Source organism: Hyla sarda, chromosome 4 (assembly GCF_029499605.1).
Source record: "Hyla sarda isolate aHylSar1 chromosome 4, aHylSar1.hap1, whole genome shotgun sequence".
NCBI lineage: Eukaryota > Metazoa > Chordata > Amphibia > Anura > Hylidae > Hyla > Hyla sarda.
The window spans coordinates 63,481,645-63,553,733 of record NC_079192.1 but is presented as its reverse complement, the minus strand read 5'-3'; the positions used below and the strand labels follow the sequence as shown (position 1 = coordinate 63,553,733).

The following is a 72,089-nucleotide window of genomic DNA, read 5'->3' as shown; positions in this document are numbered from 1 at the left end:
CTCTGCTGGCGCACTACAATGCTCAGAGCAGAAGGAGCACCATTGGGCTTTTGAAGAGAAAATGTATCCGAAATTGAAGGCCACGTGTGTTTACAATGCCCCCCATAGTGCCAGAACAATGGACTCCTCCCTCCACATGTGACCCCATTTTGGAAACTACACCCCTCACGTAATGTAATAAGGGGTGCAGTGAGCATTTACCCTCCACGGGTGTCTGACAGATTTTTGAAATAGTGGTCCGTGAAAATGAAAAATTAAATTTTTCATTTGCACAGCCCACTGTTCCAAAGATCTGTCAAACACCAGTGGGTGTAAATACTCACTGCACCCCACGGGGGGGCTTTGTAAACGCACATGGCCCTTGATTACCATTCCAAACGAATTCTCTTTCCAAAAGCTAAATCGCGCTCCTCCTCTTCTGAGCATTGTAGTGTGCCAGCAGAGCACTTGACGTCCACACATGGGGTATTTCCATACTCAGAAGAAATAGAGTTACAAATTTTGGGGGTCATTTTCTCCTATTACCCCTTGTAAAAATTTAAAATTTTGGGAAAAACTGCATTTTAGTAAAAAAAATTCTTTTGTCAAAAACACCTGTGGGTAGTTAAGGCTCACTGTAGCCATGTGGGTATTTTTTGCTCTTCTGGCACCACAGGGGCGCTTCCTAAATGCAAAATTCACTCTCCAAAATCCCATTGTTGCTCCTTCCCTTCTGAGCCCTCTACTGCTCCCGACGAACACTTGACATCCACATATGAGGTATTTCCTTACTCGAGAGAAATTGGGTTGCAAAATTTGGGGGGTTTGTTCTCCTATTACCACTTGCAAAAATTCAAAAACCAGGTCTACAAGAACATGCGAGTGTAAAAAATGAGGATTTTGAATTTTCTCCTTCACTTTGCTGCTATTCCTGTGAAACACCTAAAGGGTTAACACACTTACTAAATGTCATTTTGGATACTTTGAGGGATGCAGTTTTTATAATGGCGTCATTTGTGGGGTATTTCTAATATGAAGGCCCTTCAAATCCACTTAAAACTGAACTAGTCCCTGAAAAATTCCGATTTAGAAAATTTTGTGAAAAATTGGAAAATTGCTGCTGAACTTTGAAGGCCTCTGATGTCTTCCAAAAGTAAAAACATGTAAACTTTATGATGCAAACATAAAGTAGACATGTTGTAAATGTGAATCAATATATAATTTATTTGGTATATCCATTTTCCTTATAAGCAGAGAGCTTCAAAGTAAAAAAAAAAAATGCTAAATTTTCAATTTTGTCATCAAATTTTGGAATTTTTCACCAAGAAATTATGCAAGTGTCGACAAACTTTTACCACTAACATAAAGTAGACTATGTCGCGAAAAAACGGTCTCGGAATCAGAATGAAAAGTAAAAGCATCCCAGTGGTCAGATGTGCAAAAACTGGCTGGGTCCTTAAGGGGTTAAAGGGGTACTCTACTGGAAAACATTTTATTTTATTGTTTTTTAAATCAACTGGTAACAGAAAGTTAAACAGATTTGTAAATTTATTTTATTAAAAAATTTGAATCCTTCCAGTACTTATCAGTTGCAGTATGTTCCACAGGAAGCTCTTTTCTTTTTGAATTTCCTTTCTGTCTGACCACAGTGCTCTCTGCTGACACCTCTGTCCATGTCAGGAATTGTCCAGAGTAGGAGCAAATCCCCATAGCAAACCTCTCCTGCTCTGGACAGTTCCTGACCCGGACAAAGGTGTCAGCAGAGAGCACTGTGGTCAGACAGAAAGGAAAAAAAAACTTACTGTGGAGCCTTCAGCTGTGTGTGTGTGCGTGAGTGCGATGCCAAGCGCACATGCGTGGCGATGTCCCTACTGCTTTGTCCTTCATCTGCCCAGCTAATAAATATTCATACAGCTCCATCTGCCCGCTGGCTCCTATTCTCAGCTACTGTGTATGCTCCATCCTAAGATAACCGCAGCTGTGAAGCAGTGGTGCATGTGCAGTAGCCTGTCCTCAGTGACTGAGAGCCCCATTTTCGGCCATTGTTATAAGTTTGATTCCTCTGCCATGGCGCAACATTTCGGCGTGAATCACACAAACGTAGGCTAAATTTTTGAGACTGACACAGATTTTCACAAATAAGATTCTCTGGTCTGAGGAAGCCAAGATTGAACTTTTTGCCCTTTATTCTAAGCGTCATGTGTGAAGGTAACCAGGCACTGCTCATCACCCTCCTAATACCATCCCTACAGTGAAGCATGATGTGTGGGTGTGTTTCAGAGGCTAGGACAGGTAGACTGCTCAGGGTTGAGGGAAAGCTAAATGGAGGAAAGTACAGAGATATTCTTAGGGTAGGGTCACACGCAGCGCATTCAGTGTATTTGACACTGTGGATGCGCTGTCAGCAGTTACAAAGTGATGAGAGTGAGCGCCCTGTAGCTCTGTGTGTCCACTCATAGCAGCAGATTTCCCCCTGACAGTCACAAGCTGACACACAGAGCTATCCGGCCGAAGCAGGGAGCTCGCTCTGCAGTCGCTCTGTGATTGCCATCAGCTTCTCTGCAGCGTCAGATACACTAAATGCGCTGTGTGTGACCCTACCCTTAAAGGGGTACTCAGCCCCTAAACATCTTGTCCCATATCCAAAGGATAGGGGATAAGATGTCTGATCGGAGGGTTCCCGCCCCTGGGAACCCCCGCGATCCCTCCTGCAGCACCCCCGTTCACCAGCTGCACGGAATGAAGGACACTGGTGAGGACAGGCGATACGGGGGCCGGAGTATTGTGACATCACGGCACTGCCCCCTTGTGACTTTACGCTCAGCCCCCTCAATGCATGCCAATGGGAGGGGGTGTGACGGCCATCACGAACCCTTCCATAGGCTTGCATTGAGGGGGCGGGGCGTGTTGTCATGAGGGGGTGGGGCCATGAAAGGCGATACAGGGGCCGAAGTATTGTGATGTCATCAGCCACGGAGCGTTCTTCGCTCCGTGCACCTGGTGAACAGGGGTGCTGCAGGGGAGATCGTGGGGGACCCCGCCAATCAGACATCTTATCTCCTATCCTTTGGATCGGGGATAAAATGTATAGGGGCTGAGTACCCCTTTAAAGGGGTAGTCCAGTGGTGAAAAACCTATCCCCTATCCTAAGGATAGGGGATAAGTTTGAGATCGCAGGGAGTCCGACCGCTGGGGCCCCCCACGATCTCTCTGTACGGGGGCCAGGCTCTCCGGCCAGATAGCGGGTGTCGACCCCCGCACGAAGCGGCGGCCGACACGCCCCCTCAATACATCTCTATGGCAGAGCCGGAGATTGCCGAAGGCAGCGCTTTGGCTCTGCCATAGAGTTGTATTGAGGGGGCGTGTCGTCCGCCGCTTCGTGCAGGAGATCGTGTCGGGGCTCCGTACAGGAGATCGCAGGGGGCCCCAGCGGTCGGGCCCCCCACGATCTGCAACTTATCCCCTATCCTTAGGATAGGGGATAAGTTGTTCACCACGGAGTCACCACTGGACTACTCCTTTAAGGAGGTTATCAGCATTAGAAAAATCATAGCTGTTTTCTTCCAGAACCGGCGCTCCCTTGTCCTCAGGTTTTGTGCGATTATTGCAGATTAGTTCCATTGAAGTAAATAGAGTCAAGTTGTAATACCACACACAACCTGAGGACAGCTGAGGAATCACATGTTTTCTTATCTCGGGTGACCACTGTAATGAAACCCTGATCCAGACTGGGCTGATTATTCACCTTTCAACAACACAATGCCCCTAAGCACACAGCCAGACAACACAGGAGCAGCTTAGGGACAACTCTGTGAATGTCCTTAAAGGGGTACTTGGGTGGAAAACATTATTATTATTATTTTTTTTTTTTAATGAATTGGTGCCAGAAAGTTAAACAGATTTGTAAATCACTTCTATTAAAAAAAAAAAAATCTTAATCCTTCCAGTACTTTTAAGCAGCTGTATGCTACAGAGGAAATTATTTTCTTTTTTTTATTTCTTTTTTTTGTCTTGTCCACAGTGCTCTCTGCTGACACCTCTGTCTGTATCAGGAACTGTCCAGAGCAGCATAGGTTTGCTATGAGGATTTTCCCCTGCTCTGGACAGTTCCTGATACGGGCATCAGGTGTCAGCAGAGAGCACTGTAGACAAGACAAAAGAAATTCAAAAAGAAAAGAATTTCCTCTGTAGCATACAGCTGCTAAAAAGTACTGGAAGGGTAAAGATTTTTTTAATAGAAGTCATTTACAAACCTGTTTAACTTTCTGGCACCAGTTGATAAAAAATTAAAATAAATGTTTGCCACTGGCGTACCCCTTTAAGATAGAGTCCTGACTAGAACCCAAATGAACATCTCTGAAGGGACCTGAAAATCTCTTCCACTGATGGTCCCCATCCATCCTGACAGAGCTTGAGATGATCTCCAGAGAAGAATGGCAGAAAATCCCCAAGTCCTTGTGGCCTCATCCCTAAGAAGACTGGAGGCTGGAATTGCTGCCAATGGGGCTTCAACTAAGTCCTGAGTAAAGGGTCTGAATACTTATGTCACTGTAAGATTAGCAAAGATCTCTAATCCTTCTGTATTTACATTCACATTATGGGGGAAAAACTGGATGTTTTTTTTTAATTTTTTTTGCCAAAGGCGCAAAATAACCAAATGTGATAAAAGCGAAAGGGTCTGAATCCACTGTACACAGCAGTTATTAATATACATTGTGATCAGCTTTGGGACTTCCACACGGCTGAACTCTCGCCCTTTGTTCTGAATCATATTTCTTGTGAAGCCGGTAAAGATGAGTGGCAGTAGGGAAGGGGAATTATTTCTTGTTTTCCTTGCTTGGTGACTTTCTCTTGTGATTTTAGAAAAAATGTGTAGTTAAGCCTCGAAACACACCTGCATGTCAAAGTTTAAAAAATGTATTTGAAAAAAATTATATAAATTGTTGGTATATGACCCAAAAGCAGCCATGTAGCACGTTTGCATGAAACATTAAAGGGGATATTTAGGATTAGAAAAACAGAGCTGCTTTCTTCCAGAAACAGCACCACCCCTGGCCGCAGGTTGTGCGTGGTAATGCAGCTCAGTTCTGCCACCTTCATGCAACTTTGCCTCAGGAACAAAAAATGTTTTCAATTTAAAGGAGTACTCCGGGATATGAAAACTTATCGCCTATCCTAAGCATAGGGGATACATTTTAGATCGTGGAGGGTCCGACTACTGCCGAGGCTTCCATACGGGGCCCGTCTGCAGGAAGTGTGTGTGTGCGGCCACTGCACAAAGGCTTAAAGGGGTACTCTCCCCTGGATAACATTTCATTTTTTTTTTTTTATCTATTAAAAAAAAATCTTAATCCTTCCAGTTCTTATCAGCTTACCTCTGTCCATTTTAGGAACTCTCTGGAGCAGGATAGGTTTGCTATGGGGATTTTCTCCTGCTCTGGACAGTTCCTAAAATAGAAAGAGGTGTCAGCAGAGAGCACTGTGGTCAGACAGAAAAGAAATTCAAAAAGAAAAGAACTTCCTCTGGAATATGCAGCAGCTGATAAGTACTGGAAGGATTAAGATTTTTAAATAGAAGTAATTTTCAAATCTGTATAAGTTTCCGGCACCAGTTGATTAAAAAAAAAAAAAATGTTTTCCAGTGGAGTACCCCTTTAAAAAAGGGCTTGTCCAGCTCCTCTGGTGCCAAAAAGTTAAACACATTTGTAAATTACTTCTATTTAAAAAATCTTAATCCTTCCAGTACTTATTAGCTACTTTATACTACAGAGACATTTGTACATTTGTATTTCAGTCCGACCACAGTGCTCTCTGCTGACACCTCTGTCTGTGTTATGAACTGTCCAGAGCAGGAGAGGTTTGCTATGGGGATTTGCTCCTGTTCTGGACAGTTCCTGACATGGACAGAGGTGTCAGCAGAGAGGACTGTGGTCAAACTGCAAAGAACAACACAATTTTCTCTGTAATATACAGCAGCTGATAAGTACTGGAAGGATTAAGATTTTGAAATAGAAGTAATTTACAAATCTATATAACTTTCTGGCACCAGTTCATTTGAAAACATTTGTTTTCCACTTGTTTCCACTGGAGTACCCCTTTAACTGTGTAAAGGTGTCCGTACACATATGATTAATGTCAATGGATATACAGTATGTGATGGACACATAGGTGCTCAGTTATCAGGGCTGTACACCAGTACGCGCATCACATGACCGGGACAAAGTCATATTTACCAGAAAATTGTTTCACTTTTCATTATTAAAAGAATACCCTTTTAGGGTAAGGTCACACGTGCCGTATTTTGCTGCTGTGTATTTTTCTACTCATTGAAGTCAATGGATTGCAAAGTACTCTGCTGATTTTGCTTCCCGTTGATTTCAATGGCTAGGAAAATACGCGTCAGCAAATTATGGCATGTGTGACCCTACCCTTAATTTTCCCCTTAATTTTTTGCACTATTGAATAGTGTGGTAAGCCATGCTATACAGTACTGTTGAGAAACAGTATCCAAATTGTAAGCTGTGAAACATATATATGTGGTGTGAACGGAGCCTAACCCGCTCTACAGCCAGCCGGTGTGACTCATCTCGGTAATGACTTTGGCTCGGTGACCGCTCCTGCCGTTACCTCGTTCTGACTTTTTTGATAAATATGTTGACACTTTTCCCCTTATCTTTGCTGAGCTTTTGTATCAAGAACTGAGTGAAAAGGTAAGTAAAAGTGTCAGCATTATAAACTGGTTTCTGGCCATTATAATAAATAGTCTACAAATAGTCTATTCTGGGAAGTGGGGAAATTTTCAGTAACTAAAGTACAACGACCTTGGATCCTTACCTGGATGGAATGACCTACCAGAAGAATATTATAAAGGCCTTTCAGTGTTGATAGAGACTACCAGTTTGGACAACCACCACCCATGACCCCCATACACAAAAGCCAGTAGAATCTGATTTTGGTGGGAGCAGATGACTAAGTAATGTGTATGGGGACTTTACGATTCTCTCCTGAGAAATGATGTTGGGGAAGAGAAGGATCGGGCATGTTGGATTTCAAATGCCCGTTCATTTACATCTTGGGGATATAAGCTGCCCCAGGCTCCATTTACATAAATCCTTGTCCAAGACAAGGGTAATATGTATGGCCAGCTTGGCTTGGACCTGAAATCTATCATTATTTATAGATAAGTATTGTCATGCAGTGTGCTTCGCATTTTAGAATTGCATGTTATGTCGTATTGCGTATAAGGGTTTCTTCCAGGGTAGTACACAGAGAGCCTATGGGTTGGGTCTATGTTAGGGCACTATGTGCGCCACCATACAAAGTCCATGCATGCAGTAAAGGAATGGTATTACCTATACGTTATAGTCTGGTTACTGATGCCGGTACAGTACTGATGACACGTAGATGACACAATCATGGATATTACAGCATTTCCTTTTTCTCCCTCACTACCTACATGTTAGTCTGGTCATAGGTCACTAGACAGACACTGCAATTTCTTTGAAACTACCTAGATAACTTTTACTACATCGTACAATAGTAAAACACAACTTAAAGCTTGTATAACAGAAGTACTCTGAAACTTACTATATGGCCATAAGTATGTTTACACCGGGCCATAACACTTATATGAGCTTGTTGGACATCCACTTCTAAATCCATGGGTGGTGATGGGGTGGTCCTCCTTTTGTGACTATAACTGAGAAAGTCTGGCTCATAAATGGCTTAGAATGTCTTTCTCCCAAAATGAATTCACGTCATGTCTTTATAGACTTTGCATTGGGCACTTGAGCATAGTCATGCTGGAACCCAAAAAGTGGTGATACGCGTTCAATAACTGCCGACCAAACGTTCATTCAGCTGAACGTTATCTCTCCTGACCTATAGATACACATGAACCTTCAGGACAGCCGAATGTTCATATTTTACTAAGGGGTAAGCCACAGCCAGACTACTCTGGTGCAGGATTATCCCTCGTAGAATATTAGGGTCAGTCGGTGACAATCCAGAACGCCCAACCGTTCTCTCCACCACCCTCATCTGTTTGGGGGTGAGCTGGGAGACCACTATTTATTTTAGTCTTTTGGTCGAAACCACCGGAGGAAGTGGATTTGGCTGACTTTAGTCTAAGTATTGGCACATAAACTGTTCCACAAGGTTGGAAGCTTATGACTGTCCATACTGGCTTAGTACACTGTAATATTAAAATTTCCTTTCAATAGAAATAAAGGGCAAAAAGGCAAAGGCCATTGAGCATTATGCATTCTGCTAGGTAGCATTTTCTAGGCATCCACTAAACTCAGATTCATCCATCAGACTGCCAAATCATGAATGGGTCTGTATTGCCGTTCTCTGCGCAGCTCGTACAAAACTCTTTCTACTTATTCCTGAAGATCCAGGAAGGCCTAGTAGTCAGACTCCCATAGATAAGAAAGTACAATATGCCATCAATAACTATAGTAAAAAAAAACCTTTAAAGGGGTACTCCGCCCCTAGACATCTTATCCCCTATCCAAAGGATAGGGGATAAGATGTCAGACCACCGGGGTCGCGGCTGCAGCACCGCGCTATCATTACTGCACAGAGCATAATGACGGGCGATACAGGGGATGGAGCAGCGTGACGTCATGGCCCCGCCCCTCCTGACATCACGCCCTGCCCCCTTAATGCAAGTCTATGGCAGGGGGCGTGATGACCACTCCCATAGACTTGTATTGAGGGGGCGGGCTGTGATGTCACGAGGGGCGGAGCCATGACGTAACGATGCTCAGGCCCCTGTATTGCCCATCATTACGCGCAGAGTGATCTCGCTCTGTGCAGTAATGATAGCGGGGTGTCGCAGCGGCAATCCCGGGGGTCCCCAGCAGCGGGACCCCGGCGATCTGACATCTTATCCCCTATCCTTTGGATAGGGGATAAGATGTCTAGGGGCGGAGTACCCCTTTAAAGTTCTAGGCCCAGATTTATCAAAGCATATAAGAGAAAAACTGGAGTGATTTTCCCACAGCAACCAATCACAGCTCAACTTTCACTTTACCAGAGCTCGTTAGCTGAGCTGTGATTAGTTGCTGTGGGGAAATCTCTCTATTTTTTCTCACACAGTTTGATAAATCTGGGCCCTAGTTTTTATCTATTTTTTTTATTCATTATTATTATTATTATTATTATTTTTACAACAAATAAAATGTTTAATGGTATCTATGTTGTCTTAAGGGGTCCATATATGTAACCAGTAGTCTGTGCCTGGACTATCTGCTCAATTATGTAAGAGCAGCCCCACTGAGGAAGGTGTCTTATTATAGTTAAAAAAATATTGTGGACAAATAAATGCAACAAAATTAAAAGTCTGAACAAACACTCTTCATGCAATGTCATATACCAGCTGGTAATGTAACATAAGGGTCATTGCCGAAGAGAGAAACTGAGCATAATGTCGTTGATGCAAGGCGTTCAAGCTTGTTTTACTAGAGAAATCCAAGATCTACTGTCAAATAGAAGTGTGTCATGATGACCCTATGTAACCCATTTTGTGCCAGCTTCTCTGGTGGCCTGTGATCTATCAGTAACTGTGATCCATACATGGTCTATTCTGGTGCATATAGTATATATATATATGTATACACACACAGTACAGACCAAAAGTTTGGAAACACCTTCTCATTCAGAGTTTTCTTTATTTTCTTGACTATGAAAATTGTAGATTCACACCGAAGGCATCAAAACTATGAATTAACACATATGGAATTATATACATAACAAAAAAGTGTGAAACAACTGAAAATATGTCATATTCTAGGTTCTAGCCACCTTTTGCTTTGATTACTGCTTTGCACACTCTTGGCATTCTCTTGATGAGCTTCAAGAGGTAGTCACCTGAAATGGTCTTCCAACAGTCTTGAAGGAGTTCCCAGAGATGATTAGCACTTGTTGGACATTTTTGCCTTCACTCTGCGGTCCAGCTCACCCCAAACCATCTCGATTAGGTTCAGGTCCAGTGACTGTGGAGGCCAGGTCATCTGGCGCAGCACCCCATCACTCTCCTTCTTGGTCAAATAGCCCTTACACAGCCTGGAGGTGTTTGGGGTCATTGTTCTGTTGAAAAATAAATGATGGTCCAACTAAACGCAAACCGGATGGAATAGCATGCCGCTGCAAGATGCTGTGGTAGCCATGCTGGTTCAGTATGCCTTCAACTTTGAATAAATTACCAACAATGTCACCAGCAAAGCACCCTCACACCATCACACCTCCTCCTCCATGCTTCACGGTGGGAACCAGGCATGTAGAGTCCATCCGTTCACCTTTTCTGCGTCACACAAAGACACAGTGGTTGGAACCAAAGATCTCAAATTTGGACTCATCAGACCAAAGCACAGATTTCCACTGGTCTAATGTCCATTCCTTGTGTTCTTTAGCCCAAACAAGTCTCTTCTGCATGTTGCCTGTCCTTAGCAGTGGTTTCCTAGCAGAGATTCTACCATGAAGGCCTGATTCACACAGTCTCCTCTTAACAGTTGTTCTAGAGATGTGTCTGCTGCTAGAACTCTGTGTGGCATTGACCTGGTCTCTAATCTGAGCTGCTGTTAACCTGCGATTTCTGAGACTGGTGACCCCGATGAACTTATCCTCCGCAGCAGAGGTGACTCTCGGTGTTCCTTTCCTGGGGTGGTCCGCATGTGAGCCAGTTTCTTTGTAGCTCTTGATGGTTTTTGTGACTGCACTTGGGGACACTTTCCACCTAGAATATGACATATTTTGAGTTGTTTCACAATTTGTTGGATCTAACTTTGAAGATTTTTTTTGCCATTTGACAGACATTTTCTATAGCTGCATGATTAGGACCCTGAGAAGTAATTCTTTGGTAGGCCCATACCAGCCCAGTTTGACAGTGACACTACTTTTCCTATTATGAGCCGATAAGGCTCTCAGGAGATGTGCCAAGAATTGCCGTGACCTAAAAACAATGGTCTAAATCTTTTCCCTCAGTAACACCCAGGGCAAAAAAAAACAAAAAACGTTTGGTATAACCAGTGGGTGCTTAGTCAGGTCCCTTGATTGGATTGGATACGCCTCCTCTGCCAGGCCACCTAGCTCTATCATCATAGGCTTCGATGGTAGAGTGAGTGAAATTGGCTCTGGCACGAGAGTTCATAGGACATTTACATTCAGAACCTGTACACACACTGCCTGCCCCTGCAACCAACATTGAAGGACGAGGAGACAAAAGGGGCAACTCATACCCAGTGTAAAGTTACACCCCTGGGCCGATGCTTTCTCTTTCCCAGAACCCCCTATACATGCACGTTAAGCCCGATTAAAGGGTTACTCTGCTCCCCAGCATCCGGAACATTGAGTTCCGAATGCTGTGTGCTTGCTTTCGTGTTAACACCCGCTCCCTCGTGACGTCACGGCCTGCCCCCTATATAAAGTCTATGGGAAGGGGGTGTCACGCCCCAGCCCATGGACATGCATTGAGGGGGCGGGGCGGGACGTGACGTCACATGACGAGGCGTGACATCACGAGGGGGTGGGCGTGAACACCGAAGCCTGCACACAGCATTCGGAACTCAATGTTCCGGACGCTGGGGAGCGGAATAACGCTTTAAGGCTTCTTTCACACTGCTGTTGTGACATGGCAGCGCGACAGACATCATGGAACACGGGGAGAATAGTGGGAGAAAAAATACTTCATGTAACGTCTTTTTCTCCCGCTACTCCCGTCAAAAAACAACCATAGCCGACGGACCCCATAAATAGTAAATGGGATCTGTCAGGACCCATTGTGCCCCGTCCAGGTAACGGACGTTCAAGGCACAAAAAAAAGTGCCTAATGGACCTTTTCCGACGGGGCACAACGGCAGTGTGAAAGGGGCCTAATATGTTTTTAATAGGGAGAGGGGGTAAGCCAATAACAGGGATCTTTGGTCGCAGCTTATTACCCCTGAGAATAGAAGAATGGGACATGATGAATACTAAATCTCCTATCCTTCTCTTTATCTCATTATCTGAGGGGGGTAGTCAGAGGGCCACCACACACATTAAATAGTTGTCCAGTCCCTTGGGACCACCCAAAGTTTATGTAATACCAGGTTGACCCCCCTCCCCCTAATGATGAGTATTCAAGGCCTGTTCGGTCTTATGGCCTTTATAATTCAACAGGGCTACCTAGAGTTGTGACATTTCTGGAAATTTTTAAGATTTTCCCCTAAGCACTTTCTAGACAACTTGTGACCACGTTACATCCCATGACTGTGTTCCACCACACCCTGTCCTGGTTAGTCACTGGTCAGGTGTTAAGTATATTTACTAGAAATCCCCCTTTCATGTATTAGGTGAAGAGGGAGCGGCCTTCCCAGGTTTATTACTTGTCTCTTATCAATTATTATAGGTGCAATGTTTTGTGTTGTGAAATCTACATGTCTATCAATTCCTGACCTTACAGCTTGTTTGCAGCACAGACTTCCTATTTGTCCTACTAGATCAGTGGTCTCAAACTGTGGCCCTCCAGATGTTGCAAGACTTCAACTCCCAGCATGCCCGGACAGCCAACGGCTGTCCGGGCATGCTGGGAGTTGAAGTTTTGCAACATCTGGAGGGCCACAGTTTGAGACCACTGTTCTAGATAGAACCAGGAGATCCTATTGTTTTATTGTAAATTCTCTGTCATAAATTGAAGTTATTGTTTATTGTATTGATATTTCAATCTGTGGTAGAAGGTGTAATGCAGGGCAGATGGAATTATCCTAGGGGCAGATGGCATTAGCCCCATTTATTCGTGATGCCAGAGCGTGGTTTATCCTCAATACCACCTGAAGGTATACTGCTTGATCCTGGGCTAGGCTCAGGGGCAATAATGACTCCGACGCAAAGACAGAGATGATGGAACAGACCGTCTAGGAAAGACATTTCCACCGCACCATGTAACTGTTTACGATGAGGAATCCACTGGCTCAACGTCATATCATCAGACTCTTCTTTCTCCTCTTAAGAAGAACTCAAACAAGTCAACCAGCCCACAAGGGCTATTGGATTTGTGAAGGCTTTCTGGGATCAGTAGTTCCTGCTCTCTTTAAGCTTTCTCTCCCCAAGATGGCGGCCACAATGTAGTTCAAAAGGGCTTTAATAGCCTCTTAAACCCACCCCTATACTGTCTTCCTGATTGGCTTGGGAGCTGTATGTCACATAAATACGAGCAATGATTGGATAACCTGGGGTCATGTGATCTTACTGCTAGCTACAAGGTATGCTGGGCTACCCTTACGTCATCTCAGTGTTAGTAGGACTTCCTCCTTTATTCCATTACTTCCTCTATTCTTTTAGATGCCAAAACGCCACATGTTCCTCATTCCTTCTGCTATTATTACCGCCGTTGTGCCAGGCTCTTGGGAGCCGAGCCTGGTAAGGTTCAAAAGTTCTGCAAGACAAATTTACACCAAGGTTCTGAGCCAGACTTGGTTCCCCGTGCTCGGCTAGCTCACCACTATTGGTACTATCAAAATAAATTAATATTGTCCTAATAGATCTGTTTTTGCCGCGATTTGTTCAATTGCTGTAAAATACTGCCATTTTCCTATGAAGTTGGTGACATGACATCAAAAACACATTTGTGAACTCAGCCTCTGAGAGATGTATAACTATTTATATATCCTGATCATATAGAGATAGCAGCAATCTACAGAGCTGGGTGGTGAGGGGGTCTGTGAGCAGCCAGAAGGGATTTGATGGGTGATGATGTCATCCTGTAGTGAAGTGAGCTGACCCAGGACAGACCACTTGCTCTGACATGAGGTCAGTCTGGTGATCACATGATCCAGTTACAGTTACAAAATGCATGGATGGAGCTGTGCTGGAATGAAACAGATGGTACTGTAGGACGAGTGAGGATGAGTGTGCATGATATGGGTAATAAAAATAATCAAAAATAAAAACCCTTAGGTCCCTGTTACATCCCATAGACCAGTGTTTCTCAACAAGGGATCCTCCTGCTGTTGCAAAACTACAACTCCTAGCATGCCAGGACAGCCGAAGGCTGTCCTGGCATGCTTGGAGTTGTAGTTTTGCATGGCATAATGCCATAGTCTTTAGAACATTGTATCATACTCTTGGAGGTTTTATTATAGCATCAAATCAATCACACATAATGGGTTTGACACCAGTTTCCATAATTCCCATAAACGTCACTGTAAAATAAACTGAATTATGTGTACAACAGGCAGTTCCAAGGAAATGAGAAGTTAGGCTGCATTCACACCACGTTTTGTACATACGGGTGCCGGATACGGCGGGGGGAGGAGCAAACCGGGCGCTCCCGTACCCCGGCCCCGGCCCGTGACTCCATTTACTTTAATGACCCAACCGGAGTCAAACGGGGACTCCGGTTGGCTCAGTTTTGACCCGTATGCGGTTTCCTGACCGGACCTAAAACCGTAGTTTACTACGGTTTTAGGTCCGGTCCAAAACCGCATACGGGTCAAAACTGAGCCAACCGGAGTCCCCGTTTGACTCCGGTCGGGTCATTAAAGTAAATGGAGTCACGGGCTGATCCGGCCGGGGTACGGGAGCGCCCCGTTTGCCCCTCCCCCCGCCGTATCCGGCACCCGTATGTACAAAACGTGGTGTGAATGCAGCCTTACTGTCGTGATGTCACAATAGTCTTTCAATAAACTGTTTTCTGTTGTGATTATTTCGTAGTTGTTTTTACCTTCTTGAATATGTTGTATTTTATTTCGATGGTATTGTAGTAGTGTTGGTCCTTATTATCATAATGATGTATTGTTACATACGTGGACAAAATTGTTGGTACTTTTCCCTTTAAGAATCTATTCACACTGCAGAATTTCTGTTTGCGGAATTCCGCCTAAAACAAAAGCCCAATAGTCTTCTATGGGATTCCGCAGTTCTGAATTTCTGCATGCGGAATTTCCACACGGATTCCGCACCAATTCCGCAAAAAATCGACACAAGCCAGAAATCACCCAAAGAAGTGGAAGCGGAGGTAGTGCAAAAATTCTGCCGTGTGAGTAGATCCTAAGATAGAACAACCAACAATGCTCCCTGAAATAACTTGAAACTGACAAAAGTAATAAAATAAGACTTAAAAATTAGCTGATGAATATCAGACATTGCTTGTGAATAGTAGTTCAACATTGAAAAACTAAATAAAATGACTGACCTGGACAAACATTACCAGAAAATATTTTGTTGCACAACCTTTTGAGGCAGTCACGATTTCTGTCACACTCAATAAGACTTGTCTCCAGGTATCTTGGCCAACTCCAGCTGTCTTAGGGGTGAAGGTGTCTTCTCCAGACAACAGGAAGAACAGCTGGTGAGAGGATAACCTGGCAGGGTTATTCTCTTGACTAGGGACACAATTCTGATTTCTAGGCTTAAAGGTACCCTTAACCCCTTAAGGACTCAGGGTTTTTCAGTTTTTGCACTTTCGTTTTTTCCTCCTTACCTTTTAAAAATCATAACCCTTTAAATTTTCCACCTAAAAATCCATATTATGGCTTATTTTTTTGCGTCGCCAATTCTACTTTGCAGTGGCATTAGTCATTTTACCCAAAAATGCACGGCGAAATGGAAAAAAAAATCATTGTGCGACAAAATCGAAGAAAAAACGCCATTTTGTAAATTTTGGGGTCTTCCGTTTCTACGCAGTGCATATTTCGGTAAAAATGACACCTTATCATTATTCTGTAGGTCCATACAGTTAAAATGATACCCTACTATAGGTTTGATTTTGTCGCACTTCTGGAAAAAATCATAACTACATGCAGGAAAATTTATACGTTTAAAAATGTCATCTTCTGACCCCTATAACTTTTTTATTTTTCCACGTACAGGGCGGTATGAGGACTCATTTTTTGCGCCGTGATCTGAAGTTTTTATCGGTATCATTTTTGTTTTGATCGGACTTTTCGATCACTTTTTATTAATTTTTTAATGGTATAAAAAGTGACCAAAAATGCGCTTTTTTTGACTTTGGATTTTTTTTGCGCGTACGCCATTGAACGTGCGGTTTAATTAATGATATATTTTTATAGTTCGGACATTTACACACGCGGCCATACCACATATGTTTATGTTTATTTTTTTTTATACTGTTTTATTTTTTTTATGGGAAAAGGGGGGTGATTCAAACTTTTATTAGGGAAGGGGTTAAATGACCTTCATTAACACTTTTTTTTTACATTTTTTTTGCAGTGTTATAGGTCCCATAGGGACCTATAACACTGCACACACTGATCTCCTATGCTGATCACAGGCGTGTATTAACACGCCTGTGATCAGTGTTATCGGCGCTTGACTGCTCCTGCCTGGATCTCAGGCACGGAGCAGTCATTCGCCGATCGGACACCGAGGAGGCAGGTAAGGGCCCTCCCGGTGTCCTGTAAGCTGTTCGGGACGCCGTAATTTCACCGCGGCGGTCCCGAACAGCCCGACTGAGCAGCCAGGTCACTTTCACTTTCGCTTTAGAAGCGGCGGTCAGCTTTGACCGCCGCTTCTAAAGGGTTAATACCGCACATCGCCGCGATCGGCGATGTGTGGTATTAGCCGCAGGTCCCAGCCGTTGATGAGCGCCGGGACCGACACGATATGATGCGGGATCGCGGCGCGATCCCGCTTCATATCGCGGGAGCCGGCGCAGGACGTAAATATACGTCCTGCGTCGTTAAGGGGTTAAAGGGGTACTCCTGTGTAAAACTTTTATTTTTTAAATCAACTGGTGCCAGAAAGTTAAACAGATTTGTAAATCACTTCTATTAAAAAATCTTAATCCTTCCAGTACTTTTTAGGGGCTGTATACTAAAGATAAATCCAAAAAAGAAATTCATTTCCTCTGATGTCATGACCACAGTGCTCTCTGCTGACCTCTGCTGTCCATTTTAGGAACTGTCCAGAGTAGGAGAAAACAGTTCCTAAAATGGACATCAGAGGTCAGCAGAGAGCACTGTGGTCATTTCTTTTTTGGATTTCTCTTTAGTATACAGCCTCTAAAAGTACTGGAAGGGTTAAGATTTTTTTAATAGAAGTGATTTACAAATCTGTTTAACTTTCTGGCACCAGTTGATTAAAAAAAAAAAGTTTTCCACAGGAGTACTCCTTTAAGGCCGCCCTTTAGCCTAGAAATCAGAATTTTGTCCCTGGTCAATAGGATAACCCTGCCAGGTTATCCTCTCACCAGCTGTTCTTCCTGCATCTACACTACTGGCTCAGTGGGACCGACGGCCGGATGCCTCCCGTCACGGAATTAATTCCATAAGCACTATCCAGTGTTGTTCCTGCACACACAACACATTAAGGTGATACTACTAATCCATCCCAAAATATCTGGGAATAACTGCACGATTAGTGGCGCTTCTGCTTTTTTATCTTCTCTACATTCTCCAGACTGCAGGTATCTTGGCCCACTCCTCATAAGATCCTGCTCCAGATGTCTCAGATGTGATGGTATCTTCTCCAGACTGCAGGTATCTTGGCCCACTCCTCATAAGATCCTGCTCCAGCTGTCTCAGGTGTGAAGGTGTCTTCTCCAGACTGCAGGTATCTTGGCCCCACTCCTCATAAGATCCTGCTCCAGCTGTCTCAGGTGTGAAGGTGTCTTCTCCAGACTGCAAGTATCTTGGCCCACTCCTCATAAGATACTGCTCCATATGTCTCAGGTGTGATGGTGTCTTCTCCAGACTGCAGGTATCTTGGCCCCACTCCCCATAAGATACTGCTCCATATGTCTCAGGTGTGATGGTGTCTTCTCCAGACTGCAAGTATCTTGGCCCACTCCTCATAAGATACTGCTCCAGCTGTCTCAGGTGTGAAGGTGTCTTCTCCAGACTGCAGGTATCTTGGCCCCACTCCCCATAAGATCCTGCTCCAGTTGTCTCAGGTGTGAAGGTGTCTTCTCCAGACTGCAGGTATCTTGGCCCCACTCCCCATAAGATACTGCTCCATATGTCTCAGGTGTGAAGGTGTCTTCTCCAGACTGCAGGTATCATGGCCCACTCCTCATAAGATCCTGCTCCAGCTGTCTCAGGTGTGAAGGTGTCTTCTCCAGACTGCAGGTATCTTGGCCCCACTCCCCATAAGATACTGCTCCATATGTCTCAGGTGTGAAGGTGTCTTCTCCAGACTGCAGGTATCATGGCCCACTCCTCATAAGATCCTGCTCCATATGTCTCAGGTGTGAAGGTGTCTTCTCCAGACTGCAGGTATCATGGCCCACTCCTCATAAGATCCTGCTCCAGCTGTCTCAGGTGTGAAGGTGTCTTCTCCAGACTGCAGGTATCTTGGCCCGTTCCTCATAAGATTCTGCTCCAGCTGTCTCAGGTGTGAAGGTGTCTTCTCCAGACTGCAGGTATCTTGGCCCCACTCCCCATAAGATCCTGCTCCAGCTGTCTCAGGTGTGAAGGTGTCTTCTCCAGACTGCAGGTATCTTGGCCCCACTCCCCATAAGATCCTGCTCCAGCTGTCTCAGGTGTGAAGGTGTCTTCTCCAGACTGCAGGTATCTTGGCCCGTTCCTCATAAGATTCTGCTCCATATGTCTCAGGTGTGAAGGTGTCTTCTCCAGACTGCAGGTATCTTGGTCCACTTCTCATAAGATCCTGCTCCATATGTTTCAGGTGTGATGGGGTCTTCTCTAGACTGCAGGTATCTTGGCCCACTCCTCATAAGATCCTGCTCCAGCTGTCTCAGGTGTGAATGTGTCTTCTCCAGACTGCAGGTATCATGGCCCACTCCTCATAAGATTCTGCTCCAGCTGTCTCAGGTGTGAAGGTGTCTTCTCCAGACTGCAGGTATCTTGGCCCGTTCCTCATAAGATTCTGCTCCAGCTGTCTCAGGTGTGAAGGTGTCTTCTCCAGACTGCAGGTATCTTGGCCCCACTCCCCATAAGATCCTGCTCCAGCTGTCTCAGGTGTGAAGGTGTCTTCTCCAGACTGCAGGTATCTTGGCCCCACTCCCCATAAGATCCTGCTCCAGCTGTCTCAGGTGTGAAGGTGTCTTCTCCAGACTGCAGGTATCTTGGCCCACTCCCCATAAGATCCTGCTCCAGCTGTCTCAGATGTGATGGTATCTTCTCTAGACTGCAGGTATCTTGGCCCACTTCTCATAAGATCCTGCTCCATATGTCTCAGGTGTGATGGTGTCTTCTCTAGACTGCAGGTATCTTAGCCCACTTCTCATAAGATCCTGCTCCAGCTGTCTCAGGTGTGATGGTGTCTTCTCCAGACTGCAGGTATCTTGGCCCACTCCCCATAAGATCCTGCTACAGCTGTCTCAGGTGTGAAGGTGTTTTCTCTACAGGTTTCAGCTCCTTCCACAGTTATTTTATAGGATTCAGATCCGGGCTCATAGAGGCCACTTCGTAATAGTCCAATGTTTTGCTCTTCACCATACGTTGCCGTTTTTATCCTGTTGGAGGAACCATGACCTGCAACAGACCAAGCTTTCTGACACTGTGCAGCACATTTCACTACCAGATGCCTTGATCGTTGTAATATTTCCTTGTACCTGTACAGATTCCAGACACCCTGTGCCAGATCCAGCAAATCAGCCTCAAAATATAACCAAGCCAAGCCTCCTCCATGCTTCACAGTAGGTACAGGGTTCTTTTCTTTGTATGCTTCATTTTTGTCTGAACATGAAGCCAATGTGACTTGGCAGAAGCTCCAGTTTCGTCTCATCTGTCCAAAGGTCATTCTTTCATAAGGTTTGTGGCTTGTCAATATGCATTTTGGCAATTTTTTTTTTTTTTTTTTTTTTAATGATTTCCATTTCAACAGTGGTGTCCTCAATTGTCTTTCAATAAAGTGTACATGTCGTTAAATAGCTTTTTATATCATGTGTATATTTTTGTCCCTACAGTTATTGTCTGTGTGTCTCTGTGAGAAGACCAAATACAGTAAGTGTGGGTGGACAGGCGGGGCTCTACATTCTACAAAAAGTTTTTGTTAGAGACAGGTACACTGAACTGGTCACATCAAGCTGCTTGGAGATTGTATTATAGCCTTTACCTCTAATATGCTTGTCTAGAATTTTCTCTCTTATCTCTATTGTCCATGTTCAATGTTGTGCACACCATGATACCAAACAGCAGTGACTACTTTTCACCCTATAAATAGGCGATAGTCCACGTCTGTATATACCCCCTTTATTTTTAAATAGCATTTTTGTAAATAAGATACTAGAGATGAGAATGAAAGACATGGCAACTCACCAGGTATGACAACTGTGAAGCGATTGTTGATTTGTGATGTAAGGCAAATCACATATCCATACAGATGCTCTTTCACAGGGATAGGGGAGAGCCAAACAGGTGCAGGAACAAGGCAAACGCCATCACCATCGCGTCACAGTTGTCAGACCTGGTGGAGTTGCCGTGTCTTTCATTCTCATCTCTAGTATCTCATTTGCCTTTCCCTTAGACACTGAGCACCATGCTGACCTGTGTCCATGACCGCTATTCACACATGTGGCTATTCAAGTGAATTTCATTACATTGCACATCGACTTGCAGTGCCTGGTTACCCTCTTCTATACAGGACTTTATTTTTGTAAATAAATGTGTGTGTCTTCTATTCCAATCACCATGCCAGGACCAAAGCACTTTGTATTGGTCCCCGTCTTGATGCTTATTCTATGACCTTTGGGTCAATTCTCCACTTCCTTGTTGGCCATCAATGCAGTATCTGAAAAAGGGAGTGCTGCATTGCATAGGATCTTGCTGCAATAGGGTATGGGACGAACCATGGCTAGATCCCCTCTCTAAGGATAGGTTTCAAAGACTGTTTTTCGGCCAGAAAAAAACGTCACAGCGTTTTCCTGCATTTTGGTGTTTTTTTTTCATGACTTTTTTAGCTTTGTGCGGAAACTGCATTTTTTGGCCCCTTTGGCAATTTCCCTGCGGGCGTTTTTTTTTTAAGAATTTCGTTGGGTACCACCAAAAAAAAAAAAAAAAAAAAAAATGATTCTGTTTGGGTGGAAAAAGCAGGTAACAATTTTTTAGAAATACATTTTTATTCATTTTCTAACAGGGACCATTTTATGTGAGCTGACAGGGACATAAAAATGTAGCTGATAATATTAAAAATTGATGGGGCCATGTAATTCTAAAAATATAAATCTATAATTTTTTAATTAATTTATGAAACTTTATTTATAATGTATTTTAATTATGTGTTTTATAAAGGGTATGTGATTTTTACTTGTTTTAAACTTTATTCTCTTTATTTTATACATTTAGGTACTACTACTACTCCCAGCATGGAACATACTGTTCCATGTTGGGAGCTGTAGTACCTGTACTAATAGACAGATCGCCCCGGGTGTCACAACATGCAGCGATTTTGAAAAACTGCCAAAAGGAGCAGGAAAACGCCAAAAAAGGAGTGATACAGTGACAAAAGGATAAAAAAAAAAAAAAAAAAAAAAACGCCAAGTGGCTATAGCATTTTGCAGTTCCAATTTGACTTGCAGCAAAAATCTGGTCACGGCATTTTTTTTCACAATTAAAAAAAAACATGCAGCAGAATGGGCGTTTATTGGCATTTTTGCAAAATAAAAATAAAATAAAAAATAAAAACACCACACAGTGGAAACTTAGCCTAAGAGCCCCTTAGGAGTCTCATTGTCTGCCCTAATGGAATGGGTATAATTGATCAATATGCCAACAATGACTTAACAGTATTCGCATAAAAACATCCTATACAAAAAAAATCCTAAGAAAATACATTTATGCAAAAATATTCATATAATAAATAAATAAAAATACCAATAACAAATAATTTCATAGACAAACCAAAAATATTGCACATTTGGGTGTGGGTGGGTTTGGGTGACAGATGTTGATTTGATGATTTCATAGTATCAACATTCATACAATGTTCTTTATCCATTATACACTTTAGTACAAGTTATATTGCAGTTCTTCAAGTAAGTTCTCAAGATATTCAACAGAAGTGTGCGCTTTTCTTTAAATGGGGCAAATATTCAGCCATCTCAGCCCTGTAGCTTTATACACTCGCCATGGTATTGTGCCATGTTGATGCCAATCCCAGCACCAAGGTCTTATGCCACAAACAACCCCCTATCTAATGCCTTTGTAAGGATAGTGCAAACTGTAAAGTCCAGACACAAGATAAGTTTCCCCTCTATGTCCGGAATGGGTACAGCTCTCTGGTCAGGTTTGTAATGTAGCATGGCATCTCTTTGCAACCCCCATGCTTTCCCTTGCTTTCAAAATTGTATGCCACCCAATAAGCAAGACGGGTAAGTAGTTGAGTCAGTTCAAGATCCTTTTCACTCCCACTTAGCAGGTCACATAATGTCTTTAGGAAGAAAGAACCAGAGGGATTATTGAAGGCTGCGTAACCTGAGAAATAAAAGGGAAAACGAAGATTAATAAGCCAATTCTTCTTTACTGCTACCTACCATAAGCCTATTAAAAGTCATAAAATTCCTACCCAACAAAAAGAGGCCTATGTCTGGATATCAATCCTTCTGCTCAGTATACCAAAACTAGGTCACTGTGGCAAATCAGATATAGGGATATGTTGGCACTTCCGTGGAATCTGCGGTGGTGCATGAGGTAGGGTAAAGCCACAGGTAGAAGAAAGATGATACCCAGCACTCACCAGTAATGCACAGTGAAGATTTAATATGCCATAGTGTAGTACAAGGAAGCGTTTCAGCGTGGGAGCCTATGGCAGACAGCTGAGAAAGGTTCCCATGCCGAAACGAGTCCTTGTACTACAATATGGCATAATAAATCTTCACTGTGCATTACTGGTGAGTGCTGGGTATCATCTTTCTTCTAACTGTGGCAAATCAATTCCTGGTTTTTACAACATTGTATATAACTTATGGGAGTCTCTGAATTCTCTAGTGGCTTAAATTAAAATTTTAGATACCAGTGATGTGTAACCTCTGCGATCTGAATGAACGAACTATTCATATGAAACACTTTTGTCTTTACATAGTTGAATGTGCTGACAACAAAATCACAAAAAATTATCAATGGGAAATCAAATTTATCAACCCATGGAGGTCTGGATATGGAGTCACCCTCAAAATCAAAGTGGAAAACCACACTACAGGCTCATCCAACTTTATGTAATGTCCTTAAAACAAGTCAAAATGAGGCTCAGTAGTGTGTGTGTGTGTGTGTGTGGCCTCCACGTGCCCGTATGACCTCCCTACAATGCCTGGGCATGCTCCTGATGAGGTGGCAGATGGTCTCTCGAAGGATGTCCTCCCAGACCTGGACTAAAGCATCCACCAACTCCTGGACAGTCTGTGGTGCAACGTGGGGTTAGTGGATGGACGAGACATGATATCCCAGATGTGCGCAATCGGATTCAGGTGTAGGCAATGGGCGGGCCAGTCCATAGCATCAATGCCTTCCTCTTGCAGGAACTGCTGACACATTCCAGCCACATGAGGTCTAGCATTGTCTTGCATTAGGAGGAACCCAGGGCCAAACACAACAGCATATGGTCACAAGGGGTCTGAGGATCTCATCTCGGTACCTAAATGGCAGTCAGGCTACCTGTGGCAAGCACCCATTACTGACCCATCACTAAACCGGTCATGCTGGAGGATGTTGCAGGCAGCAGAACGTTCTCCACGGCGTCTTCAGACCCTGTCACGTCTGTCCCATGTGCTCAGTGTGAACCTGCTTTAATTTGTGAAGAGCACGGCGCCAGTGTCGAATTTGCCAATCTTTGTGTTCTCTGGCAAATGCCAAATGTCCTGCATGGTGTTGGGCTGTAAGCACAACCCCCACCTGTGGACGTTGGGCCCTCATACCACCCTCATGGAGTCTGTTTCTGACCGTTTGAGTGGACACATGCACATTTGTGGCCTGCTGGAGGTCATTTTGCAGGTCTCTTGCAGTGCTCCTCCTTGCACAAAGGCAGAGGTAGTGGTCCTACTGCTGGGTTGTTGCCCTCCTACAGCCTCCTCCACGTCTCCTGATGTACTTGCCTGTCTCCTGGTAGCGCCTCCATGCTCTTGACACTACGCTGACAGACACAGCAAACCTTTTTGCCACAGCTCGCATTGATGTGCCATCCTGGATGAGCTGCACTACCTAAGCCACTTGTGTGGGTTGTAGACTCAGTCTTATGCTACCACTAGAGTGAAAGCACCGCCAGCATTCAAAAGTGACCAAAACATCAGCGAGGAAACATAGGAACTGAGAAGTGGTCTGTGGTCACCACTTGCAGAACCACTCCTTTATTGGGAGATGTCTTGCTAATTGCCTATAATTTCCACCTGTAGTCTGTTCCATTTGCACAACAGCATGTGAAATTGATTGTCAATCAGTGTTGCTTCCTGAGTGGACAGTGTGATTTCGCAGAAGTGTGATTGACTTGTGTACATTGTTGTTTAAGTGTTTAGGTGTGTTCCCTTTATTTTTTATAACAGACAAACTCAGCACTGCTCCCTGCCTGTCAATCCTGACTCTGCCTTACTGCATTCCCTCATTCATTTTACTATCTGAGCTCCGATCTTTCTTCTCTCTGCACATGGAGTTGAAAACAGAGAGGATAAGATTCAGAGCTGCCAGCTGAGCTTGTCTGTGTCCCGGCTGCAGTCAGAGATTTAGGACTCCAGCATGAGTCTGAAATATATAAAAAGGGCTTACAGCCAGGACTGGTAGGGAGACCCCTAGTGGTCATTTTTTTCAAAGTGGAAAATTAAATAGAAAGAACCATATTTTATAATAACATGCAATTGGAAAGTTATTCTGCATACATTAGTCTATAATATATCAAAAGTTTTTTTTGATGAAAAGGTACTAGAGATGAGCAAAGTTACAGAAATTCGATTTGTCACGAACCTCGAGGCCTCGGCGGTTGCTGACTTTTCCAGCCCACCGGAGCACCTGAAAGCTGAATTAATGTATGCAGGCTAAAGTCAGCAACCGCCGAGCTGAGAAGTTCGTGACAAATCGAATTACTGTAACTTCACTCATCTCTAAAAGATACCCTTTAAAAAAGGACATTACATAAAGTTGGATCAGCCTGTAGTGTGGTTTTCCACTGTGATTTTGAGTGCGACTCCATATCCAGACCTCCATGGGTTGATAAATTTGATTTCCATTGATAATTTTTGTGTGATTTTGTTGTCAGCACATTCTACTATATAAAGACGAAAGTATTTCCTACGATTAGTTCATTCATTTAGATCTAGGATGTGTTATCTTAGGGTTCCCTTTATTTTATTGAGCTGTGTATATGTTCTGCTCTATATTTTCCGTACCTTCACTGCTTGCAAACATGACCACGGTATCTTTCGGGAGGAAGCCAATGTGAGAGAAGGCACTTATGTCCACTGGAGCACCGTCAGTCTCAAGACTAGTGCCTTCATCTAGTTTGTTCCCTCGGCATGCCTGCAACCATAAAAACACGTTATAGTTATTCTGTTCATACATAAGAGACATATGGTAAAGTCCCACCATTATCACCCAAGTCCCTTCACCATTAGGTGCTCACCTGTATAAAGAATAGCTTGGGTATTCCTGACAGTGCTGGGCTGTTGTGTGGAGAGAACAAGTTGTAGAGATCTCTCAGCAGAACAGGTTCACCATAGAAGTCATATATGATTCCTTCTTCACCATGGCTGGAGATGATGCTGATAAAACAATCACCTTGTGGCTTCCTACTCTCTGCAGAAGATATCAGAATTAGTGGTGCAGAAGTAATAGCCAACAGTTCCTATCATGGTGTGCCCAGAATTTACAGGGGCTCTCTCTCTCATTATCTCTCTCAAAAAAAAGTTAATCCTTTCAGTACTTATCTGCTGAAGTTGAGTTGTTCTTTTCTGTCTAAGTGCTCTCTGATGACACCTGTCTCAGGAACTGTCCAGAGTAGAAGCAAATCCCCATAGCAAACCTCTTCTACTCTGTGCAGTTCCCGAGACAAGCGGAGATGTCAGCAGAGAGCACTGTTGTCAGACAGAAAACAACAACTCAACTTCAGCAGCTGATAATTATTGAAAAGATTAAGATTTTTTAATAGAAGTAATTTACAAATCTGTTTAACTTTCTGGAGCCAGTTGATTATATAAGTTTTCCTGGAATACCCCTTTAAGTGCTTTACTTATGTGCAAAATGGATCAACCCATGTTTTTGTGATTTCATGGTCCCCTCAGTCTCAGCATTCCTCCAGTCTGTATGGCCTTGTTCACATTGCCGTTGGTCCCCGTAATTCAGAGTTCTGTCGGCTATTCAGTCAGAACGGCGAGAGTTTAAATCAGAGGAAAAAAAAATGCATGCACTATTTTTTTCCTCTGCTAAACTACCGGATCCCTGGCGGACCCAATTCAAGTGAATGGGGTCCGTCACGACCCAGCAGTTTCCATTGTGTTCCAAACATTACAGGGTCCGTTCTGCTCAAGAAAAAAATTAAAAAGCTAAATGGACCCTGAATGGGACAGAAGACCACGTCAATGTGAACCTAGCCTAAGACTGTTGTCTCAAGCCATTCCCTGCATCCTCAAGACAACAGCTGATCACAAGAGCTTGGATCGTCTTCCCCCGACAGGTAGCCCGCTGATCACATGTGCGGTCCAGCTGGACATCGACGCTTAGTGCATCCCCCACTGTCTGCATACTGCTGAGATCACATGACAGCAGGGGACATGGCAGCATGTAGGAGAGCGCGAACTCTGACCCTTGACCTAGGATGTTAACTAGACTACCACCTTCAGCGCTCCATTACAAGACCTTGTCCCGTGTGTCTCAAGGAAATAGGCAGCCTAACTTTATTGTTTGCTGTGGGCATTATTATTATTTTACATTGCTTTGTTATAACAGCACAGAATGTTCTCTCATGGTCTCCAGTACCTTCTTGATAGATTTTTCTGATATCACTGCTGCTGACATCTGTGTGGAGGGACACTTCAAATCCAAGCTTGGATAGTACTTTATGAAGGCGCTTTGTGTCATACTTGACCCCTTTCCGGGCTTCTAGTGATTCACCATTTCCCCCTTGTCGTTTGTGAAACTCTGTAATGGCGATGATAACCGCACGGGACTTGACCACCCTCGACATGATAAGTTTCTAAAAGAAATGTAAATAAAATAAGTCTGTATTAGTAAAGGAGCAATAAACCATTACACCCGTGATAGCGGACAACAGATAATACTGATAAAGTTTAGGAGTCATTTCTAGTTAATTGGGGGGGGAGATTTATCAAAACCTTTATAGAGGAAGAGTAGTGCAGGTGCCCATAGCAACCAATCGGATCCCTTCTTTCATTTTTAGAAGCCCTTTTAAAAATGAAAAAGTGATCTGATTGGTTGCTATGGGCAACTGGTCAATTTGTCCCCTGGACAGGTTTTAATTCCCAAGTTGGGGCCCATTTTGAACAATTTCTTTATGTCTGAAATTTCCAGAGTATTATGAAGGATAGTTGTCTCATGGAAAACCTTTCTATTCCAATGTATCCTGGTACTTCTGTACCTACAGCTTAGGCCATGTTCACATTTTATGGGTTGGATGTATGGGTTACACCTGGGCCCTGTTATCGGAATGGGCCTAACATGTCTTTGTCAGATACCAGTATTCTTAATGCACATAGTAGAGTGGCCCAGATACAGATTTTGCTTTGGGGCCCCAAGATCTACAAATTACATCTCTGGCCACAGGGTACCCACATATGTCTGACCCATAAGGTACCCCTGTCCCTATTTTAATCATGTATGGTCACCTTTTTAATTGACATGATCGAGAGTTATGGGAAACTAGAGAATTTCCACTACAGAAATATAGTGTATTAAACATTTATCATTGTTTTGATGGTCGGTCCCATTTCTCTTTAATATTTGATCAGCTATAACAAGAACATTGTTAGTCAAGCCGCCGAGTAAGACTCATGTAAAATGTAGGCCCGGAAAACAACCCACAGGGGCGTCTGCCTGTCACTGAACATCACAACCCTGAGAATGATCAAGAGAAATGAGGTTCTCTGTAAATGACACTTTCAGGTCTTAGCCTCTAATGGAAATGGATATAAAACTGAATTTTCATTCAACCAAATATAATTTGTCACCAAAATATTTCCCTGACATGTGACAAGGAATGACAGATGCAATTGAAATACTCTGTGGAGCCCCAGGCTTGTTTTGTCCTGCAGAGTAAATACAACATAATACAAAGACTTTTTCCTTGTAATACATACACGTGATAAGCATGCTGACAGGTAGAATGTAAAAAACTCCCCAAGGAAAAAAAAAAAATAATATTGATACAAATTGTTGAATTGTCATCTTTTAAAATGGGAACTGACCATAAACCCTATACACTGGGTTATAGTGAAGGTGATTCGGATTACAATGAGGCATCACTTACCCTGATCAGATTCTAGAGATACCAGTTATTAGTCAACATTGCACAACGGTGGCGGGACCCAGCATGGAGGCAGGGATGCTGGGTACAGTGTTTCCCCCGAAAATAGGACCGGGTCTTATATTACTTTTAGCCACAAAAAACACACTAGGGCCTATTTTCAGGGTAGGGCTTACTTATTTACAGTACGGTATGCACATTAAACAACATGGCCGGTTCCACGGTATTTACACCCCCCCCCCCCCCATTATTATCATGTGATGGGCGCAGCTCTGAAGCCCAACGTCCTTCCCCCCCGCCGGTTTATCAGCCCAGCACCCCACATCGGGTAATAATAGTTTGTCACCCGCAAGTCCCCCCCAAATAATGATCAGCCGCTGCGCTGTATCTATTCCTGTGCCCGGGCTGCAAGTAGGGTATTACAAAACAAACTTTAACTTGCCATACCTTCGTCCTCCCTTCCCCCGTTGCTAAGGCACCGGCCTCATGGTCCCTCCGCTGTTATCGCTGCTTCCTGGTGTTGGGACGTCACAGAGCCTTCAGCCTATCACCGGCCGCAGCGATGTCCCGCCTCTGCCGAGGATAGGCTGAGCCCACTGTCATGTAAGAAGCCGGCCGGCTTCTTACATCACAGTGGGCTCAGCCTATCCTCGGCAGAGGCGGGACATCGCTGCGGCCGGTGATAGGCTGAAGGCTCTGTGACGTCCTAACACCAGGACCGCAGCGAGAACAGCAGAGGACAGTGAGGCCGGTTCCTTAGCAACGGGGGAACGGAGGACGTAGGTAATTTTATGTTTGCTTTTTAATATTTGCAGCCCGGGCATTGTCTAGGTCAGTAGTCTTCAACCTGCGGACCTGCAGCTGTTGCAAAACTACAACTCCCAGCATGCCTGGACAGCCGTTGGCTGTCCGGGCATGCTGGGAGTTGTAGTTTTGCAACATCTGGAGGTCAGCAGGTTGAAGACCACTGGCCTAGGTCTTATTTTCGGGGTAGGGCTTATATTGCAGCCCACCCTGATAATACAGCTAGGGCCTATTTTCGGGGTAGGGTGTATTTTCGGGGAAACTACCACCTCCATAGCACAAAGCTGACGATAAACATTAACAATGAATCTGGGTAAGCTACACATCATTGTGCACTGTGTCCAGCATTTATCATTGTGTTTACCCTCTTTTTTCCAGTCTATATTTGACGCTATTTTGGCGCAAGTGTCCTTTTTTGTGCCTTTTGGTTTACACATTTCTGTTGATTTTGAGTTACAGTTCACCGATTTTGACAATACGCATGATATGGACAGGTTTTATGAACTGTGCCTTTTTAGTAAAAAGGTGTAAAAAAAAAAGGCGCAAAACCACCAAAAACTTACACCAGCCCAGACTTAGCTTAGCTTTTTGGCGTATGTGAAGAGGGAAATTTCAGACGATGCGACCTGCACAAAATGTATCAAATGCTCTGCGACCATTTAATAAATGTGGTTCTCCTACACATTACCAGCACACAAAAGGTGTAGAAAAATGCTTCACATAGGCTGTTTCCACTACCACTGCAGTTTTTGAGCCAAAGTCAGAAGTGGATCCATAAGGGAGGAGAAGTGCAAGTCCTTTCCTTTATATGTCCTATTTCATTTGAATACACTTCTGATTTTGGCTCAAAAACTGCAGTGGTAGTATACCAAAAACTGCCAGAAAAAAAAACCAAGTGGAAACTTAGTCTTACACTTTTTTCTTTTTGGACATTTTTATGCAAGTTTTTGTTGTATAAAGCATTTGTGTTTTTCAAGTTTAAATGCCATTTTTTGTGCAATTTTTTGCAATTTGCTTTTTTGCGTTCATCTACAAACAAAAACACTAGAGATGAGCGAACTTACAGTAAATTCGATTCGTCACGAACTTCTCGGCTCGGCAGTTGATTACTTATCCTGCATAAATTAGTTCAGCCTTCAGGTGCTCCGGTGGGCTGGAAAAGGTGGATACATTCCTAGGAAAGAGTCTCCTAGGACTGTATCCACCTTTTCCAGCCCACGGGAGCACCTGAAAGCTGAACTAATTTATGCAGGATAAGTCATCAACTGCTGAGCCGAGAAGTTCGTGACGATTCGAATTTACTGTAAGTTCGCTCATCTCTAAAAACACACATCAAAAATGTAATCAGGAAACACGTAATGTGGCTGTATTACATCCCAATTAAGTCAGTCACTTACTTTTATGGCTATATAATTATTGCCAAATAAAATAAAATACATTGGACTGTGGGAAGAAGATTGCAGACACAATGGGCGTGTGTGTGTTGTACTTATTTGTTCCTGCCTGATCCTGGGAGAGGCGACTGTGCCCTATAGATACATATAGATGGAACAGTACAGTACAGTAAATAAAACTGATGCCACCTAACCTCAAAACAAATCTATGGCTGAAAGGTATTACTATTAAAGCAGAGATCTGCTCTGTAAACACTAAGGGGGAGATTTATCAAATCCTGTCCAGAATGAAAGTTTATGAGTTGCCCATAGCAACCAATCAGATCGCTTCTTTCATTTTTAACAAGGCCTCTGCAAAATGAAAGAAGCGATCTGATTGGTTGCTATGGGCAACATTTCCTCTGGACACGTTTTGATAAATCCCCCCCTAAGGAGCTTGGTTTTACTTTTCACAGGCCAGTCTATGTTGTATATTAAAACAACAACAGAAAACGTGGTCTCAAATGGCTGGAGGTGCTCAACCCCAAATGCAGTTGTGCATTTATACTGGGGGAGCAGATCCTGCCCTTGTAGTCCGTTGCTAGGGGCGATCCCCAGCATAAAAATGCATACAATGGAGGATGCCTGCAGCGGACTACAAGTACCACAATAGAATCCTACACCAGATGAACGGTGTGGATGTGTAACAATTAGAATACAATACAGGAATGTAGGTGCACTACTGTGGTAGATGTAAACAATGACATTGACTATCCCTCAACACTGATGTTAAAATTGAGACATTCGCCAGTGTATCCTTATATGAAGGACACACCAGAGCCTGCACATCAACGCCAAGGCTTCTCAAATGTTGTATATTAATATCACTGGGTCATTGCTCACACTGGACTAACTAGGTACCCAGAGACGTTAAGGGGTACTCGGGAGAATTTTTTTTTTTTTCTTTAAATCAATTGGTGCCAGAAAGTTATATAGATTTGTGTTATATAGATTATGTTCACACTATGGAATATCCGCAGGGAAAATCTCTGTGCTGGCATTCTGGAGACTGTGGGCGCCATCACAATATGCTGGTAATAGGACCACACAGGAATGTGCTGTCTCATAGGTTTCTATGCATTTCGTGCTGAGTCACCAGAAAGAATGAACAGGTTAATTCTTTCTGCGGACAAAGAATACAGAATTTCCGTGCCAAAAACATCTGCCACTGAAATTCCGCCATGTGCACAGTGCAGCAGAATCCCACTGAATTAAATTAGACTCTGCTGTAGCAGAATTCCACATGGAAATTTGGAGGTGTGAACATAGCCTTAGCCTTCCAGTACTTATTAGCTGCTGTATGCTCAAAAGGAAGTTGTGTAGTTCTTTCCAGTCTGATCACAGTGCTCTCTGATGACAACTCTGTCCATGTCCTGCCCAGAGACTGTGGCACGTGACCGTGGCATTCATGTGACATCCATTCCAAAAGGGAGGCTGGGGTGCAGGCCGGAGCCTGAACAGGGGATCAGTGCAGAATTGGAGAGAAGAGAACTGATGCTTTATTGTTTAAATGCCGTGTACAGGATCTGCTGCATATTTTCTGCAAAATCAGATGCAATAAATATGCAGATACTGTACATGTGAACAGACCCTTAAGGCAAGTTCACAAGTCGGAGTGTCTGCATGGAGAATCTCTGTACAGACATTCCCCAAACTGCAGGCACCGGCATAAACATTCTGGAGCTAAAACAGTCTTTGTGCGGACATGGAAAATGGAATTTCCATGCCGGAAACTTCTAACATGAAAATTTGCCGTTTGCACAGAGCAGCAGAATCCCATTGAGTTCAACAGGACTCTGCTGTAGCAGAATTTCCGTGCAGACATTCCAAGTGAAATTCTGCACAGAAATCCCAATGGTGAACCTAGTCTTAAAGTGCAACTCCGATCATGCTCCAGCAGAAACATATCTGTTTAAATCTCCATCAACAAAGACAACAGTGATCAGGATGGGGATTTGCATAGGCTTGCATGGGACTTTAGATAAATCTGTCTCCTGATCGCTTTAGTCTCAGTCTGCAAAGTTCCCGGGAGATTTAAACAGTTATTCTGCTGCTGAAGAGTCATCAGAGTTTTGTTTTAAAGGGGTATTCCAGGCAAAACACATATCATATATATATATATATATATACACACACACATATATACACACACATATATATACACACATATATCTCTATCTATCAACTGGCTCCGGAAAGTTAAACAGATTTGTAAATTACTTCTATTAAAAAATCTTAATCCTTCCAATATTTATTAGCTTCTGAAGTTTTCTGTCTAACTGCTCAATGATGATGTCACGTCCCGGGAGCTGTGCATGATGGGAGAATATCCCCATAGGAACTGCATAGCTCCCGGGACGTGAGTCATCAGAGAGCAGTTAGACAGAAAACAACAACTCAACTTCAGAAGCTAATAACTATTGGAAGGATTAAGATTTTTTAATAGAAGTAATCTACAAATCTGTTTAACTTTCCGGAGCCAGTTGATATATAAAAAAAAAAAAAGTTTTGGCCAGGAATACCCCTTTAACTTCCCACATCCAGTCCAATGCCGATGCATAATACTGACCAAATCTGCAATGTATGAATAAGGTCTAAGTCTTGGTGGCTAGACAGCAGCCAACACAATGCATCTGAATGGGGCTTACCAAAACTATTTTGGGTGGATTTAGGGTGTATTCACACAGTGTGGTTGTGCATGCATTACATGCTGTAATTGGACATGAGGCGTTTTTATAGGTGAAATACATTTTTTAGGTTTAACCTGTAAAACCGTGCGGCCAGTTAATGCATCACAACACTTTCGATTGGGATAAAAATCATATAATTTTATTTTATTTTTTTAAATCAGAAGCAGTTTTGTGGTGCGAATACACACTTGACATGTTGCAGATTTTCAAATCCGCACTATGTTTTTGTCCCAGCTTTTCCCCACATTTGGTGCATGGCAGATTTCACGCCTCTCCACTGCATAGATCAGCGATTCCCAACCAGGGTGTCACCAGCTGTTGCAAAACTACAACTCCCAGCATGCAACAGTTGGAGGCACTCTGGTTGGGAATCACTGGCATAGGTCAATGTACAGTGATCCCTCAACTTACAATGGCCTCAACATACAATAGTTTCAACATGCAATGGTTTTTTTCTGGACCATTGTAACTTGAAGCCAGACTCAACATACAATGTACAGACAGTCCAGATCTGGAGGAACTGACCAATTAGAATGGGCATTCACTGGTAAATCACCTCTATTACTGAGGTGCAAGCACTGACTGGCTGTCTGGTAGCGCCCCCTACAGTACAGGGAGGAACTACAAGTTCTGTACTACTCCTTACCTGTGCCAGGGTTAGCTTAGCTGCTCCTTTGGACACCAAGTACGGGCGGCTCCATTTGGGACACTGTGTGTACTGTATAGGACCCTGAAGAAGCTCCTGTCCTCTACATAAACCATTGTTTCCCCAACTAGGGTGCCTCCAGCTGTTGCAAAACTACAGCTCCCAGCATGCCCGGACAGCCAACGGCTGTCCGGGCATGCTGGGAGTTGTAGTTTTGCAACAGCTGGAGGCACCCTAGTTGGGAAACACTGACAGACCGTGATTTACAGCTCCCAGCAGATCTTTCTTACTTTTATATGTAAGGATTTGCTTTATCTCTATTAGTTATCTACTTATTTCTCTTTAATCCTCACTTTTTTTTTTCCCTATTTTTGAATGACATTTTGGGACTTCAGAACAAATTACCAGGTTTCCATAGAGTTCTGGTCTCAACATACAATGGTCGTCCTGGAACCAATTAATATTGTAACTTGAGGGACCACTGTATCGTAGTACTGCTGTCCTTCTCTTATGGCAGAAGAACCCTTTCACAGAACTTTGAGCGGCTGCACCTTCTGTACCGAACAAAAGTCATGGCGCTACAAGGACAAAAGAGCAAGAAATCTCAATAGACCTTAGATTACTGATAGTAAAAAGCTGTTTGGCTGCTTGACAATTTATTCCTACAACAGGTATAGGGGCGGACGGATGCCAGATACTGACACAAGTTGACAAAATTCTGCACAAAGCATTTATCCTTTGGGTCTTTAACAAAAAAAAACAACTCAAAAAGGTGTGTGTGTGGGGGGGGGGGGGGGGGAAACAATATGACAACTTTTTTTTTTGGGGGGGGGGGGGGTGGAGTCAATAGGGAAATGAAATGCATTTTTGTTTTCACGCTTTGGGAGTTTAAGGGTATATTCCCACACAGCGTATTTGCTGCGTATTTTCTGCTGCATATTTTATTTTCTCTGTTGAAGTCAATGGGTAGGAAAATACGCAGCACCAAATACGCAACAAATACGCAGCAAAATACGCCGTGTGGGAACGTACCCTAAAAAAAAATAAAAAATAAAAATAAAAAAATCGCAGCATGCTTGAGTCCCATGATAAAAGAGTCACATGACTTGAAACGTGAAAAAAATTCTGGGGAAAAAAGGGACTAAGGCAAAGTTTCCACTTTTTTTCTGGCAGTCTTCAGAAAACTACCACTGTAGTTTGAGCCAAAGCCAGAAGTGTATTCATAGAATAGGACATAAAGTAAGGACTTCCACTTCTCTTCCCTTAGGCTAGGTTCAGACTACGGAATTTCCGCCTGCAATTCTGCTTTGAAATTGCAGGCGGAAATTCCGCTTTCTAAAATGTATAGTGTAGTGAATGGGTTTCCGTTCACAAATTCACACTTCGGAACTTGTGAAGCGGAATTTGTGAACGGAAAATCCGCTTGGAAATTTCCGCCTGAAGAATGTCGTTGCTCTTTCTTCCGGCGGAAATCCACACGGAACACATTGCAGTCTATTGGAGCCTGCAGTGTCCGCGCGGTCCTAGTGCCGACTGATTCAGTCAGCGCTGGCCGCACTCGGAATCTCCGGGTGGAAATTTTCTGCCCGGAGATTCCGTAGTCTGAACCTAGCCTTATGGATCCACTTCTGACTTTGGCTCAAAAACTGCTGTGGCAGTATTCAAAAAACTGCACATAAATAATAATAATAATAATAATAATAATAATTGTAGCCAAAAATAAAATAAATCAATAAATAGTAAAAAAAAAAAAAAAAAAAAAAAAAATTTCACAAACCGAAAGGGCAGTTTTTTCCCCAGGAAACACAAAAAAAAAAAAAAAAAAATATATATATATATATATATATATATATATATATATAAATACAAAAATAAATTGTGTGGAAACTTAACCTTACAATAAAAAATGAATTACTGATATAATAATATATAGTATAATAAAGAACCATGACAAGGTTAGAACAAATGAGAATGGAGACTCTCGAAACCAGTGTTACCTGCTGCCTGCACTCCTCCAGCACGTCTGCACTATGACTCCAGTGTGACTGTACTAGGACTCTTATGTAGGGAATGTGTCAGGTTGGGCGGGTATACAGCCAGGTGTCACTCCTTCCATCATGTTACATCCGGCCTGCAAGACAAGTCCTGCTTTAATTCTCACAGTGTAATTAGGAGGTGGGAAAACACATTTGTATAAAAAATCTGCTTTATGTTAAAAAAAAAATAATAATAATCTGCAAGCATAGTATAGAGTATGCTCACACAACCTATTTTACAATTTGATACATACTACGAAATACTGTACATGGTAGAAATCCAAGGTGTAACCTTCAATTCTACTGCATATTTTCCACTTTATTGCTACTAATTCTGCCGCTCGCTCGTATGGACACCCGGCCCATTGGGTTTGACTGCTCAGACTATGATAACCTGAGTACCTATCCCCTGACCCCTCGGGAAATAATGAAATAATGACAGGGCAACATTTTAACTTATAAATGGGTGGGGGTAGGCCACAGCATTTATATATGTATATTTATATATAACTCGAATAAGGCACTCAAACTGTAAACATAGGGTAATTGCGGTATGTTCCCCCCGACTCCGGTGAGCACGAACGCACGAAAAACCCATCTATCGTGCAAATAGCCTTTTAAATACCGCTCGCTGGGACTTATATCAGGCACACAATGAAAATGAAGCAGTAAAACGACACCAAAAACAGCTTAACAACAAACCAAAATTCAAGAAAAAGGGGGAAGGGAGGGAGGGCCAACCTCCGGGACCCTGTGTGGGGGTGTAATGGTGGTAACTTTTCCAGAGCTTGTTATAAGGTAGGGGGAGGGGAGACAAAAGACCGGGAAATACACCCTCCTGATAGGCTACCTGTACTCAGGGAACCCACCCTCAAAAAGTTAGGTGGGGAGGGGGGAAAGGAAGATACAAAAACTAGCAGAATGATAAGGGGACTCGGGGGAAGGGGATGGCTGAATACCAAAGTTGATGTGCAGTCAGAGGGTCCTGGGCGACAGCCATCGCCGGACCCTGACAAATGAGCTGAATGTAGTCGACTAGTGAAAGGTCCGGCCCAATTTCTGAATTCATGGCTGTCCGCGCTTTTCAGTCCCGCTAAATACACGTGGGCCAAATACATCACTAGTCGACTACTACATTCAGACAATTGGGGTATGTTCACACTACAGTGTGTGAAGGGAATCTCCGAGCGGGGAGTTTAAGACTGGCAGCCGGCGGCGGCGGTAGGACCGCGCGGCACTGCGGACTTCCGCCCAAAGAATGAACATGTTCTTTCTTTGCGCGGAACAATTTCAGCGGCGGAATTGTCCACCGCTGAAATACCGCAGTGTGAACGGGTCTCGCGGAAGACCAATTCACACTGATGGTAATATTCACTGTGCGGACTTTTACTCGCGGAATTCCGCGGGGATTCCGCAGTGTGAACATACCCTTAAACTCAATGGTCCCCCCTTTTTATAAATGCCACGGTTTACATTGGTGTCTCTTTCTGACAAGTTACCGCCGTATACGCACTTATCCTTTGCTGCTCCCAGATCCTTCCCTCCCTCAACATTTGCCATTAAAGGGAGGGTCGGAAGGCCACTAGACCAGTATATCTCCTCCAGGATATTCCCCAGCTGTTACAAAACTACAACTCCCAGCATGCCCGGACAGCCTTCAGCTGTCCGGGCATGCTGGGAGTTGTAGTTTTGCAACAGCTGGAGGCACTCTGGTTGGAAAACACCGCTCTAAACACATAAGCTAGGTTCGCTCTGCGTTAGTGATTCCATCAGACATCATTGGCATGTTGCCAAAAATAGGATGACTTAGACAGTACGGTAGTCGAACAAAATATGAACCTAGCCTCAGATAGTCGAAATCGGCCAAACATGTCTCATACACAGAATTTTGGCCTTAATTCTGGTCAGTATTTTTTTACTATAACCAGGAGTGTGTCTAAATCTCACAGACAAAAAGTGCATTGGGGGAGATTTATCAAAACCTGTCCAGAGGAAATGTTGCCCAGTTGCCCATAGCAACCAATCAGATCGCTTCTTTCATTTTTAACAAGGCCTCTGCAAAATGAAAGAAGCGATCTGATTGGTTGCAATGCACAACTGGGCAATTTTTCCTCTGCACAGGTTTTGATAAATCTCCCCCATAGGAGGAGATTTATCAAAACCTGTGGAGAGGAAAAGTTGCTGAGTTGCCCATAGCAACCAATCAGATCGCTTCTTTCATTTTTCACAGGCCTTTTCAGAAATGAAAGAAGCGATCTGATTGGTTGTTATGGACAACTCAGCAACTTTTCCTCTCCACAGGTTTTGATAAATCTCCCCCATAGTGTTTTATTTTTACCATTATAGCTTTCATGTTGTTTTTTTCTTATAGTGTTAGGCTAGGTTCACACGGCCGTTTGCATCCGACCCGTTAAGGGTTTGATTGGCTCTTTCAAACCGAATGGACCCTGAAACGCGTCAGGTGCAAACGGTACTGCCGGGTCCCAAGGAACCCCATTCACTTGCATGGGGTCTGTCGGTGATCCGGTAAATTTACAGGAATTTAGCATAGAAAAATAATAGTGCTTGCACAATTTTTTTTCCTCCGCTAAACTCCTCCTCCTCCTCGTTCTTACCGGATTGCCGACGGAACTCCGAATAGCGAGAGATTTTTGGAAATGTGACAATTTAGGTTGTAATTTAATGGGGAGGGTCTGTAAAACATACAGTTGGCGAGGGCCTTCATTTTATGTATATCACCCTTTCCAAACCATGCATGAAGACTAGATAATAGATATATCTAATATACTTTTTACCATAGGTTATTTCATCTTGAAAGATTTGTTCCCCGTAAATTGATTTAAAGGGGTACTCCGGTGAGAAACTTTTATTTTATTTTTTTTTTTAAATCAACTGGTGCCAGAAAGTTAAACAGATTTGTAAATGACTTCTATTAAAAAAATCTTAATCCTTCCTGTACTTATTAGCTGCTGACTACTACAGTGGAAATTCTTTTCCGTTTGAAACACAGAGCTGTCTGCTGACATCATGAGCACAGTGCTCTCTGCTGACATCTCTGTCCATTTTAGGAACTGTCCAGAGTAAATGGAAATCCCCATAGCAAACATATGCTGTTCTGGACAGTTCCTAAAAATGGACAGAGATGTCAGCAGAGAGCACTGTGGCCATGATGTCAGTAGAGATGAGCGAACTTACAGTAAATTCGATTTGTCACGAACTTCTCGGCTCGGCAGTTGATGACTTATCCTGCATAAATTAGTTCAGCCTTCAGGTGCTCCGGTGGGCTGGAAAAGGTGGATACAGTCCTAGGAAAGAGTCTCCTAGGACTGTATCCACCTTTTCCAGCCCATCAGAGCACCTGAAAGCTGAATTAATTTATGCAGGAAAAGTCATCAACTGCCGAGCCGAGAAGTTCGTGACGAATCGAATTTACTGTAAGTTCGCTCATCTCTAGTAGAGAGCTTTGTGTTTCAAAAAGAAAAGAATTTCCGCTGTAGTATTCTGCAGCTAATAAGTACAGGAAGGATTAAGATTTTTTAATAGAAGTAATTTACAAAACTGTTTAACTTTCTTTCACCAGTTGATTTAAAAAAAAAAAAAAAAAAGTTTTTCACCGGAGTACCCCTTTAATAAGATTTGTTCTCCGGGGGCTGAAGAACCTGATTTTACAAGATTTTTGGGAATTTATGTAATGTAAGCAATATGTTGGATTTCAAAATATTCTAGTTTAGAAGAGCTGATCATCTGTATAGACTGTGATTCTCCCTTCTGTATTACCTATGAGGAGGCCTTTGATATGCAGATTTGCTCTCATTTATCTCCTTAAGGGTTCATTGTCTGTGATGCAACAAAATGTTTGGACATGAAAGGTATTTTAATTGCCTTTTGCCTATCAAGTAGAAGATATGGCCCCAGGGGAAGGTTTCTTGTCATTTTACCCTTCCCCTGCCAGGAAATCCCGGTCGTGACATCTTGTGACATCATCAGGAATTTCCTGCTCTTTGTTTGGTCAAACCAGTTTCCTCTTGTGTCAGCCATTCAAGGAAATACTATAGAACTGAATGCTTAGACCAGCTTGGACTATAGTGATTGAGAACAGCACCCCCTGCAGAAAATACTACATGAAAATGAATGGTGTTCAGATGACCGAGTCCCAAACCCTTCTAAATGACACATGATAATCGCATTGTATTGTGATTCTATATATCATGTTTTTCTACTTATTAGTTTGCATGACATTTTATGAGTTCCATAAAACAAATAGAATCCCTCCCCCCCCCCCCCCCCAACTATAGCGGGCACTCGGGCAGACTGGCACATGGAAGCTTGTGGTGGGATTTTGTGTCAGATCACATTGCAACACATCACATGCCATAAAGCCTTGGCATCAGATGGAATCCCATGGCACTAGGGCTCATATATACTTTATACTGCACTTTAGGTGTCTGTCTGAGGTACAGGCTTTTGAGTCCACTTAAAATAACGCATATATCCAGAAGTACAGACTCCATTCCAGCTATTGAAATCAATGTCAGCCGCTGCCGTCCGTTACCATATACGTCAGCATTCAGTTTTTGCCAAGATGCCGACAGATACCTCTGACACAGCTTAAAACGCAGTATGAACTGAGCCTGACACGCGTGCAATTTAGAATCTACTAGACCTACATAGATCTACTATACAAATCGTAGATCACCATCATGTTAAAGTAATATAAGGCTCCGTTCATACTGCGTCTTGTGTCTCGTATCTGTTGGCATCCCGCGTATATGGTATTGGAATGCAGTGGGAGTCATTGATTTCAGTAGCCTGAATGGAGTCACCTAGTTATTCTGTTTGGGTTGTACACTGCGGGGGAAGTATTTAGTCAGCCAACAATTGTGCAAGTTCTCCCACTTATAAAGATAAAAAAAACTCTATTTTGTAAGTTTTGGGGGCTTCCGTTTTTACGCAGTACATTTTTCGGCAAAAATGACACCTTATCTTTATTCTGTAGTTCCATACGGTTAAAATGATACCCTACTTATATAGGTTTGATTTTGTCGCACTTCAGAAAAAAATCATGAATACATGCAGGAAAATGTATACGTTTAAAATGGTCATCTTCTGACCCCTATAACTTTTTTATTTTTCTGTGTTCAGGGCGCTATGAGGACTCATTTTTTGCATGATCTGAAGTTTTTAGCAGTACCATTTTTGTTCTGATCAGACTTTTTGATCACTTTTTATTCACTTTTTTGTGATTTAAAAAGTGATCAAAAATGCACTATTTTGGAATTTTTTTGCGCGTACGCCATTTAACATACGGTTTAAAAAGCGGTATATTTTTTATAATTCGGACATTTCCACACGCGGCGATACCACATATGTTTATTTTTATTTACACAGTTTTTTTTTCAAACTTTTATTAGGGGAAGGGATAATGCAAAGGGTTAATGATTTTTTTTTACACTTTTCTTTTTCAATATTATAGCTCCCATAAGGGGTTATAACATTGCATTAACTGATCTTTAACACTGATTGATGCATCTCCATAGTAATGGATCAATCAGTGTTTTCGGCGATTGATTGCTCAAGCCTGGATCTCAGGCTTGAAGCATTCATTCGGCGATCGGACAGCACAGGAGAAGGTAAGAAGACCTCCTCCTATGCTACAGCTGTTCGGGATGCCGCGGCGATCCCAAACAGCTCCCTGAGCTAGCCGGGCACTTTCACTTTCGTTTTTAGCCGCGCGGCTCAGCTTTGAGCGCGCGGCTAAAGGGTGCTTCACTATGACGCCTGGCCCACCGCAATATGATTCGGGGCCGCCGTGTGACCCCGCGTTATATCGCAGGACCGGGACTCATGACGTAGGCGTAAGTCATGGGTCCTTAAGGGGTAAAAGGTAAGGAGGAAAAAATGAAAGTGCAAAAATGGAAAAACCCTGAGTCCTTAACTGCTTAAGAACCAAGCCCATTTTCACCTTAAGGACCAGAGCATTTTTTGCAATTCTGACCACTGTCATTTTAAGCATTAATAACTCTGGGATGCTTTTACTTATGAATTTGATTTCGAGAGTGTGTTTTCGTGACATATTCTACTTTAGCATAGTGATAAATTTTTGTCAATACTTGCATCATTTCCTGGTGAAAAATTCCAAAATGTCATGAAAAATGTGAAAATTTTGCATTTTTCTAACTTGGAAGCCCTCTACTTGTAAGGAAAATAGACATCCCAAATAAATTATATATTGATTCACATATACAATTGGTCTACTTTATGTTGGCATCATACAGTTGACATGTTTTTACTTCTGGAAGACATCAGAGGGCTTCAAAGTTCAGAAGCAATTTTCAAATTTTTACAAAATTTTCAAAATCTGAGTTTTTCAGGGACCAGTTCAGCTTTGAAGTGGATTTGAGGGGCCTTTATATTAGAAATACCCCATAAATGACCCCATTATAGAAACTGCACCCCTCAAAGTAGACAAAATAACATTCAGAAAGTTTGTTAACCCTTTAGGTGTTTCACAGGAATAGCAGCAAATTGAAGGAGTAAATTCCAAAATCTCCATTTTTGACACTAACATGTTCTTGTAGACCCAGTTTTTGAATTTTTACAAGGGGTAAAAGGAGAAAAAGCCCCCCCCCCCCCCCCCCCCGCCAAATGTGTAACCTAATTTCTCTCGAGTAAGGAAATACCTCATATGCTGATGTCATGTGCTCTGTGGGTGCACTTGTTGCGTGTAAATGCTCACTGTACCCCTTATTACATTCCATGTGGGGCCAAAATGGGGTCACATGTGGGGGGGGATCCACTGTTCTGGCACCATGGGGGATTTGTAAACACACATGGCCTTCAATTTCGGACACATTCTCTCTCCAAAAGCCCAATGGAGCTCCTTCTCTTCTGAGCATTGTAGTTCACCCGCAGAGCACTTTACATCCACATATGGGGTATTTCCATACTCGGAAGAAATGGGGCTATGAATTTGGGGGGCTTTTTTCCTATTTTCCCTTATGAAAATGAAAAACGTAGGGTACAACATACTTAAAAAATTATTTTTTTCATTTTTACATCCAATTTTAACAAAAATTCATCAAACACCTGTGGGGTGTTAAGGCTCACTATACCCCTTGTTACGTTCCATGAGGGGTGTAGTTTCCAAAATGGGGTCACATGTGGGCATTTATTGTTTTGCGTTTATGTCAGAACCGCTGTAAAATCAGCCACCCCTGTGCAAATCACCAATTTAGACCTCAAATGTACATAGTGCGCTCTCACTCCTGAGCCTTGTGATGCATCCACAGAGCACTTTGCGTCCACATATGGGGTATTTCCTTACTCAGGAGAAATTACGTTATGAATTTTGGAGGTCTTTTTTTTCCTTTTACCGCTTGTGAAAATTAAAAGTATGAGGCAACACCAGCATGTTAGTGTAATAAATAAAAAACATTTACACTAACATGCTGGTGTAGACCCTAACTTTACCTTTTCATAAGGGGTAAAAGGAGAAAAATTTGTAGTGCAATTTCTCTCGAGTACGGAAATACCCCATATGTGGGCCTAAACTATTGCCTTGAAACATGACAGGGCTCCAAAGTGCGAGAGCGCCATGTGCATTTGAGGCCTACATTGGGGATTTGCTTCCGCCACCAAAATTCCCTACGTCAGTGTTTCCCAAACAGGGTGTCTCCAGCAGTTGCAAAACTCCCAGCATGCCTTGACAGTCAGTGGCTGTTAAGCAATACTGGAAGTTGTTGTTTTTCAACAGCTGAAGGCTCCATTTTGGAAACAGTGCTGTACAAGGGGGGGGGACGGGACTGTGTAAGGGGTGTGTATATGTAGCGTTTTACTTTTTATTTTGTGTAAGTGTAGTGTAGTGTAGTGTAGTGTTTTTAGGGTACATTCACACGGGCGGGGGTTTACAGCGAGTTTCCGCTGGGAGTTTGAGCTGCGGCGGGAAATTTGCCGCATCTCAAACTTGCAGCAGAAAACGCGCTGTAAACCCGCCCGTGTGAATGTAGCCTGTACATTCACATGGGGGGGGGGGGGGGGGAGAGATAAACCTTCAGCTGTTGCAAAACTACAACTCCCAGCATGCACTGACAGACCATACATGCTGGGACTTGAAGTTATGCAACAGCTGGAGGCACATTGGTTGCAAAACACTGAGTTTGCTACTTAACTCAGTGTTTTGCCAACCAGTGTGCCTCCAGCTGTTGCAAAACTGCAACCCCAGCATGTACAGTTTATCAGTGCATGCTGGGAGTTGTAGTTTGCAACAGCTGGAGGCACACTGGTTGCAAAACACTGAGTTAGGTAACAAACTCAGTGTTTCACTCACACTAAGGGTACGTTCACACCGGCGGATTTTTTTTGCGGGTTTCCCGCTGCGTATTTGAAAGGGGGCGGGCTCTTCTCGGCTGTCCACAGCAGATCTTCCGTGGCGGAATTTACGCTGTGGAAAATCCGCCGCAAACCCCATTGAAGTCAGTAGGGACGCAGCGTAAAATCTGCTGCGGACAGCCGAGAAGAGCCAGTCCCCTTTCAAATACGCAGAGGGAAACCTGCAAAAAAAATCTGCCCGTTTGAACCCCTACAAAATGGGCGTGGTTTTCGGGAAAGGAGGCGTATTCACTACATTTCATCCTAAATCACTCGTCTTTTCTGAAAACCACTCTGAAAATCATGTGAATTTTCTGGAAAGAAAAGCCCCTAAAGTATAGCGTGGGCTGCATACCAATCAACTGAAAAAAATGTGGCGCTGTTACATGGACAAAAGTGGCTATGTTTTTCCTAATCCTGGATAATCCTGAAACAGAAAAAAAAAACTAAAAATAAACGAGTGTTGGATACAACATGAAGCACACATATATTGACTTATAATTTGTGTTGACAGGATGAACACGTTTAATGCTTCTTGTCAAATATCATCAAATCTGTGGCAGATTCTCCAATGCAGATGTAAGCAACACCTTAATATTGACAAAACATGACAATTTTCATTGTAAAGTATTTGCTATGGTGCCGCCCTGTGATGCTTTATTGATCCTTCCTAAGAATGTCCACCTGGCCCACTTGGACTAGGGTTTTGCCCTTTGTCCCTTAACAGGACCTAACTACACCCTTTCTTAGGTGTGAGCACAACTCGCCCTACTTCTCTCCACAGTCACAGCAGGTCCCCAGAGCTGACTACTCCTGGTGATACGTTCAGCCTATACCGTTTCAGACCCTACGAGCCCCAGAATAGTAGCTGTCAACAGACTTCACAAGCTACTCTGTGACACCCAGACCTTGCATAGCAAAACACAAGAAGTGACTCTCTTGTAAGGCTTCACATGGTCTATGTTAAGAGTTTCCAGTCCTCCAACCTCTGAGCTTGCGGCCTCATGTTCAGGCCTTCAGCGCTTTGCTTCACATAGCGCAGGCTAACAGCACATCACATTGGCACATCTCAAGGGCTGTCCACAGACTCCCCAATTGGTGCCAATTCTCAACCTTTTAATACATCTCCAAGGCTCTTCTTAGCATGGTGGCACAGTGTACCCCTCATGTCCTCCCATTAGCACTAGGCTCTTCCGTGGCCTATTTAGATTCCCCTTTGTCTGTCAGCCCAGAAGACTCATTTTCGTTGACAGCAACAATTCAATATGGCAGTGCTGTTCGGTATTCGGGCCTGCCATCATGTAGTCCAGCAAAGCAAAAATAACATATAAAGAGTGCAACAGAATACATATGTGGTGACACAGTACAGAATCATGTGTTCTTCTGTACTCCTGTCCATCCTGTGTGGCAGATGCTGCTTCAATGTCTGTCTTGGGACCACTCTCCTCAGGACTCTCCATAATGCACTAAATAATGTAATGTTACATAAGGGTTAATGTATTGTACTTTCTATGCACTTATTACCTTAAGAAACCTGTTTTCAAGGACCTTGTTGTTAAGGGGAGTATGCAAAGATGAATCAGGTGACTTATCCGGCCAACGGGATCTCTCTAAATTCCTCCCATATATAGTGAGGCCATAGTTCAGTTCTGTGCATGCTGAGGTACAGTTTGGTGAGGAGTAAAGTCTGTCTGGGAGGTGGATCAGAAAGGAGGCCTGAGGCCTTATCCAGCAACCACGCTCCAACTACAAGTTAACCCCACTGCCCAGGTGAAAGTCAAAGCCTTGCGGTAAGCCTACAGTCTCAGGGTTTATTTCAGTCAAGTTAGTCAAGTCCAAGTCCCTAAAGTATAGCGTGGGCTGCATACCAGTCAAGTCAATTATATACAGCATAATCAACTATAAGTCCCAGCAAGCCGATAAGCTTCCCTAAGTTCACCCTGCATCTCTTTTACGCTAAACAGAGTTGTAAAGGATTGTACCATCTTTCCAACCTCAGTAAAGCAAGCCAATTAACCATAACCTTGTGTCCGAGTGATTATTTGCCCCGTGCCTGGCACAGTTGAAGCTGGCCTACCTCAGGTGGTGTATAGTTCAACCATGCCCTGGCGTCACGATAAGGTTAATTACACATTACCCCGTCCGACACCACACATACATGTACATGTACATAGCAAGAACAAAATAAGCTTCTGAGCAGGCCCTAAGATGCAAAATCTCCATTTAAAAGGACAGGCGCCTATTGATGTGGCACCCAATTTGTGGGTACTGTGTGCAGGATGTATGGGTATGATCGTGACGCCAGGGCACCATTAACCTACACAGTCTGAGGATAGGACAGCTTCTCCTGGGCCAGGCGCAGGATACGAAATACACCGATTCCAGGTTATGGATAACTGTCTTTACTGAGGCAGGAGTAGATGTTACAATCCTCACAGCACAGATTAGAGTAGAGGAGATGCAGTGTAACCCTTGGGAGCCCTGTAGACTTTCTGTGACTTGTAGTATTGTGCTTGGGACTTTAGACTGAGGTCTTCCACACTGACTAGGGTTCTGATAGTGTCCAATTAACGCCACGCCACCAGGGTATGAACTACCTCTGTGTGGCTCGTCAACTCACCAGGTATTATGCTCACAATTAGGAATTTCTGAATCCTCCTGGGCAGGGAACACTTGCAGAATGGTGCGGCCGCTTGCTTGAAGATTTATTTTAGGCTTCCCTTAAATCAGCCCACACTCCTGCTGTCTCTTCTCCACACTGCAGCTCACACTGAGCTCTGCACTGAACATACACTCTCTGGGAGAGAGCACTGACTCAGCACAACTTGGACTGAGTCTAAACTAGAACTAAACTGAATAGCTCCTCACCTCTACACATGGCCTAGCTAGGGGGGCCTCCCATTAGGCAATCAGGGTCACATGGGTACTCTGCATCATACCTCCTCACAGATATCCTGTACATTTGTGGTGGTCCAGTACAGGAGCTGCATCCCTCTAACCTTGCTGCCCTGTCAGGCAGCCTCCATAAAGTGACCCCTGGGCCCCCCCTGCACCTGTACCCTATGTATGTTCTTAAGTGCCTGTGTTGTATAGTGTATTGCATATAAAATGTGCTATGCCTTTAAGACCTGTTGTCATGTGATTGTAACCCAGTGAGGTACCAGTGACATGTTACCTACAGGGTGACCTATGGGACCCCTCAGATTCTCCCCCATATAAGCCCTGGGTGGAGCCTCTACTCTCTCTCTTTTTGCTTAGCTGACTTGCAGTGAGGTCAAGTCCTGTCAGAGAGTGTCTGGAGTCCAGAAGAGGCCTAAAGTCTACCACACAGCCACGGATCCACAAGTCCACTACCCCCCAGGTCCAATTCAAAACCTGGTAAGCTACAAACGGTACAGTCAGTCTCAGTCAAGTCAGTCCAAGTTGGGCCTAGCCCAAGTCAGTCCAAGTTGGGCCTAGCCAAGCTGTATAGACTGTTACATCTGTCTGACTTAGTAAAGCTGCCGTTGTTCCTTAACTTGTCATTATTTGCCCCCGTGCCTAGCCCAGGATCCAGTGGCCTACCTTCGGGTGGTGAAGAGGTTAAACCACACCCTGTCATCACGAACACAAGGGGTTGATGCCATCTGCCCCTAAGGTAATTCCATCTGCCCTGCATCACACCCTGACCACACATTTCTTAAAGACACAGTGTGAAACATAAATTAACAGACAAAGATCATAACACATATTAAAGCATCACCTGAGCAACAGGGCCCATCACAGGCACCTAAAGCAATGTTTACCTGACAGCACGCACTCCGATACTGGGACACCTCATTAACCAGGTTTGCAGTTCTTCCAAAGGTGAATGCACAGTCCACCCCTCTTACATGTCCAACCAAGCAAAGCTTCAATCTAAATGACAAGATCAGCATTTCTGCATTATATAAATTTTTCTGAGCATTCGCTTAACATTAAAATCAGAGGTGTCCCGAGGCACTGCACGCTTCACTAGTCTTCCAGAACCCAGTACAATTGATCTTTTTAGCATTTAGGCGTTAACTTCAGTGATGCAAATATCACGAATTGTAGTGTCATGCTTTCAAATATCACATGGTTATAGAAATTCTGCATTGTGTTTGCCATATATATTAAAGGGGTTATCAAGGGGGAAAAAAATTATAAATCAACTGGCTCCAGAAAGTTAAACAGATTTGTAAATTACTTCTATTAAAAAATCTTAATCCTTTCAGTACTTATGAGCTTCTGAAGTTAAGGTTGTTTTTTTCTGTCTAAGTGCTCTCTGATGACACGTGTCTCGGGAACCGCCCAGTTTAGAAGAGGTTTGCTATGGGGATTTGCTTCTAAACTGGGCGGTTCCCGAGACACGTGTCATCAGAGAGCACTTAGACAGAAAAGAACAACCTTAACTTCAGAAGCTCATAAGTACTGAAAGGATTAAGATTTTTTAATAGAAGTAATTTACAAATCTGTTTAACTTTCTTGAGCCAGTTGATATATAAAAAAAAGTTTTTTCCTGGATAACCCCTTTAATATTATTTATTAAATTCGATATTGAAATAAATTTGAGAAGATGCATGTTTTATTATAGTACAATATTTCATATTCTTTACAGCATGCACTTGGTGGCCTTATAGTTACCCTCTCAATGTATAGGTCAACTGGTAGTGTTGCAAGGCGCCATCTGGTGACCACCCTACCGTCGAGATGGCACAGCAATTACATTGACAGACAGAGTCTTTGCTTGCAAACTTGGAACACTTTACTTACAGCTTTATTTGACAGGTTCAACGGGATACAGGTAACCTCTGCTAACTACCCAATGGGCTCATGGCATGCAAGGGCGAACTTCCCTGACACCATTTTGCCAAACACATACTGAAGCAATGAATGACAAACAACACTGAAGTGTTTAGGTCATAACAGGTGGCAAATTTCAACATTCCTGTGAACATAGTGACATCCCTTATCACCTATCCACAGGTTTAGTCTATGCCTGCTGGGCCCTGATTGATCACAAGAATGGGGGTCCCAACAGATGTCCCATTGAAAGTCTATGGCACTACTGAAGATAGCTGGGCATTGCTCCATTCATACAGGGGAACATGAGCGCTCCTGATACATCTGCTTTACTAAATATCTGTGTTTCTCACCAAGTAATAGTTATGAAGTATCTTTTCTTAGAACTCTAAACTGTGTAATTTCTCTGTTATTTCTCCCTGAAATATATGCACAAATGGATAACTAGGTGTCACTGTTGCCCTTGTCAACAGGGTGTATCTCTACATAAAGTTTGGGTACACTTAGTCGAATGGGGTTAGGTGTCACAGACTGTCGGTAAGGGGTTAGAGAGGAAGGTGTGGGGGCAGAGGTAGGATTAAGGGGTTAATTCCCTGTGGGATAAGTTAGGGGTAGGCAGTGGGCTCATTGGTTTAGGGGAGAGTTATAGGTGGACTGTATGGAGGAAGGAGCAGTACTGACCTCCTCCCATCATTATAAGACACCCCCCTCCCTTCCATGAATGCACTTCATGGAGCTTACCAGCGCTACAAGACAGCTTACCACTCTGCCACCCTTTTTTTGTTTTTTATTCATTTGTATGCCGTTTTCGTGTTCTTCTTTCCTGTTGTCATGTATGGGCAGGGAAGAGTGAAGCCCTAAACTCACCCGCTCCCACTTGCCCTGCCTACTTACGTATCTGCCCTAGGCGACTGGTCCACAACCACGGTGACAGTCCCTGCCTGAATACGTGCAGGAAGTCAAACGTCAACAAAATAAAATATAATACAGACAGAGGCCCGGGACACTGTATGGAAACAAACACACTAACAGAAATAATAACTAAACATACACACACAATAAGTCACAGTCCCGAAGCTGAGTCAGTACCAAGAGATAACAGAAAGGCCAAATCACATAAACAGGAGAAGAATCAGCGAGCAGAGCCAATGGGTCAAATATGCCAGAAATTCAAGATACAATGCAAACGCTAGCTAGGAGTAGGAGCTCTTTCGCAGGCGAGGAATGAGAGCAGACTGCCAGCTTAAATAGGCCCAGACCAGGTGCTCTGTCAGTTGACCAGTCCAGGCAGCTGGGCATAGCCCAAACCAAAACAAGACAGAGAGACCTGTCAGAACCATTTAACCCCACAGGTTCTGAAATCTGTACTCCCCTGTTTATGTATATAAAATAAAAATAAAAAAATTATAAATTTTTGAAGTTTTTTAATTGCTGTCTGGAGGTTTGTTCTCTTAAGGTTAATTTAGTGTTTTCTTGTGAAGTCAAAGCAGGGGGTGGAAGAGTGGAACACGGTGAAGAATTAAGAATAAGGTGGATTTACCCGGCATATTGCTTCACCCACCCTGGTCCTCAACCTACGGAGGGTTGAGTTGCCTTTGAGGTTTTTATGGAAAATGTTAAAGGGTTACTCCACTGGCAATGTGTTTTTAAGTGAAACATTATGGCACGTTTTGGTGTTTTCGTCCCTTTCTAGCTTCGTTTGTCGCTTTTTGACTTGGCGTCCTGCCTGTGGTTTTCTGTTCATTCCTTCCTGTTGCCAGAGTAGCTAAAACTACAGTTCCCAGCATGTCCTTTCGGGTACTTTTTTTCTTTTTTGTATTCCCTGTTTTATTTTTTTGTCCTTTCCTATGGTCCCCCCTGGCCACGCCCTCTTTCTTTCTTTATTCCGCCCACTACGCTCATTAGGCTAGAAATATAAATCTCTCCCTTAACCACTTCCTCCACTGTCATTGCAAAATGAACTACGCTAGCAAACTAACTGCAACGTCCGTAGGAAACTGTGCATGGGCATGAAGTTTACTAATGCCTATGCTAGTAAACTACACTCATGCCGCTACGTAAGTTTGACTTACGCTCACTGTGAAGTCCGTAGTAAAGTGGGCATGCGCTAGCACTTTACTAAGCACTTTACCACACAGGAACAGTGGCATGGAAATGCACCTGCACCCAACTCGCACTGTGATTGGTTCTGGAGTTTCTAACAAAAAAGGGCACATCAGCAGGCTGACACCCAAGAAGGAGTTTCCCTTGACTAAGCTTTGTATAATAAGGAGATGGGCGGCGCTAAGCATGGGCAAAAGAGGACTGGACAGTGCACATCAGACACAGCCTTCCTGACGTCACAATCACAAGATGGCCGACAAGGTTGAAAAAGAAAAACGTCCCCAGTCACAGGAACAGATAAAAACGACAAGACTTCCTCCATACATAAAGAAATACTCTCATGGAAAAAATATTTAAGATTGAGGTATTTCCACACTACCACTGACACTATTGCCCTGGGTGAGGCGGGGACTTTAAACACTCAAAATATACAGAAACACACCCATTAGGCTAACAAATATAAAATAGAACTTACTAGTTTAGATGAAAAGGATGTCAATTCACATATATACAATTGTAGCAAAATACATGACAGAACACCGCAGTGATGTGATAAACAATGCTTAAACACAACTGTCTGCGTAGGGAGCCTATATTGATGTGACCATAGTGAAATAAGTCACAAGGAGGGGACAGGGTTAGGAATACAATATGGCTCCCTACACAAATAAACCCAAAAATGAATATAAAGGTGATTATTACACAATGTTGGAAAAAACACACCGAAAACATATGTCTCATACTCCTATTCCAACGCATTTCTCTCAGAGATAATTATTCTTAAAGGACATCTGCAATGCTTTTAAAGACCTTTCCAACAATGTCTCCCCCGTCAAAATTGGCCCAGCCGTTCTCCCGCTATCAGCACATGAATTACTGAGGACAAGTAAAAGAAAAACTACATCTCCCATCATGCCTTGTGCTTACTTCCTGTAAGCTGCTGCCCTCCCCCTGTTCTCTCCCCCAAGCAAATTATAATATTGTAACGCCCCCATCTCCCTCCCCTTCTGCTCATCTCCCCCTCCCCATGCTGCTCCTGTCCAGTGATGAAGCAGCTGCCTCCGTGCTCACTGTAGACAGACAGTCTGCATAGCTAGAATCAGCAGTGTCAGCACTGGAGAGTGGAGAGTGAAAGTAAAAATGGTAAAAAACATAATTGTTTGTCTATAAAACTGTCCTGATATTGGTCCCTCCATCTTTTTCAAAACTACAACTCCAAACATGCCCAGTTATTTTTTATGCTGTTCGGGCATGCTGGGAATTTTAGTGGTGTCTCCAGCTGTTGCAAGACTACAAATCCCAGCATGCCCTGTCAGCTTTCTGCTGTATGTGCATGCTTCGAGTTGCAGAGGTGACTCCAGCTGTTGCAAGACTACACATCCCAGTATGCCCTGACAGCTTTCTGCTGTTCGTGCATGCTTGGAGTTGCAGTGGTGCCTCCAGCTGTTGCAAGACTACACATCCCAGCATGCCCTGACAGCTATCTGCTGTACGTGCATGCTTGGATTTGCAGCGGTGCCTCCAGCTGTTGCAAGACTACATATCCCAGCATGTCCTGTCAGCTTTCTGCTGTTCCTGCATGCTTGTAGTTGCAGCGGTGTCTCCAGCTGGTGCAAGACTACAAATCCCAGCATGCCCTGTCAGCTTTCTGCTGTATGTGCATGCTTCGAGTTGCAGAGGTGACTCCAGCTGTTGCAAGACTACACATCCCAGCATGCCCTGACAGCTTTCTGCTGTACATGCATGCTTGGATTTGCAGCGGTGCCTCCAGCTGTTGCAAGACTACATATCCCAGCATGCCCTGACAGCTTTCTGCTTTACGTGCATGCTTAGATTTGCAGTGGTGCCTCCAGCTGTTGCAAGACTACACATCCCAGCATGCCCTGTCAGCTTTCTGCTGTTCCTGCATGCTTGTAGTTGCAGCGGTGCCTCCAGCTGTTGCAAGACTACATATCTCAGCATGCCCTGACAGCTTTCTGCTGTAAGTGCATGCTTGGATTTGCAGCAGTGCCTCCAGCTGTTGCAAGACTACACATCCCAGCATGCCCTGTCAGCTTTATGCTGTTCCTGCATGCGTGTAGTTGCAGCGGTGCATCCAGTTGTAGCAAGACTACACATGCCAGCATGCCCTGTCAGCTTTTTGCAGTTCCTGCATGCTTGTAGTTGCAGCGGGGCCTCCAGCTGTTGCAAGACTACACATCCCAGCATGCCCTGTCAGCTTTCTGCTGTTCCTGGATGCTTGTAGTTGCAGCGGTGCTTCCAGCTGTTGCAAGACTACACATCCCGGCATGCCAGGTCAGCTTTCTCTTTTACTGGGATTTGGAGTAGGTCCACATGTCAATAGATAAGTGTTTTACAACCGGTGTGCCTCAAGCTGTTGCGATCGCTCTCTCTCTCTCTCCTTCTCTCCCCCCCCTCTCTTTCTCATTCTCTCTCAATTTCTCTTTCTTTCTTTCTTTCTTTCTTTCTTTCTCTCTTTCTCTCTCTATTTTTATTGAAGATCCCTTATGTGTCTGTTAACTTCCGTAATTGCTGATACAAAGAATACACATATTATGAATAAAAAACTAATAATTTAATACAAAAATGTTGTAACAACTCACCACTCACAAATATATGAACAAAAAAAACAAAAAAAACAGGTTACCGTATATACTCGAGTATAAGCCGACCCGAGTATAAGCCGAGACCCCTAATTTCAACCCAAAATCCCAGGAAAAAAGTTATTGACTCGAGTATAAGCCTAGGGTGGGAAATACATCATCCCCCCCTGTCATCATCCAGACCCGTCATTAACATCCTCATCATCATCACCGCCTGTCATCATCCAGACCCGTCATTAACATCCTCATCATCATCACCGCCTGTCATCATCCAGACCCTCATCATCATCACCTGTCATCATCCCCCCTTCATCATCCCCTTGTCATCATCCCCACCCCCCTTCATCATCCCCTTGTCATCATCCCCACCCCCCTTCATCATCCCCTTGTAATCATCCCACACACCCCCCTTCATCATCCCCTTGTCATCATCCCACACACCCCCCTTCATCATCCCCTTGTCATCATCCCCACCCCCCTTCATCATCCCACACCCCCCCTTCATCATCCTCTTGTCATCATCCCACACCCCCCCTTCATCATCCTCTTCTCATCATCCGCCCTCAGTGGTCTTCAACCTGCGGACCTCCAGAGGTTTCAAAACTACAACTCCCAGCAAGCCCGGGCAGCCATCGGCTGTCCGGGCTTGCTGGGAGTTGTAGTTTTGAAACCTCCGGAGGTCCGCAGGTTGAAGACCACTGCGGCCTTCGACATCATCCAGCCCCCTCTCACCCCCCTCTGTACAGTACTCACCTCCGCTCGGCGCTGGTTCGGTGCTGCAGGACTGTCCGGAGAGGAGGTGGTCCGGTGAGATAGTGGTTCCGGGCTGCTATCTTCACCGGGGGCGCCTCTTCTCCGCGCTTCCGGCCCGGAATAGAGGCGTTGCCTTGACAATAACGCAGAAGTACGTTAGCAATGAACGTACCTCCGCGTCGTTGTCAAGGCAACGTGACTATTCTTGGGCCGGGCCCGAAGCGCTTAGAAGAGGCCTCCCCGGTGAAGATAGCAGCCCGGAACCACTATCCCACCGGACCACCTCCTCTCCGGACAGTCCTGCAGCACCGGACCAGCGCCGAGCGGAGGTGAGTACAGAACTAAAGGGGGTGAGAGGGGGCTGGATGATGTCGAAGGCCGCAGTGGTCTTCAACCTGCGGACCTCCAGAGGTTTCAAAACTACAACTCCCAGCAAGCCCGGACAGCCGATGGCTGCCCGGGCTTGCTGGGAGTTGTAGTTTTGAAACCTCTGGAGGTCCGCAGGTTGAAGACCACTGCGGGTGGAGAGTTCACTCGAGTATAAGCCGAGGGGGGTGTTTTCAGCACGAAAAATCGTGCTGAAAAACTCGGCTTATACTCGAGTATATACGGTAATCTAATAAATTTCTAAATTTATTATCGCTGAAATCTTGATTCGTATTGCTCTAGTAAAACAGAGGTATCCGGTCTTGGAACGGGGGCAATATTTGTAGAATTAACTTCCCTCTGAGATACCCAGTCACTCACAGTTGAGTCAACTACTACTTTGAAAATATTGTCTAGAACCTCTTTCATAAAATCTTGTGAGGTGGGTTCATAAACAGCCTTGACAATCCAATTTCTCCGCGCCTTAGAGTACACATATTTGTAGCGTTCTCTTCCCAACTGGTGACTTGCAGTTGTTTCCCTTTTTACTGTTGCTTGAATTCTGCCAACATTTTTGTTGTGGTCCAATGCTGCAAGCTGGGTTCTTGCAATCATTGAGTCACTTGAGACAGACACTATGGTATATCTCAAGCTCCCCAGTGTGACAGAAATGTGATAGTTGGCGAATGTCCCTCAGTAAAACGGGATTTAAACAAACTTTGCTAAGTACGTTATGTACTGCACCTATTGTGGGGGGACTGTACTGCACCTAATGTGGGGGGACTGTACTGCACCTAATGTGGGGGGACTGTACTGCACCTAATGTGGGGGAACTGTACTGCACCTAATGTGGGGGAACTGTACTGCACCTAATGTGGGGGAACTGTACTGCACCTAATGTGGGGGAACTGTACTGCACCAGTACAGTTCCCCCACATTAAGTGCAGCACAGTTCCCACACATTAGGTGTAGTATAGTTCCCCACATTATGTGCAGTACAGTTCCCCCACATTAGGTGCAGTACAGTCCCCCCACATTAGGTGCAGTACAGTCCCCCCACATTAGGTGCAGTACAGTCCCCCCACAATAGGTGCAGTACAGTCCCCCCACAATAGGTGCAGTACAGTCCCCCCACATTAGGTGCAGTATAGTTCCCCACATTAGGTGCAGTATAGTTCCCCCACATTAGGTGCAGTATAGTCCCCCCACATTAGGTGCAGTATAGTCACCCACATTAGGTGCAGTATAGTTCCCCCACATTAGGTGCAGTATAGTTCCCCCACATTAGGTGCAGTATAGTTCCCCCACATTAGGTGCAGTATAGTTCCCCCACATTAGGTGCAGTACAGTTCCCCCACATTAGGTGCAGTACAGTTCCCCCACATTAGGTGCAGTACAGTTCCCCCACATTAGGTGCAGTACAGTTCCCCCACATTAGGTGCAGTACAGTTCCCCCACATTAGGTGCAGTACAGTTCCCCCACATTAGGTGCAGTATAGTTCCCCACATTAGGTGCAGTATAGTTCCCCACATTAGGTGCAGTATAGTTCCCCACATTAGGTGCAGTATAGTTCCCCACATTAGGTGCAGTATAGTTCCCCACATTAGGTGCAGTACAGTATCCCCACATTAGGTGCAGTACAGTTCCCCCACATTAGGTGCAGTATAGTTCCCCCACATTAGGTGCAGTATAGTTCCCCCACATTAGGTGCAGTATAGCTCCCCACATTAGGTGCAGTATAGCTCCCCACATTAGGTGCAGTATAGTCCCCCACATTAGGTGCAGTATAGCTCCCCCACATTAGGTGCAGTATAGCTCCCCCACATTAGGTGCAGTATAGTCCCCCACATTAGGTGCAGTATAGTTCCCCCACATTAGGTGCAGTATAGTTCCCCCACATTAGGTGCAGTATAGCTCCCCACATTAGGTGCAGTATAGTCCCCCACATTAGGTGCAGTATAGCTCCCCACATTAGGTGCAGTATAGCTCCCCCACATTAGGTGCAGTATAGCTCCCCCACATTAGGTGCAGTATAGCTCCCCACATTAGGTGCAGTATAGTTCCCCACATTAGGTGCAGTATAGTTCCCCACATTAGGTGCAGTATAGTTCCCCACATTAGGTGCAGTATAGTTCCCCACATTAGGTGCAGTATAGTCCCCCACATTAGGTGCAGTATAGTCCCCCACATTAGGTGCAGTATAGTCCCCCACATTAGGTGCAGTATATTCCCCACAGACATAAAGCCTTCAGCCATATACAGTGTATGGCTGGAGGCTGTATGTCTGTGTACTGCCCCACTTCAGTGTTCCGACCACCGGTCCTCCGGTCCGGGGTCACGATCTACTGCTATAACTACAACACCCCGTGCGCACGCCTATGGTAGAACATGTGCTAACAACTGCTGGTGTCGGCAAGGTGGTAAAAGAAACAGTTGCTGTAGTAGCGGTCAAAGTTCCACTTGCTTGGCATGATGTTGATGGTAGACTTGGAAAAATACATCAGGCCGGTTCTGCATCAGGCGGGAGTTTACGACGATCCTTAATAAATGTGTACGCCTCTTGCTCAAAATGTACCGAACACATTCTGTAGGTGTCATTAGCTTTTCCAAGAAAAACCTTCTGCACCATCTGTTCCATATTTGCTGTAAACTGACCACTGTTCTGGAGCCATTTCCTAATGCGACCTTCATTATTAGGAAAAGTATGTAATATAATAGATGGGTTCAGTTTACGCCATGTTGTGGGGCATCCCTTTATGACACAGGCTGGCATTCTAATTGTAGAATTATAAATGAAAGAACAAAACCATTAGTGAGCTGTACCTTATTTTTACCTTGTAAAAAAAATATATAGCATTTTGGGAATTTAACCCCTTAAGGACTCAGGGTTTTTCTGTTTTTGCACTTTCGTTTTTTCCTCCTTACCTTTTAAAAATCATAACCCTTTCAATTTTCCACCTAAAAATCCATATTATGGCTTATTTTTTGCGTTACCAATTCTACTTTGCAGTGACATCAGTCATTTTACCCAAAAATTCACAACGAAATGGGAAAAAAAATCATTGTGCTACAAAATCGAAGAAAAAACCCCATTTTGTAACTTTTGGGGGCTTCCGTTTCTACACAGTGCATATTTTGATAAAAATGACACCTTATAATTATTCTGTAGGTCCATACAATTAAGATGATACCCTACTTATATAGGTTTGATGTTGTAGTACTTCTGGAAAAAATCATAACTACATGCAGGAAAATGTATACATTTAAAAATGTCATCTTCTGACCCCTATAACTTTTTTATTTTTCCACGTACAGGGCGGTATGAGGGCTAATTTTTTGCGCCGTGATCTGAAGTTTTTATCAGTACGATTTTTGTTTAGATTGAACTTTTTGATCACTTTTTATTAATTTTTTAATGGTATAAAAAGTGACCAAAATACGCTTTTTTGGACTTTGGAATTTTTTTGCGCGTATGCCATTGACTGTGCAGTTTAATTAACAATATATTTTTATAGTTCGGACATTTACGCACGCAGCAAAACCACATATGTTTATTTTTATTTACACTGTTTTATTTTTTTATGGGAAAAGGGGGGTTATTCTAACTTTTATTAGGGAAGGGGTTAAATTACCTTTATTAACACTTTTTTTTACATTTTTTTTGCAGTGTTATAGGTCCCATAGGGACCTATAACACTGCACACACTGATCTCTCATCCTGATCACTGGCGTGTATTAACACCCCTGTGATCAGCGTTATCGGCGCTTGACTGCTCCTGCCTGGATCTCAGGCACGGAGCAGTCATTCGCTGATCGGACACCGAGGAGGCAGGTAAGGGCCCTCCCGGTGTCCTGCAAGCTGTTCGGGATGCCGCGATTTCAACGCGGCGGTCCCGAACAGCCTGACTGACTAACCGGGATACTCTCGCTTTAGAAGCGGCGGTCAGCTTTGACCGCCGCTTCTAAAGGGTTAATACCGCACATCGCCGCGATCGGCGATGTGTGTTATTAGCCGCGGGTCCCGGCCGTTGATGAGCGCCGGGACCGACGCGATGTGATGCGGGGTCGCAGCGCGACCCCGCTTCATATTACGGGAGCCGGCGCAGGACGTAAATATACGTCCTGCGTCGTTAAAGGGTTAAATTGTTAATATTTTCCATCAATTTTAATATGGTTATTGATTTATTTTCCAACTATGAATGTGCTGTGTGGAGTTACTACAGATACTATTACATAGAAATGGGGCCTACAGTGAGTGATGCTGCACTCAAGGGCTGCAGAAATCTTCCATCTCACCACTGATACACAGCGTTAGTCAATATCCACCAGGGAGTTGAATAGACAGAGCGGGCCCCCCGCGATCAGACATCTTATCCCCTATCCTTTGGATCGTGGATAAGATGTTTTTGCCCGGAATACCCCTTTAAAATCACTTTTCTACATTCACCTGTTTGTCCCGTACCGGCCTCATGGTCCAGCGGTGCGAACCTCATTCAGCTTCCTGGGGATGGGAACGCCACAGAGCCGTCGGCGTATCACCGGCCGCAGTGATGTCCTATCACCGGCCGAGGCGGGACATCGCTGCGGCCGGTGATACGCTGACGGCTCTGTGGCGTTCCCATCCCCAGGAAGCTGAATGAGGCACCGCTGGACTGCGAGGCCCGTACCGGACAAACAGGTGAATGTAGAAAAGTGATTTAAAGGGGTATTCCGGACAAAAACATCTTTTCCCCGATCCAAAGGATAGGGGATAAGATGTCTGATTGCGGGGGGGGGGGGGGGGGGGGGCGCTGCTGGGACCCCCCGCGATCTCACTGCAGCATTCTATGCGTAACTGTACCTGCAGTTTTGGAAACCTCTGGGCTTCCGATACGGGGACGTGATGTCACGCCACGCCACCTCCATTAATTTCTATGGGAGGGGGCATGACGGCCGCAACTCCCCCTCCCATAGACATGAATGTAGTGGGTGTAGCGTGGCGTCACGTCCCCGTATCGGAAGCCCGGAGGTTTCCGAAACTGCAGACGCAGTTACGCGTAGAATGCAGGCTGCTGCAGGGAGATCGCGGGGGTCCCAGTGGCGGGCCCCCCTGCGTTCAGACATCTTATCCCCTATCCTTTGGATCAGGGATAAGATGTTTTTGCTCGGAATACCCCTTTAAAATTTATTTTGTTTATTTTTTCCACCATGGCACAGCAATATGTAAAAGTCTTGCACTACAGATGTCTTTTGATTTACTAGGAGATAAAGTTCTTGGAGTAGAGAACAAAAGAGAGGGGGCTAGAGGAAGACTTAGAGTATGTTGGAGCCAAGCAATTTAGTTATCCTGTCTGAATTCTAATACGTAAATGAGTGCCCTCCAAAATACTATAACAAATCACCAGCACCACCCCCGATTTTTTTTTTTAAGTCTGACCAGGCTCCTGACCTGTTCCTTGGTAGACGGTCTGAAATGTGAAGACAACATCTTCCCCAGCTCTGTCTGGACTCTGGCAGAGCCAAAGTGGTATGTTAATTTCCAACGTCTACCTGACAACAAAGTTTTTACAGCAAAAAAACCATGGTCAGACAATATAAAAAAAAAAAGGTGGGGGTTAGACGGTGGTCTGGGTGGTTGGAGCACACTAATTGGATTATCAGATTCCAGACAGACCTAACTGAATAGGTTGGCTCCAACACACTATGACCCTACTCCCAAAGCCTATCTATATTTTTTAACCATGTTTTGATAGTAGTTAAACCTTTTTTTCTGTGGTAGACGGTCCAAAATTTACAGACAACATTGAACAAAGGGCAATCTTGTCTTTAAATTTCCATAATCATCCATGGAAAAAAAGGTTTGACGGCTAACATAAACATAAAGCATGATAACACAAGCCTAAACAACAGGAAAAAAAGAGGCACTCCGGTATCCAAAAGGCAAAGTGGTTTATTCACATATCCATCAATATATTGTGGTTTTGGTCGTTATAAAGACCTCATTGAGGGGATCAGTTTGTACTGACGGATGTGTGAATAAAAGAATTAGCATTTTGGATACTGGAGTGCCGCTTTTGTTCTATTCTTTGGATATATATATATATAATAAAAAAAATGATATATATATATATATATATATATATATATATGATGCAGAAAGTACAGCAGCACACCCAGTAGTAAAGTGCAAAAATTGGGATTTATTGACCCATATCAAATGCATTTGATATGGGTCAATAAATCCCAATTTTTGCACTTTACTACTGGGTGTGCTGCTGTACTTTCTGCATCTTGGATTATTTGAGCCGTCTGCGATTGGGACCGCTATCCTTGCTTGCACCCCAAGATTCCGTCAGAATACGTGGTTGTGCTGCCTACCCTTTACATACATATATATATATATATATATATGGTGTGTGTGTCTATATATATATATATATATATATATATATATATATATATGCATATAATTAGACCATAAAATAATGCCATATAATTATATAATATATAATATTTTATATATATATATATATATATATATATATATATATATATATATTATAAATCTATAATTTACAAATATATATATAAATATGTACCAACATATCCCCCAAATTCCTGCCCCTACAGTATGTGATGGCCGGTGTTTTGTCCACCAAACTCTCAACTGTAGGGCCTGTGCTTAGAATTGGCCAGTAGCTGTTGATGATTTGTCTGATCTCCTTAGATGCTTACATGCTTCATCAAATGCCGCAATAATCCGAGTGGAGGTAGACACTTGGTCTGCTTTTTTTGGGGGGGTATTAGGAGTTCGATCTGAGGCTTAGCATGTAAAAAAGCTTGTTTTAAGATAGAATCGAGATATCCCCTTGCCCTAAACCTGCACCTAAGGTTACTGGCTTCTTTTAGAAATGCAGAATCCGAAAAGCAATTCCTTCTTGTTCTAAAGCACTGACCTTTGGGTATGCCCTTCTTTAGTGCGTATTGGTGGTGACTATTCCACTGGAGTAGATTCTTACCCACCGTGGGTTTTCTGTAAACCTTTGTGTTTATTTATCCTGTTCTGCCTCTCTCCAAGAGAACATCTATGAAGACAAGTGAATTTTGATGAATTTCCCGATGTGAAGTGTAAACCCGGCTTGTTCACATCAAGGTCAGAGATAAATTGTATGAAATCCTTCTGGCTAACAGACCAAATTAATGCTACCCACCCAGAGTAATGTTAGCGTAGGTGGGCGCCACTGGGCTGCCCATAGCAGTTCCTCTGAGTTGGTGGTAGAAGCAAGAATTAAAGATAAACACGTTATGGGTGAGGACAAACTCCAAAAGGGTAAGTACCAGAGTGTTATGTGCTGAAAGACGAATACTTCTCCCGACTGTTGAGACCCAATTAGCTCCTAGCAGGCTATAACTGCCCCTCCCCCTTATTACAATAATTAATTAAATAATAACTGACACAACAACAATTTAACTTTTCCGTGGGTGGGAATCGGCCACAGCTTTATTTATAAAATTACTTATATAAATAACAATTTAACTGTAACAAAGACACCGATTGGCTTCTTACCAACCCGAGAGGTGCTGCCACACTGTCCTGTGTGGAGGTCTACCCCGGGTTGACCCCGCTTTCACCGTCTTCTTACCGCCAAGCTGTGACTTACAATAAACAAAGATACAAAAAAAGGGAAGGAGGGGGGCAAAACTCCGGGTCCTGGGCAGATTGAGGGGGGAAGGGAGGCACCACAGCTATAAATACCCAGGGGAGGGCCCCTGAAAGCCCGGGAAACTATTAAACCCCTGATTGGTGCACTCCTTCCCCCCTACCCATGGGACATACCACTGTAGCCACTGGCAAGTTTTACAGGTGGGGGAGGGGGCTAAAAAACCTTGCCTGTACATTTCTTAACCCCTTAACTGCTCACCAGTCAGGGGGCAAGCTAGTTATGCACAGCTTGCCCCTCCAGACTGTTGAGACCCAATTAGCTCCTAGCAGGCTATAACTGCCCCTCCCCCTTATTACAATAATTAATTAAATAATAACTGACACAACAACAATTTAACTTTTCCGTGGGTGGGAATCGGCCACAGCTTTATTTATAAAATTACTTATATAAATAACAATTTAACTGTAACAAAGACACCGATTGGCTTCTTACCAACCCGAGAGGTGCTGCCACACTGTCCTGTGTGGAGGTCTACCCCGGGTTGACCCCGCTTTCACCGTCTTCTTACCGCCAAGCTGTGACTTACAATAAACAAAGATACAAAAAGGGAGGGAGGGAGGGCAAAACTCCGGGTCCTGGGCAGATTGAGGGGGGAAGGGAGGCACCACAGCTATAAATACCCAGGGGAGGGCCCCTGAAAGCCCGGGAAACTATTAAACCCCTGATTGGTGCACTCCTTCCCCCCTACCCATGGGATATACCACTGTAGCCACTGGCAAGTTTTACAGGTGGGGGAGGGGGCTAAAAAACCTTGCCTGTACATTTCTTAACCCCTTAACTGCTCACCAGTCAGGGGGCAAGCTAGTTATGCACAGCTTGCCCCTCCAGACTGTTGAGACCCAATTAGCTCCTAGCAGGCTATAACTGCCCCTCCCCCTTATTACAATAATTAATTAAATAATAACTGACACAACAACAATTTAACTTTTCCGTGGGTGGGAATCGGCCACAGCTTTATTTATAAAATTACTTATATAAATAACAATTTAACTGTAACAAAGACACCGATTGGCTTCTTACCAACCCGAGAGGTGCTGCCACACTGTCCTGTGTGGAGGTCTACCCCGGGTTGACCCCGCTTTCACCGTCTTCTTACCGCCACGGAGGAGACCAGTTAGCCCTACACTGGGCTCCGACCCCCACCCAAGAGAAACTGGATAGCCAACACCTGGGGCCACCTCAGCCCCCCGGCACACCCAAAACATTTCCTCTCCAGGAAATCCGCTCAACACATTTCCTCTCCAGGAAATCCGAGGTACCTGCCACCAGGACCATTTTTTTAATTTTTAATTTTTTTTTTTTTTAATTTTTTTAATTTTTTTTATTTATTTATTTATTTTTTTAATTTTAAATAACCCGTGTGAACTTCTCTCTCAGACTCACCCATACACCGAAGAGTGCTGCAGCACTCGCACCACCTTGCGGAAAGCCGCTCTTAAAACAAAAACACACATGGGAAAGATCAAACTGGGCGAAAATAGCAACATAACATGCAGAACGCCCGCGCCCCACGTGCAGCGCTAACCTCTCCGGAAACCCCATCCACCTCCGCCGGCCCCGATACAAAAAGAGAGCAAATCCCTAACTCACAAAACAGTCATGGAGCACGAGCTGCGTCTCCCGGATCGCCTAAACAGTCTCGGACCGACGGGCCTTTTTTTTTTTATTTTATTTTATTTTTTAAACTTTTTCCATGAAACGCAAAAAATAGGCACCCAATAACACGGACACCCAAGTCCCATGGAAGGAGACGAGGAGAAAGAAAAAGTGCCCCATCCACATAGCCCTGAAAAAAGCTAGCGCAAAATCTCGGATCAGAAAAATTACGCAAAACGAAAACCAAAAACCCGACCCGCAGCCGCCACCAAGCGACCCAAAAATGATAGGAAAAAACCGGTCGCCGACAGCAAGGCCACCCACTCGTGGGCCCAGCCCCTAGGTATACACCACCCACTCGCGGGCCCCCTAGGTATGCACCACCTGCAAAGCAGAAAGAAAATCACCGCCATGTGCCGTGCGCCAACCGCACCCCACTGGATCGCAGCACAGCGGGAAAGCCAACCAACTTTTTTTTTTTTTTTTTTTATAGGTGATTCACATTAACAGGTAAAGATCCCATCATCACATACTCAGAATGTTATTTGGATACACTGAGAACACTGCCCAAATCTCGAAACTCCTAGGAGAGGTGACACAGCAGATAACTTCCGTTATCACATCCTATAAAAATGAAACAGTAAATCAAACATCAGAGCCCACATCAAGGGGCATTCCAGGTATGGAAACCAATATTTTTATTTTTTTTATTTTTTTTTAAAGTTTTTATCCGCCGTCCACAGACCCTCTGGAACCTCCGGGACCCTCCTCGACTGTAGACATCCCGGCCTACACACCAACACTAACCACTCGCAAGCGCCGTACCGTGAGTGCGACCAAACCGCAGGAGCCACCAAAGCGGACCAAGAATTACACCACTCTCCCCAAGGACCCACGGGCCGGCCGCACAAGCAACCCTCCGGAACTACGGCCAGAGAAAACGGGACAAAACGGCAACACCCAATACCGACCCCAGGGAGCGTAGCCCTGAAAGAAATCGTAACTCCAAACAGCGAAGCACTAGATGCAACAGGCAGAGCACAGGAAGAAAACACGCCCCCTGATCACTCAAAACACACACCAGAAAAGAAGAAAAGCATCACAAAAGTAGCGCGCAACCAAGCACAGGGGCCATGCCAACCCACACAGTAACGTTACAAGTCTAAAACATGAGCTGCCGAAGCAAGCACCCAAAGTCCCACAACCAACATCAAGGGAAAAGGTCAAACAAAACCCCAAGCATGGCAGAAACCCACCGCAGCACCACTGGAAAACCAAACACCACACCAACAACCGACCCAACCAGCCACAACAGAGAACAGAGCGAGCTCCCCGTGCGCTGCAATGGGGAACTGAAAGCAGGCCAGTCCACTGCCCAACTCCTGAAAAAACCCCAACCAACCGAAATGTCAGCCCATAACGTACCAGGGGCACATATGCGGGGGCACAAATACCAGACACCCTCGGTGGCCAGAGACAACCTGCAGGAAAAAACTCCGCCCAGAACCATAATCCACGCGGAACATACAGTAAACCAGCAAGGACCGGAACAGGGGCACCTAGCGAGCCCCGAGGAAACCAAAACAGAGAAAACGCAAACACTCCCCGTACACAGGAAAACTGCAGACCAACACCACACGGCATGCGGAAGACTACAACAAACCACACCCCAACAAGCGTAGAGCACAGGAGAATCCCCCTCTGGAAAAACCACCACAAACAGAAGAACCCACAAGGAAAGACAAACTGAAACCCAAGCAAAACCTACCCACCGCCACATCAGCTAAAGCACCCAGCACGACATACAGGAGTCCCATGCCTACCAGAGATCGGGAGCAAAACAGGAGAAAACATCAGACAATACACTAGGACAAACAGAGCAGCGGAGAGGGACTACGACTAGTGACGGAGAGAAACACCAAACCAAGGGGGGAGAAAACCAAAAGAAACAAAACCGTAACTAGGTGCCACCGATCCAGGATAAGGAACAAGCCTCAGGAGCTAAGTCCACAAAACCCGGTCATCCAGAGCGTAAGGCCAAAAGACCACTCACCTAAGTGAGCATCGCAGAAAATGATACCACACCAAAGCACCCCGTCAAGAAGAGACGTACCCAACTCACAACCAGAGACCAACATAGACATACACCTATATCCGAGACCCAAACACACAGGAACAAAAGGCGGATACTACCCTGAACAGCCATAAGCACACTAACCGGGGAAGGAGAGGGCACCAACCCAACCTAGCCAGCTGAAGACAACTGGCCTGCCAAAGCACCAAGGGCAGGCACGAAAATAGAGCCACCACTGCCCCCCGCAACAGAACGCTCACTAAGTCCAGAAGATGGAGAAGGCACAAAAGATGGAGGAACCACTTCACCACCGCAGGCGTGGGACAAGGCACGATGGAGACCACCTGGTTGCGGGTACTCTGTCGCCGCCCGGAATGGCGCCGGGAAACCAGCAGCAGAGGAGAGGTGATGGAGGGTTTGGGGTGCAGTGGCTGCAAGAACCATGCGTCGTGATCTGAAGTTTACAGCGGTACCATTGTCGTGTCAATTAGAGTTGTGATTATTTATTCATTTTTTTTTTTTTTTTTTTTTTTTATTTACGTATAAAAAGCGACCAAAATACGCTATATGGGACTGTAGAATATATATATGTAATTATTAATTTGCGCTTACACCGCAAACCATGCAATCAAATGAGGATGTATAACTTGATAGTTCGGACATTGACGCACGTGGCCTTTGATACCACATGCGTATGTGCATTGAAATCTACATAGTTTGTACTTTTTCACATCATTGTAATTTATTATTTATAATTTTTTATTTATGTATTTATATATTTATTTATTCATTAATTTTTTTTTTTATTCATTTATTTATTCATTCATTTTTATTTATTTATTTATGTATTTTTTTGGCGCGTACGCCATTGAAGGAGTACTGCAATCGAAGATATATTTAAATAGTACGGACATGTACGCAAGCAGCGATACCGTATAGGTGTATATGCTTGATGTAATACAGATATTTATATTTTATTTAATTATTTTATTTATTCAGTTATTTAGTAATTTATTAATTAATTTATTTATTTTTTATTATTATTATTTTTTTATTTTATTTTTTTTATGTATGGGGGGGGGAGTAGTGATCCAACGTTTAATGGCAAGGGTTAAATTGATCTTCTTAATTTTTTTATTTTTTTTTTGTGTGTGTGTGTGCAATGCTATAGCTCCCATAGGGAGCCACAACACTGCACACACAGTACCTAACACAGATCACTTGCCATGTGTTAACATGGCAATGATCTGGGTCATCGGTGATTGATTGCCCAAGCCTGAATTTCAGGCTTGGAGCAATCAATCCACGAGCGGACGCGCAGGAGGCAGGTAAGTGACCCACCTGCTGCGTTCCAGCTGATCGGGACATCGCGATTAATCGCGATGGTCCCGATCAGCCCGACTGAGCAGCCGGGACTCCCGTAAATACATTCAGATGCGGCGATCAACTTTGATCGCCGCATCCAAAAAGGAAATGCCGGACATCTGCCCGATCGGCGATGTCCGGCATTAGCATGGGTCCTGGTTGCTAATAGCAACCGGGACCCAGCGGCTATGATGCGCGCTCAACTTGTGATCGCGCATAATAGCTAGGGACACGCAAATGGACGTTAATAAACGTCCATTTGCGCAAGCCCGCAAAAAACAGCAGCAGCCACCCAGGGGGCCGCCACCGCAGCGGAGGGGACAGTAACGGGGGAAGGAGGCAAAGCGCGCTCAAAAGGAGCACGCATGAGAAAGGGGCTCGGGCCAGGTAAGAGGACTGAAGGAACGGGCAGAGAAAAGGATGAAAGGAAGGGGCAGGAGATTAAAAGAACGGGCAGGAGATTAACGGAAGGGGCAGGAGATGAAAGGAACGGGCAGGAGATTAACGGAACGGGCAGGAGATGAAAGGAACGGGACAGGGAAGGGGATTAAAGGAACGGGCAAAAGATTAACGGAACGGGCAGGAGATGAAAGGAACGGGACAGGGAAGGGGATTAAAGGAACGGGCAGGACAGGGGGAAGGAGAGCGGGACTGTGAGAGGTCCGCCAGCCTCCCGAACCCAACGCCAGGGTGCAACAGCCAGGGTGCAACAGGAGGGGAGACCAGCTCAGCCACAAACGAGCATGCCAGCCCTCACCCTCCTGCTCCATCCGGGCCATAATATAAGGGGCAGATACATACCAACCGGCAGACAAAACTCCGGGTCCTGGGCAGATTGAGGGGTGAAGGGAGGCACCACAGCTATAAATACCCAGGGGAGGGCCCCTGAAAGCCCGGGAAACTATTAAACCCCTGATTGGTGCACTCCTTCCCCCCTACCCATGGGACATACCACTGTAGCCACTGGCAAGTTTTACAGGCGGGGGAGGGGGCTAAAAAACCTTGCCTGTACATTTCTTAACCCCTTAACTGCTCACCAGTCAGGGGGCAAGCTAGTTATGCACAGCTTGCCCCTCCAATTCAAATAGTGGGACGCTGCCAACATTCCTACCTTATACATCGATTGAGCCCTGCCACCAACTTGGATCTAAAATAAGACCCTTCAGTCTGGACAATAGGTCCATTGTATCCCAAAGATAAGAACACAACACAAATGTGGGCATATATCTTGATGAGATATTGCATCCATTTTGTCCAATCCAGACACTATGGGTCTGCATTTTAGATTTTCAAGGCCTTTATGCACCTTGGACAATCCATAAAACTTGGAGTGGGTAGATACAGAAACTGGTATTCCTTTTTATCAATTTTTTTAAAAGTATTTATTTATAACTTTTTCGGTAAATAAGATAAACAAAACATACAAAACCATGTAGTTCGAGCACAGAGCACCCCAACCCCCTCAATAACACCATAAAAGTTCAGGATAAAAAGGCAACACAGGAACGGAAGATTAAAGGACAACTGCAGCGCTAGCAAATTAGGGCCCAAATGTAATAATATCACAAGTTATATAAGTTTCAAAATGGGATCCATTACCTGGCTGGTCCCGTTTCTCCGCTGTGCAGCCACTGAAAGTCATCTCCTGGTCCCCTAAAGCGAGTAGCGTCGACCTATTATTCTCTATGGAGCCGCCATCTTGCTCGACGCTACGTCACAAATGCCCATAATGCGCCGGGGGATTGCTTCACTTTCCCTGCCACTCGTCGTACCGGCCCCTCTCCTCCCATCTTATAATTATTCATAATGTTATTATGCGCTCAGCCCTGATTGGCTGAGCGCACAGTATGGGCCCCTAGTGCTGGGCGGTGTCAAATGTGCCCCCCGCGAGCGCTACCATCACCGCTAGCGGGGTCCCTGTGCCCACTAGCGGTGTCGCAAGAATGCTGAGCGCGGCTCTGTTCCCCGTCCCTGTCAGCTCTCAGGGTACGGGAAGAGATTTAACCTCTTAAGGACGCAGGGCGTATAGATACGCCCTGCATTACGAGTCCTTAAGGACGCAGGGCGTATCCATACGCCCGTGGGAATTCCGGTCCCCACCGCTAGCCGGTTGGGGACCGGAGCCGGATGCCTGCTGAAATCGTTCAGCAGGCATCCCGGCATATCGCCCAGGGGGTCATTATGCCCCCCCATGTCGGCGATCGCCTCAGATCGCTGGACAATTCAGTCCAGCGATCTGCGGCGATTCCGGGTCAATCGGGTCTCCAGTCTCTGACGGCCCCGAACAGCCAGAGCCTGCAGGAGTGAGGTGGCACTGGTGCCACCTCACGATCGCCCTGATTCGTCGGCCGGATTACCGGCCGACCAATCAGGGCGCCTGCTGCGGGTGTCACTCCCGCACCCGCTCCGCCCCTCTTCCGGAGGGCGTGAGCGGGTGCGGGAAGACGACCCCGGGTGCTGGGGACCCCGATCCCCGGCATCCATGTTGGGATCGGGGCCCCAGGAGCGACGGCGGCGGCGAGGGACTTTCCTGCGATGAAGCAGCAGCAGGAGGTGAGTTACAGCCTCCTGCTGTTGCTTAGCAACAGCTCCCAGCATGCAAAAAGGGCATGCTGGGAGCTGTAGTTATGCAACAGCAGGAGGCAGACCACCACAACTCCCAGCATTCCCTTATGGGCCTTATTGGGACTTATGGTTTTGCAACAGCTGGAGGCACATTTTTTCTATGGAAAAGTGTACCTTCACCTGTTGTATAACTACAACTCCCAGCTTGCACAAACAGCTAAAGTGCATGCTGGGAGTTGTAGCGGTGCATCTGCTGGTTGCATAACTACAACTCCCAGCATGCCCGTTGGCTGTCGGTGACTGCTGAGAGTTGTAGTTTTGCAACAGCTGAAGGCACACTGGTTGTGAAACTTAGAGTTTTTTTTTTTTTTTACCTAACTCAGTGTTTCACGACCGGTGTGCCTCCAGCTGTTGCAAACTACAACTCCCAGCAATCACCTTACACCATGCACCGTACATGCTGGGAGTTGTAGTTTTGCAACAGCTGGAGGCACACTGGTTTTGAAACACTGAGTAAGGTCACAAACTCCGTGATACATAACCAGTGTGCCTACAGCTGTTGCAAAACTAAAACTCTCAGCATGTACAGTCTGTCAGCGCATGCTGGGAGTTGTAGTTTTGCAACAGCTGGATGTCCCCCCAATGTGAATGTACAGGGTACACTCACATGGGCGGAGGCTTACAGTAAGTATCGGGCTGCAAGTTTGAGCTGCAGCAAATTTTCTGCAACAGCTCAAACTGCCAGCGAGAAACTACTGTGAACGCCCGCCCGTGCGACTGTACCCTAAAAACACTACACTACACTAACAAAACATAAAATAAAAAGTAAAAAACACTACATATACACATACCCCTACACAGCCCCCCTCCCCAATAAAAATGAAAAACGTCTGGTACGCCACGGTTTCCAAAACGGAGCCTCCAGCTGTTGCAAAACAACAACTCCCAGTATTGTCGGACAGCCGTTGACTGTCCAGGCATGCTGGGAGTTTTACAACAGCTGGAGGCACCCTGTTTGGGAATCACTGGCGTAGAATACCCCTATGTCCACCCCTATGCAATCCCTAATTTAGGCCTCAAATGAGCATGGCGCTCTCACTTTGGAGCCCTGTCGTATTTCAAGGCAACAGTTAAGGGTCACATATGGGGTATCGCCGTACTCGGGAGAAATTGGGCTTCAAATTTTGGGGGGTATTTTCTGCTTTTACCCTAAAAATGTAAAGTTTTTGGGAAAAGAAGCATTTTAGGTAAAAATGATTTTTTTTTTTACATATGCAATAGTCGTGAAACGCCTATGGGGTATTAAGGTTCACTTAACCCCTTGTTACATTCCCCGAGGGCTCTAGTTTCCAAAATGGTATGCCATGTGGGTCTTTTTTGCGGTCCTGGCACCATAGGGGCTTCCTAAATGCGGCATGCCCCCAGAGCAAAATTTGTTTTCAAAAAGCCAAATGTGACTCCTTCTCTTCTGAGACCTGTAGTGCGCCAACAGAGCACTTTTCACCCCCATATGGGGTGTTTTCTGAATCGGGAGAAATTGGGCTTCAAATTTTGGGGGGTATTTTCTGCTTTAACCCTTTGTATAAATGTAAATTTTTTGGGAAACCAAGCATTTTAGGTAAATTTTTTTTTTTTTTTTTACATATGCAAAAGTCGTGAAACACCTGTAGGGTATTAAGGTTCACTTTACCCCTTGTTACGTTCCCCGAGGGGTCTAGTTTCCAAAATGGTATGCCATGTGTTTTTTTTTTGCTGTCCTGGCACCATAGGGGCTTCCTAAATGCGGCATGCCCCCAGAGCAAAATTTCCTTCAAAAAAGCCAAATGTGACTCCTTCTCTTCCGAGA

At 44.4% G+C, this 72,089-nt stretch overlaps 1 protein-coding gene across 9 annotated transcripts; it reads right to left on the bottom strand.

Annotated features, from left to right (window-relative positions):
- Positions 1-21,524: 21,524 nt before the first annotated feature.
- LOC130366819 (caspase-7-like) lies at positions 21,525-52,116 on the bottom strand. Of its 9 annotated transcripts, XM_056569189.1 has the most exons (7): positions 52,028-52,116; positions 48,097-48,208; positions 35,906-36,039; positions 26,832-27,048; positions 25,480-25,652; positions 25,247-25,376; positions 21,525-22,352 (listed from the first exon to the last, which is right to left on the bottom strand). In XM_056569189.1, the coding sequence occupies exons 4-7, from the start codon at positions 27,037-27,039 to the stop codon at positions 22,132-22,134; spliced, it is 732 nt and encodes a 243-aa protein (XP_056425164.1). In that variant the 5' UTR covers positions 27,040-27,048; positions 35,906-36,039; positions 48,097-48,208; positions 52,028-52,116; the 3' UTR covers positions 21,525-22,131. The 9 variants fall into 9 exon arrangements, with proteins under 9 accessions (XP_056425164.1, XP_056425169.1, XP_056425167.1 ...); XM_056569194.1 differs by lacking the exons at positions 48,097-48,208; positions 52,028-52,116 and adding an exon at positions 37,927-37,972; XM_056569192.1 differs by lacking the exons at positions 48,097-48,208; positions 52,028-52,116 and adding an exon at positions 37,892-37,926.
- Between the last annotated feature and the right edge of the window lie 19,973 nt (positions 52,117-72,089).

Excerpts from the sequence above, each read along its gene's own strand:
- LOC130366819 (XM_056569188.1), bottom strand. The coding sequence starts at position 30,578 with ATGTATTTTATTTTATTTGGCAATAATTATATAGCCATAAAA. Across the intron at positions 27,049-30,536 it reads ATAATTATATAGCCATAAAA|AAACTTATCATGTCGAGGGT; the intron begins GTAAGTGACTGA and ends CATTTCTTTTAG. Across the intron at positions 25,653-26,831 it reads CAGAAAAATCTATCAAGAAG|AGAGTAGGAAGCCACAAGGT; the intron begins GTACTGGAGACC and ends TATCTTCTGCAG.